The 72,089-nt window shown below is 47.4% G+C and overlaps 1 protein-coding gene and 1 long non-coding RNA gene across 3 annotated transcripts; one reads left to right on the top strand and one right to left on the bottom strand.

Moving 5' to 3' along the window:
• Positions 1-26,748: 26,748 nt before the first annotated feature.
• LOC109746215 (uncharacterized) lies at positions 26,749-29,432 on the bottom strand. 2 transcript variants are annotated; one of them, XR_002228732.4, is made up of 4 exons: positions 29,247-29,432; positions 29,089-29,176; positions 28,853-28,903; positions 26,749-28,148 (listed from the first exon to the last, which is right to left on the bottom strand). It is a non-coding gene; the product is annotated as an uncharacterized lncRNA (long non-coding RNA). The 2 variants fall into 2 exon arrangements; XR_005760003.3 differs by having other exon boundaries at positions 26,749-28,903.
• An 8,897-nt stretch (positions 29,433-38,329) lies between these two features.
• LOC109746214 (probable glycosyltransferase 2) lies at positions 38,330-40,198 on the top strand. The gene has a single exon (XM_020305342.4). The coding sequence runs from the start codon at positions 38,545-38,547 to the stop codon at positions 39,979-39,981; it is 1,437 nt and encodes a 478-aa protein (XP_020160931.1). The 5' UTR covers positions 38,330-38,544; the 3' UTR covers positions 39,982-40,198.
• Positions 40,199-72,089: the final 31,891 nt, after the last annotated feature.

Below are 72,089 nucleotides of genomic sequence, written 5' to 3'. Positions count from 1 at the left end.
TTCGGCCGAATTGAATTCCCACAAATGGAAAGTCTGGCTCTGGCATGGAAGGATCCGGTGGAAAAGCATCACCTGGACCACATTGACAAGCTTGATGTTCTTGTCTACCATGCTCTTGATGCGCGTCTGGAGCACTGTCAGGTCGTCCGATGAAGGCCAATCCAGGCCCTTCTCTAGCCAGGAGGTGAGCCGCATCGGGGCTCCAGACTGAAATTCGGGAGCGCCGGCCCAGGTGGCGTCACGAGGCTCTGTGACATAGAACCATTGTTGTTGCCATCCTTTGACGCTCTCCACGAAGGTACCTTTTGGCCATGTGACGTTGGGTATCTTGCTCACCATGGCACCTCCACACTCTGCGTGTTGGCCACCCACCACCTTCAGCTTCACATTGAAGATCTTCAGCCACAATCCGAAGTGGGTGAGATGCGGAGGAAGGCCTCACACACGACAATGAATGCCAAGATGTTGAGGAAGGAGTTGGGGGCCAGATCGTGGAAATCCAGCCTGTAGTAGAACATGAGTCCGCGGACAAACAGATGTAGAGGAAATCCCAAACCGCGGACGAAGTGGGGGATGAACACTACCCTTTCATGGGGCTCCGGGTGGGGACGATCTGTCCCTTGGCCGGAAGCCGGTGGGCGACTTCCTTGGCCAAATACCCGGCCTCCCGGAGCTTGGTGATGTCCTTCTCCTTGATGGAGGAGGCCATCCACTTGCCCTGCGCTCCGATCCGAACATGATCAGAGTGCTTTCTTGAGGCGGAAAAGATGAGGACTTGGGCGCTGGAGCTCGAGAATGGGTGGGCAGAGAGAGAGAGAAGGCGTGGGTGAAAGGGGTGAATCCTTATCTCCTTATAAAGGCAGCGAATACCAAGCGCCTCCCCACTCGCCTTAAAACTCGCCTATTCCCCAAGGGTCGTGCAGACGGCACGGTTGGGTTACCCACGCCCGTATTGATGAGAACCCCGCAATAAGGGGACACAATCTCTGCTTCGACAAGATGTGCCAATAAAACTGCATCTTGAAACATGGAGCGGGAGGCTGAAAACGGTTCAAAATAATGACCGGGCAGGGACGTGATATCACGCTACAAAAGTTGTCAGCAGATTGGACTCATGAAATATTATACTCTCTGCGGTTGTGTGTGGTACTTGTTTTGCAGAGTCGGCCACATTTTCTGTGTTCGAAGGATGCTTTGGAGTATTCGGAGAAGGAACCCGTCTTGCAATGCCGAAGACAATCTGCACGCCGGACACCTCATCATTGAAGCCTGGTTCAGGGGCTACTGAGGGAGTCCTGGATTAAGGGGTCCTCGGGCATCCGGCCTGTTGGACATGGGCCGGACTGATGGGCCGTGAAGATACAAGACAGAAGACTCTCTCCTGTGTCCGGATGGGACTCTCCTTGGCGTGGATGGCAAGCTTGGCATTCGGATATGAAGGTTCCTTTCTCTGTAACCGACTTTGTACAACCCTAGTCCCCTCCGGTGTCTATATAAACCGAAGGGTTTAGTCCGTAGAGGCAATCACAATCATACAGGCTAGACTTCTAGGGTTTTAGCCATTACGATCTTGTGGTAGATCAACTCTTGTAATACTCATATTAGTCAAGATCAATCAAGCAGGAAGTAAGGTATTACCTCCATAGAGAGGGCCCGAACCTGGCTAAACATCGTGTCCCCTGTCTCCTGTTACCATCGACCTTAGACGCACAGTTCGGGACCCCCTACCCGAGATCCGCCGGTTTTGACACCGACAATGTTGAAGAGTCAAGACCTTGGAGACAACTAGAGCGGGGCTCAAATCTTCGTCACAAAAGACTTGATCATCTTCATCTTCGTTAACTTGCCTGTGCATGGCCACTTGCTCAAGGGCTTCCATTTCTCCTTCACTCATGGAGTCATAGGTACCATCGTCGTTGAAGATCATGGTGTGCTTGTTTGTACATTCAAAGGACTTGTGGCCTCGGCCGCCGCATGTGAAGCACTTGAAGGAACTTGTCTTGATGGTCTGATTGGTTGGGGTAGATGATGATGAAGCTCTCAGCTTGAAGTTGCTTGTAGTAGGAGGATGATACGTCCATTTTGCATCATGCTTCCTTACAGTTATTTATAATGTTTTTATCCATAATAATGCTTTTTGGAGTAATTCTAATGCCTTTTCTCTCATAATTTGCAAGGAACACACCAAGAAGGAGAATTCCGACAGCTGGAAATCTGGACCTGGAAAAGCTACGTCAGGCCACCTATTATGTACAACTCCAAATGAGCTGAAACTTCACGAAGATTTTTTATGGATTATTTAAGAAATATTGGAGCCAATAAACACCAGAGGGGGCCACCAGGTGGGCACAACCAACCTGGGCGCGCCAGGCCCCCCAGGCGTGCCCTGGTGGGTTGTGGCCTCCTCGGCACACCTCCGGTGCCCATCTTATGGTATATAAGTCATTTTGACCTAGAAAAAATAAGGAGGAGACTTTCGGGACGGAGCGCCGCCGTCTCGAGGCGGAACTTGGGCAGGAGCACTTTTGCCCTCCGGCGGAGCGATCCCACCGGGGGAACTTCCCTCCCGGAGGGGGAAATCATCGTCATCATCATCACCAACAACTCTCCCATCTTGGCGAGGGAAATCTCCATCAACATCTTCAACAGCACCATCTCCTCTCAAACCCTAGTTCATCTCTTGTATTCAATCTTGTTACCGGAACTATAGATTGGTGCTTGTGGGTGACTAGTAGTGTTGATTACATCTTGTAGTTGATTACTATATGGTTTATTTGGTGGAAGATTATATGTTCAGATCCATTATGCTATTTAATACTCCTCTGATCATGAACATGTTTATCATTTGTGAGTAGTTACTTTTGTTCTTGAGGTCACGGGAGAAATCATGTTGCAAGTAATCATGTGAACTTGATATGCGTTCGATATTTTGGTAGTATGTGTGTTGTTATTCCCTTAGTGGTGTCATGTGAACGTCGACTACATGACACTTCACCATATTTGGGCCTAAGAGAATGCATTGTGGAGTAGCAATTAGATGGTGGGTTGCGAGAGTGAGAGAAGCTTAAACCCCAGTTTATGCGCTATTTCGTAAGGGCCCGATTGGATCCAAAAGTTTAATGCTATGGTTAGAATTTATTTTTAATTCTTTTCTCGTAGTTGCGGATGCTTGTGGGAGGGCTAAACATAAGTAGGAGATTTGTTCAAGTAAGAATAGCACCTAAGCACTGGTCCACCCACATATCAAATTATCAAAGTAGCGAACACAAATCAAACCAACATGATGAAAGTGACTAGATGAAATTCCCGTGTACCCTCAAGAACGCTTTGCCTATCATAAGAGACCATTTTGGCCTGTCCTTTGCCTCAAAAGGATTGGGCTACCTTGCTGCACTTTCGTTACTACTATCGTTACTTGCTTGTTACAAATTATCTCGCTATCAAACTACTTCGCTAATTACAATTTCAGCACTTGTAGACATTACCTTACTGAAAACTACTTGTCATTTCCTTCTGCTCCTCGTTGGGTTCGACACTCTTACTTATCGAAAAGAGCTACAATTGATCCCCTATACTTGTGGGTCATCAAGGCCATTTTCTGGCGCCGTTGCCGGGGAGTGAAGCTCCTTTGGTAAGGAAACATTTATATAGTGTGCTGAAATTTATTGTCACTTGTTACTATGGAAAACAATCCTTTGAGGGGTTTGTTCGGGGTATCTTCACCTCGTCCGGAACCACAATTAGCTACCCCTCAACCTACTACACCTACTGAAAATATTGGATATGAAATTCCTTCGGGTATGATAAAACAATTGCTAGCTAATCCTTATGGAGGAGATGGAACCAAACATCCTGATATGCACTTGATATATGTGGAACAAATTTGTGGATTGTTTAAGCTTGCAGGTTTACCCAGGGATGAAGTGATGAAAAAGGTTTTCCCTTTATCTTTGAAGGGAAAAGCATTGGCATGGTATAGGCTATGTGATGATATTGGATCATGGAATTGGAATCGTTTGAAATTGGAGTTCCACCAAAAAAATATCCGATGCATCTAGTTCATCGTGATCGGAATTATATATATAATTTTTGGCCTCGTGAAGGAGAAAGTATAGCTTGGGGGAGGCTTAAGTCAATGTTATATTCATGCCCCAATCATGAGCTCTCAAGAGAAATTATTATCCAAAAATTTTATGCTCGGCCTTCTCGTAATGATCAAACCATGCTTGATACTTCTTGTGCTGGTTCATTTATGAAGAAGACTGTTGAATTCCGGTGGGATCTTTTGGAAAGAATTAAACGTAACTCTGAAGATTGGGAACTCGATGAAGGTAAAGAGTCAGGTATTAAACTCGAGTATGATTGTGTTAAATCTTTTATGGATACCGATGTGTTTCGAAAGTTTAGCACTAAATATGGACTTGACTCTGAGATAGTAGCCTCCTTTTGTGAATCATTTGCTACTCATGTTGAACTCCCTAAGGAGAAGTGGTTTAAATATCACCCACCTATTCAAGAAGAAATTAAAGAACCAGTACCAGTTAAAGAACAAATTATACTTTATAATGTTGATCCAGTTGTTCCTTCTGCTTATATTGAGAAACCACCTTTCCCTGTTAGGATTAAGGAACATGCTAATGTTTCAACTGCGGTTAACAAAAGCAATATTAGAACACCTAAACCTAATGAACAAATTAAAGTAGAACCTAGTATTGCTATGGTTAAAGATCTCTTGGAAGAAGATATGGATGGGCATGTTATTTACTTCTGTGAAGAAGCTGCTAGAATTGCTAAACCTGATAAAAGAGATAAACATAGACCTGTTGTTGGCATGCCTGTCATTTCAATTAAAATAGGAGATCACTATTATCATGGTTTATGTGACATGCGTGCTAGTGTGAGTGCTATTCCTTACACTTTATATGAAGAAATCATGAAAGACATAGCACCTACTGAGATAGAAGAAATAAATGTTACTATTAAACTTGCTAATAGAGACACCATTTCACCAGTTGGAATTATTAGAGATGTTGAAGTCTTGTGTGGGAAAATTAAATACCCTACTGATTTTCTTATTCTTGGTTCCCCACAAGATGACTTTTGTCCCATTATCTTTGGTAGACCTTTCTTCAACACAGTTAATGCTAAGATAGCTTGTAAGAAACAAACTGTTGGTGTTACCTTTGGTGATGAGTCTCATGAGTTTAATTTTTCCAAGTTTAGTAGAAATCATCATGAAAAAGAATTGCCTAGTAAGGATGAATTAACTTGTCTTACTTCTATTGCTGTTCCACCTAGTGACCCTTTAGAACAATATTTGCTAGACCACGAAAATGATTTACACATGCATGAAAGAAATGAAATAGATAAAGTTTTCTTTGAACAACGTCCTCTGCTTAAACACAATTTGCCTATTGAAACTCTAGGAGGTCCTCCTCCACCTAAAGGTGATCATGTGTTTGAATTAAAACAATTGCCAGACACTTTGAAATATGCTTATCTTGATGAAAATAAAATATATCATGTTATTATTAGTGCTATCCTTTCGGAACATGAAGAAGAAAGATTATTGAAAGTTCTAAGGAAGCACCGGGATGCTATTGGATATACTCTTGATGATTTAAAGGGCATTAGTCACACTCTATGTCAGCACAAAATTAGCATGGAACCTAACGCTAAACCCGCTGTTGATCACCAACGTCGGTTGAATCCAAAAATGAAGGAAGTGGTAAGAATGGAAATCTTAAAACTTCTGGAAGCATGTATAATTTATCCTATAGCTGACAGTAGATGGGTAAGTCATGTTCATTGTGTCCCTAAGAAAGGAGGTATTACTGTTGTTCCTAATGATAAGAATGAACTTATTCCACAAAGAATTGTTACAGTCTATAGAATGGTAATTGATTATAGAAAAATAAACAAAGCAACTAGAAAAGATCATTACCCTTTTCCCTTGATTGTTCAAATGCTTGAAAGATTATCTAAGCACACACACTTTTGCTTCCTTGATGGATATTCTAGCTTTTCACAAATACCTGTTTCTCAACCTGATCAAGAAAATACTACTTTTACTTGTCCCTTTGGAACTTATGCTCATAGACATATACCTTTTTGTTTATGTAATGCACCTGCTACCTTTCAAAGATGTATGACTGCTATCTTCTTTGACTTTTGTGAAAAGATTGTTGAGGTTTTCATGGATGAATTTTCTGTTTATGGGAAGTCTTTTGATGATTGTTTAAGCAATCTTGAGCGAATTTTGCAGAGATGTGAACACGCAAATCTTGTCTTGAATTGGGAGAAGTGCCACTTTATGGTTAATGAAGGCATTGTCTTGGGTCATAAAATTTCTGAAAGAGGTATTGAAGTGGACCAAGCTAAGGTTGATGCAATTGAGAAAATGCCATGTCCTACGGACATCAAAGGTAGTCGTAGTTTCCTAGGTCATGCTGGTTTCTATAGGAGATTTATCAAAGACTTTTCTAAAATTTCTAGGCCTCTTACTAATCTTTAGCAAAAGGATATTCCTTTTGTTTTTGATGATGATTGTCTTGAAGCCTTTGAAACACTCAAGAAAGCCTTAATATATGCACCTATTGTTCAACCACGTGATTGGAACTTGCCATTTGAAATTACGTGTGATGCTAGTGATTATGATGTTGGTGTTGTTCTAGGACAAAGAGTTGATAAGAAATTGAATTTTATTCATTATGCTAGTAAAACTCTAGACAATGCTCAAAGAAATTATGCTACTACTGAAAAAGAATTCTTAGCAATGGTGTTTGCTTGTGATAAATTTAGACCTTATATTGTTGATTCCAAAGTAACTGTTCACACAGACCATGCTGCTATTAAATAATTTATGGAAAAGAAAGATGCTATACCTAGACTTATTCGTTGGGTTCTCTTGTTACAAGAATTTGATTTACATATCATTGATAGAAAAGGAGATGAGAAACCAGTAGCTGATAACTTGTCTAGGCTTGAAAATGTGCTTGATGACCCACTACCTATTGATGATAGTTTTCTTGATGAGCAGTTAGCTGCAATAAATGTTTCTCATAATACTCCTTGGTATGCTGACTATGTTAATTACATTGTTGCTAAATATTTACCACCTAGCTTTACATACCAGCAAAAGAAAAAAATCTTCTATGATTTAAGACATTACTTTTGGGATGACCCACATCTTTATAAAGAAGGAATAGATGGTATTATTAGACGTTGTGTACCTGAGCATGAACAGGGACAAATCCTATGGAAATGTCACTCCGAGGCTTATGGAGGGCATCATGCTGGAGATAGAACTACTCACAAGGTATTGCAATCTAGATTTTATTCGCCTACTCTCTTCAAGGGTGACCGTAAGTTTGTCTCTTCTTGTGATGAATGTCAAAGAATAGGTAATATCGGTAAGCGTCAAGAAATGCATATGAATTATTCACTTGCTGTTGAACCATTTGATGTTTGGGGATTTGATTACATGGGACCTTTTCCTTCCTCTAATGGGTATACACACATCTTGGTTGTTGTTGATTATGTTACTAAATGGGTAGAAGTTATTCCAACTAGTAGTGCTGATCACAACACTTCTATTAAAATGCTTAAGGAAGTTATTTTCCCAAGGTTTGGAGTCCCTAGATATTTCATGACTGATGGTGGTTCACACTTTATTCATGGTGCTTTCCGTAAGATGCTTCTAAGTATGATGTTAACCATAGAATTGCATCACCCTATCATCCTCAGTCTAGTGGTCAAGTTGAACTTAGCAATAGAGAAATAAAATTAATTTTGTAAAAGACTGTTAATAGGTCCAGGAAGAATTGGTCTAAGAAATTACATGATGCACTTTGGGCTTATAGAACAGCATATAAAAATCCTATGGGTATGTCTCCTTATAAAATGGTTTATGGAAAAGCTTGTCATTTGCCTCTTGAGTTAGAACATAAAGCATATTGGGCAGTTAAAGAACTCAACTATGATTTCAAACTTGCTGGTGAGAAGAGGTTATTTGATATAAGCTCTTTAGATGAATGGAGAACCCAAGCTTATGAAAATGCAAAGCTATTCAAAGAAAAAGTTAAAAGATGGCATGACAAAAGAATTCAAAAGTGTGAGTTTAAAGTTGGAGAATATGTTCTTTTGTACAAATCTCGTTTTAGATTTTTTGGAGGATAGCTCCTCTCGAAATGGGAAGGCACATACATCATCGAGGAGGTTTACCGGTCTGGAGCCATCAAAATAAATAACTCCGAAGGTACTAACCCGAAGGTTGTCAATGGGCAACGAATAAAGCATTATATCTCAGGTACGCCTATTAATGTTGAAAGTAATATTATTCATACTTTGACACCGGAAGAACACATAAAAGAGTCCCTCCGGAACACTCCAGAATCGTGAAAATAAAGAGGTACGTGATACGGTAAGTAAACGGACTCCAAAAAATCTGCGAAAATATTTTTTAGCAGTTTTGGAATATTTTAAAATTTTGGAAATAAAGAAACTTCCAGGAAGCATCCCCTGGTGGGCACAAGACACCAGGGCGCGCCAGGCTGGGACACCTTCCATACTCCGTTTTTCTTCTGTATGCTTGTCCTCCAAGATAAAAAATCTATATATGTTTCCCGAACCTGTTAACCACCGTATCGTGGAGAAATCTTGTGTCCTCTTTTTCCCTTGTTGTTTTCCGTCAGACCCCATCCAGCATGGCCTCTTCAAGCTCCTCCAAGGACAAGTTCTTCAAGAACGTCATCAACCCTTATTTGCGGGAGGTGGTGCGGCACCCTCAAACCATCCATATGCAGGAGGGGGTGCTGTACATCCGCGATGAGCAAGGTCCCAAGGGGACGGGAACTGTGGAGGCCAGGCTTGAAGCCATGGAGTAGGAAGTCTTCCGGTGCAAGGGGATGGTGGAGCGTGAGCTCAATGCTAATGACCTTATGATCACGGACCTTTCCCGTGATCTCAAGGTGGATAGCAAGGCCATGAAGGACATCGTCTTCACCCTCAACAAGCAAATCAACTTCCTCCAAAGCCAGATCTATGACCTCCAAAACCAAGTCTTTGAATATGAGGCGAGGTTCAAAGGTATGAGTTTGGCTGCTAGTTGTAGGACCCGTGAGACTCACTCCTCCTCTTATGATGGTGGACCACTGCCATGGAAGTCCGAGGACAAGATCTCTTCTTCACCACCAAAGGAGAATTGAGTATCGGGTATGGGCACCCCCCTTGGCTTCCGCCAAGCTTGGGGGAGGTGCCCCAGTATCGTATCATCCCACTATCTTTTTGCTTTTACTTATCTAGTTCGATCATTTGCTTTTAGATGAAATAAAGTTTAGTTCGATCCTTTCTTCTTTGAGAGTTTGCTTAGTGATCTATCCTTTGTAATCGTGTGCAAGTTATATAATAAAGTTAGTTTGATTTTTGCTTTACTTTCATATTGCAAATAAAGAAATGAAATAAAGAAAGAAAAAGAGAAAGGAACTAAATCAATAAGATTATATACTAATCCTATGGTAGGTGATAGCGCCACATAAGGTAAAGTATAAGTAGAAAATTTTATTAGAGATTGACAAACATAGCATTAGTCAATGATGCAACTCATGAAAGAATTAATAAGGGAAGAGAAGATTCACATATAGATATACTATCCTAGAAATCTTTTGTGATTGTGAGCCCTCATCAAAATATTATATGTCAAAATTGTTGACGTTGGACAAGGAAGACAACTTAATGGTTTATTTTTGTTTATATTCACATAGAAGTCATATTGTCATAGATCCTTTAATATGTGGTGCTTGCCCCCTATCTTTGCTAGCCAAAAATTCCGCACTAAGTAGATATACTACTTGTGCATCCAAAAAACCCTAAATCCAAATCTTGTTCAAGTGTCCACCATACCTACCTAGGATTGAGCAAGATCCCTCAAGTAAGTTGTCATCGGTGCAAAAAGGCAATAAAAATTGCTTCTAAAAGTGTGAGATCATTTAGTGTAAGAGAAAATTGAGCGTTGTACAAACTTGGATGACAAAGAATAAAAGCGACAGACTGCATAATAAAGGTTGTCATCTTAAGGGGCAATACAACATGACGTTCTCTTGCACTAAGGGATTGAGCATACAAACAAATAACCGCATGGCAACCTCTGCTTCCCTCTGCGAAGGGCCTATCCTTTATTTTTATGCACTTACTTTTATGCAAAGAGTTAAAGTTTTCCTTCTATTCCTTTTATGTTTCTCCTTTGGCAAGCATCATGTGGTGAGGAAAGATCTAGGCACATATGTCCAGTTGAATATAGACAGCATGACTTATTATTGTTGACATCACCCTTGAGGTGAGTATGTTGGGAGGCGAAACGGTAAGCCCCTATCTTTTTAGGTGTCCGGTTGAAATGTTTTGCTCATGAGTACGAGGTGAGTGTTAGCAATCATAGAAGACTATATGATGGTTGAGTATGTGGACTTGACTAAAGGCTCCGACACATGACCCTTCCTGAAAAGATGATGAATTGTAGTTGTAAAGTTGACTGAGAACATAGTTTGTCGGTTTCTGTCGGTGTGGAACGACACCTATGGGATCACAAGAATCCCTACTATGGTTGCCAGGGTGCAGGGTTGCGAGGAGAGCAGGGCTAGTAGACAGCACAAGGATCGTTTACCCAGGTTCGGGCTGCGAGGATGCGTAAAACCCTAGTCCTGCTTTGGTGGGTGTATTTCTGAGAGTTCTTGAGCTCTCGAACTAGCTGTGGTCAGCGCGTGGTTCGAAAGAGCCGAATCCTTCTCCAGTATGCCATGGGCCTCCTTTTATAGTTGAAAGGGGCTGCCACAGTGACACACAGGAGGTGGAAAGGCGTACAGTGCCCTGAGCTTATCGCTCGTATTACCGTACAAGGTGCATTTAATGCATAGCTTAGGTGTCCCCTTGCTTTATTGGGGACGGGGGCGAGGCTCGTCCCGTCCGTCGCCGCTCCTCCTCGCCTAGACACGCGCCCTGGCCAGTGAGGTGCGTGGTGCCATGTAGGCAGTCAGGCAGCTGAGGTGGCGGGGTGGCGCGGTGGCGGAGCCTTCACGAAGATCTGCATGCCGCCACGCAGGCGCTCGGTGAGTTGGCCTGGGAGCTGCATGTTGCCACGCAGGTGCTTGCCCAGCTGGTTGGGCTAGCAGCTGCATGTGAACGGTGGTGGAAGATTGTTCGGCACGGGTTTGGCGGTGGCCCCGCTGGCGTCCTTGGCGAGGGCCTTGCCGGGTGGCCCGGCAAGGGTCTTGCCGTGGCGTGCTGTCATCCCCAGCAAGGACCTTGCCGGGGGTCTGGTGGCCTTCCTCGGCAGGGATCTTGCCAAGAATCGTCGTCTTCTAATCCTCATCTGATCTTGAATATGTCTTCACAAAGATCTGCATGCCACCACAGAGGTGCCTTCCCGAGCCCTGGCCCCACGTTGATGACGGCGTTGGGGGCCGTGGGCTCAAGGGTGGGTCGCTTTGTTGGTGTGGGGCGAGCTGTCCCAGCAAGGGTCTTGCCAGGGCCGCTGAGGCCGCCCGGCAAGGGTCTTGCCGGGGGAACCTGCTTCATCCCTCTGCTCTTTGTGGTCTTGGCCTTGGTGTTGCTTTGACTGTCTTGGGCTTCGGTCTCACCTTTGGCTCACCTCCCCTGTTCTGCTTGGTGTGGTCGTGGACGCGGCTCCGACTGCCCGTGCACAGGTAATGGGGTACAAAAGCGTGCCCCTATTTTTCTACACCGACAGGAGTCCCCGGGCCACACATAAGCGCGACACGTTGTTGGGCCAGGCCCAAAACGGTGCGCGGGCAGGTGGGCGGTTTTTACCGTGGTAAGACTCTTCGCGCGCTCCACTTCCCATGACCCGCGCGCGCGGCGCGGCGTGGAGGGGCGTGCGTGACGTGGGCGGCATGCGTGGGGCGGTTTCCACACGCATGCGTCACATCGCAGTAAATGGGCAGCGCGCCCCCTCCCCGTAAAAAGAGGGAGGCGTGGAGGCGCGGCTCATTTACTGAGCGGGGCCGGGGTGCGGTCTTCAAGGCGTCCACTCCCCACGATCACGGGGTGGGGAGAGGTCGCCTCACCCGTCCCCCCAGTTCTGTACGTCTGCCACGCGTCTTTCATGCGCTCGGGGTGGCAAGCGGTGGAGGCGGGAAACCGGGCCGTCGCTGGTTGGGGCAGCGGGTCGGTCCTGATTCCCTGCGCCTCCGGTGTCTGGATTGGCCGAGCGGGGCGGCCGAGCCTCAACCCCGTTCCTTTATAAAGAGGGGGAAGGGGGGATGGCATCTGGCATTCTTCCATCTTCTATCTCCTCCTGCTTCTGCTTCTTCCTCTCACCCGCCATGGAGAAGGGGAATCCTGGTCCCTCGACGGTGGCGGCGAGGGTCGCCGCTCGACAGCGCGTCCCTCCTCCTCCTGAGCCTGCGGTGGTGGAACTGGCCGCGAGGGGAAGGGGGAGGGGCGAGGCCGTGGGCGAGGCCGGGGCAGAGGCCGTAGCACTCGGGGAAGAGGAGGACGGGGCGGCACACCGGCCTTGCCCCTGCCAATGATGCCTTTCCCGATGGAGGGCCGCGTTGAAGACCAGCTTTGCGAGTTCTTCATCAGGCTGCGCCGGCCTCCGCATCGTCGTCTTCGTCTCCCCGCCCCGTTCGCTCGGGTAATGGAGCGCGACCCACCCCAGACCCTCAGGTTGCACATGAGGGGTTGTGGGAACGGGGGCACGCGGGTTGACGTCGACTTCCCGGCTCCTCGGGTTATGTACCTCCATCGTGGATGGAAGACGTTCGCCCGCATCCACAGCCTGACGGCGGGGCTCGTCCTCTATTTCAAATTAATGGAGGACGGCCTGCTCTCCGTCAAGGTCTTCGGAGAGTTTGGAACTCGCCTGAAATGCTGTGTGGAGAGCTCCTCTGATGGAGATTCCGACGATGGAAGCTCTTCCTTGAGCGAAAGTGACGAGGAGGACAGCGGGGACGAGTCCGACTAGGCGTCGGACGCCCCGCGCCTGGGCGGGTGCGGCAGCAGCAGCATCTGCACCTAACCGCTCCTCCGGCAGGGTTTTGCCGGGGGCGGGGCCAGCTCCTTGAACTTCTCGGGGCCGTCTCCTTGGGCGGCTGGCGTCAGGAGGTTGCGGAAGAGGAAGAGGGCGGGCGGCAAGGCCGTCAACTCGGAGTACGCGGGCACCGACGCCTTCATCGCGTATTGCCGGTCCTGCCGCCTCGTCTTCCAGCTCCTTCCCGGCTCCGTCATCACCGGCCCGCCCGTGGGCGGCCACCGAGGTGTTCTCTTGGTGCTTTCTGCTGCTTGTAGCTCCCCTAGGCGCCCCTTTTGCCCTCTCGCCTCCTTGACCTGCCTCCTGAAGAGAGGGACAAGAAAAGGATCACGGGCACCTTATCTCTTTTTTTAATCTGTAAGCCTGCGGGCCTTGTTAAATTTAAAGCTTGTAATACCCTTTGTCCATGTTTTTCATTTCGTACGAACTGTACCTGTATGGGATGTTTATTAATGAAAAAGGGATGCTTGCCGGGCTATTCGTTCGTGGGTAAATCCCGCGACAAGGAGAGAATCCTCGTTATTGCTTAGGATAAACGTTTTTCGCCCGGCAACAGGCCTTGCCGTTCCCCCCACTCCATTCGACCGTTCTCGCGCTCTTGGCGGAGGCAGGGATGAAGTGGGCTTCAGGCTCCTCGTCCCACCTTTTTGCCGCCGCGGCTACAACCAAATCCGGACCCCATTTCCCTTAGGTATGGGAAAAAGGGGAGCACGGCAGCCTAGAGATAGAAACGAGGCTTCACATGCCCCAGTCCTGTTTCGAAATGTATGACAGGGGATAAAAAGACTTATCTGGATTTGCAGCCCCCGGCAGTCTTATCTTGCTGCGGTTGGATCCTCGTGCTTGTAACCCCCTGCAACTCTAGTTTGCCAGGGTCGGGACGCCGGTCCGTTTCCTTTCTTCCAAGTAGCTTGGCAGAAGTGCTCATGTGCCCTGCGAACCAAAAGAGGACAGAAGAGGAACAGATAGACGCGCACTCGACCTCTAAGCTAGGGGTTAGTCGCTGCTGAGCACTATCAACCCTAACCGAGGAAGAGACTCGACCTAGCATGCATGCTATGACTTAGGGCGCCAGCGCTTCATTTGTTTATGCTCAGGGTCTGCACCTGGCTTTGTACAAAGGGTCACATGCCTTGCCGGCAAAGCTTGTACAAAAGGTGGCTTGCCGGGAGGCCCGGCAAGCCGCGCCTTACGGGTAAATCTTGCGAAGATGCTTGATGTTCCAGGAGTTGCTCACTGGGACGGCATCCTCGGTCTCCAGGCGGACTGCGCCAGGCCTGGTGACTCGCATCACCCGATAAGGGCCTTCCCACTTTGGCGTCAACTTGTTGGAATTCTTGGCCGACTGAACGCGCCGAAGAACAAGGTCGCCTTCCTCAAAGCTTCGGGCATGAACCTTGCGGCTATGGTAGCGGCGCAAGGCTTGCTGGTAGCATGCCGCTCTCACAGCCGCCCGAGGACGATCTTCCTCAAGGAGCGTCGCGTCATCTTGGCGCAACGGCTCTTGCTCAAGCTCATCATAAGCGACCACTCGAGGTGACCCGTATATGGGTTCCGTGGGGAGAACTGCTTCTGCCCCGTATACCAAGGCAAAAGGTGTCTGGCCGGTGGCTCGATTTGGCGTCGTCCTGGTCGACCAAAGAACCGCCGGCAACTCATCAATCTAGCGCCTTCCACTCTTGTGTAGCTTGTCAAAGGTCTTCGTTCTCAAGCCTCGCAATACTTCAGCATTTGCCCTCTCCGCTTGGCCGTTGCTCCGTGGATGTGCCACGGAAGCAAAACAGACCTTGCTGTCGAGGTCTTGGATGTACTGCATGAAGGTGTGGCTTGTGAACTGCGTGCCGTTGTCGGTGATGACTCTGTTTGGCACACCAAAACGGCAGACCAGTCCTTTGAAGAACTTGACGGCTGACTGAGCAGTCACCTTCCTCACTGCTTCCACCTCCGGCCACTTTGTGAACTTGTCGATTGCAACGTAGCGCGGGGGAAAGGGCCCAGTATATCGAGCCCCCAGACCGAGAATAGCCAGGAGAGAGGGGTTGTTTGAAGGGCTTAAGCTGGTTGATGAAGCTTCTTTGAATGGAACTGGCACGCTTCACACTTGGTTACTAGTGCCGTCGCATCCTGGAGGGCGGTGGGCCAGAAGAAACCTTGCCGGAACGCCTTCCCGGCAAGGGCCCTCGACCCTATGTGGGAGCCACATATGCCTCCATGTATCTCCGCCAACAGCTCCAGTCCTTCCTCCCGGGGGATGCACTTGAGTTTCACACCGTTCGGCCTTCTCCGGTACAGGACGTCATCGACGAACTAGTACAGGGCGGACCGACGGGCTACTTTCTCCGCTTCTTCCTGCTCCTTAGGAAGCTCCCCTGTTTGGAGGAATTGGACGGTATGCTGCGCCCATGCCGGAGCCTGGGGCTCGACGGCAAGGACCAAAGGCATCTCTTCCGCCATGGGAGCGGTTGTCTCTACGGCCAGGGCTTGACGCCCTGCCGGAGCTAGTTGCTCTTGGGCAGGCTCAGCGTCCGCGGCAGCACCCTTGGCGGCAGCCCCAGGGGGCTCAGTAGGAAAGTACTTGCCGGGACCTGATTTCCTCCGCTTGTTCTGCCCTGCTGATGGTTCGACGAATGGTTGAGTTAACCGGAGCAAAAAGGTACCTGGTTCCACAGGTAGCTTGAATGCGGCACGCTTTGACAGGTAATCGGTGATGTCGTTCTCTGCTCGGGGGACGTGCTCCGCCTGGATACCGTCAAAGCGTTCCTCCAGCTTCCTCGCCTCATCTACGTAAGCTTCCATCAATGGGCTCTAATAATCCTTGTTGACCTGCCTGACAACAAGTTGCGAGTCACCCCTGACGATGAGCTTCTTAACCCCGAGGTCTGCCGCGATCCTGAGACCGGCAAGCAATCCCTCATACTCAGAAGTATTGTTGGTGGACATCTCCCTGGGGAAGTGCATCTGGATCACGTACTTGAGGTGTTCTCCGGTGGGTGCGACGAGCAGCACACCGGCACCGGCGCCTTGCAGCGAGAAAGCCCCATCAAAGTACATGATCCAGTCGCGGTCTGCTTCCTTGCCGGGGAGAGTGGTCTCCTGGATTTCTTTGTCAGGCGTTGAGGTCCATTCTGCGATGAACTCCGCCAAGACTCTGCTCTGAATTGTCGAGGTACTTTCAAACTTTAAACCGAAGCTTGACAGCTCCAAGGCCCATTCCACAATCCTTTCGGTTGCGTCTGGGTTGTGCAGTATCCGTTGCAATGGGAGGCGGGTGACGACAGTGATCTCGTGGGCTTGGAAGTAGTGACGCAGCTTCCTCGAGGCCATAAGGAGGCCGAAGAGCAATTTTTGCATGCCAGAATACCTCGACCTAGCCCCCTGCAAGAGGGAGCTGACAAAGTAAACCGGGTGCTACATCATCTTCTTCTTCGGCACCACCTCACTCGACTGTGCGGGCACTACCTTGGTGGCATCAGACTCTACCGGGAGCCGCGCCTCGTCGGCACCAGGCCCTGCCGGGGGAATCTTTGGCTTGCCATCCGCTGGTTCTGCCGCCATTGCTGCCTCCTCGTCGACCTCCCTCTGTGCCACCAGTGCGGCGCTGACCACTTGATTCGTCGCCGCCAGATACAGCAGCAACGGCTCTTGTGGTTTAGGCGCAACCAGTATTGGCGTGGAGGAAAGGTATTTCTTCAGATCCTGCAGTGCTGCCTCGGCTTCTGGGGTCCACTCTATTGGGCCTGCCTTCTTCAAGATTTTGAAGAAGGGAAGGGCGCGCTCGGCGGACTTGGAGATGAATCGGCTCATGGCGGCAACGCAGCCGGTGAGCCGACGCACATCCTTGATCTGCTTGAGCGCCTCGATCTGCTCAATAGCCTTGATCTTGTCCGGGTTTGCCTCGATCCCGCGCTGTGACACAAAGAACCCGAGAAGCTTGCCGGACGGAGCGCCGAAGACACACTTCTCAGGGTTCAGCTTGAGGTTGATCTTGTGCAGGTTAGCAAATGTCTCTTCCAGATCTTGCACAAGAATTGGCCCGTCCTTGGTTTTGACCACTATGCCATCCATGTAGGCCTCCATATTTCTATGGAGCTGAGGTTCAAAACCAATTTGGACTGCTCTTGCGAACGTTGAGCCAGCACTCTTCAACCCGAAAGGCATCCGTAAAAAGCAATACGTACCACATGGGGTGATGAATGTTGTCTTCTCTTCATCCTCTTTCGTCATGAAGATCTGGTGGTAGCCTGAGTAGGCGTCGAGGAATGATAGCAGATCGCACCCGGCCATGGAGTCAACAATCTGGTCGATGCGCGGCAACGGGAAGGGGTCCTTAGGGCAAGCCTTATTGATATCTGTGTAATCAATACACAGTCTTCACTTCCCATTCGCCTTGCGCACCACTACCGGATTGGCCAACCACGTCGGGTGGAGCACTCCTCTCACCAAACCTGCCGCTTCCAACTTCTTGATCTCCTCTGTGACGAACTCCTGCCTCTCCAGAGCCTGCTTTCTGACCTTCTGCTTGACGGGCCGCGCGTGGGGGCAGACAGCTAGGTGGTGCTCAATCACCTCCCTGGGAACACCGGGGATGTCGGATGCTTGCCATGCAAACACGTCGACATTCGCCCGCAGGAAGGTGACGAGCACGCCTTCCTATTTGCTGTCGAGTGTGGAGCCTATGGTGAAGGCCCCTCCCGTGCCATCCTCCCTGACGGGCACCTTCTTGGTCTGCGGCGGCTCGGCCCTGGGTCTCTTCCTCTTGTCGGTAGAGCTCTCTGGCACGTCCTCGACGCTAGCACAACACTCCGAGGAGGTGCGCTTGCCGGAGTGGGTGCGAGAGGTCTCGCCGGGCTTCTTCTTCCCTCCCCGGGCTTCAGCGGCAGGAGCAGGTGCCTTGGCGGCAGCCGCTGCAACTGCTTCCCGGTAGAGCTGGTCGGCGCATATTAGTGCGTCCTTCTTGTCGGAGGGGACGGAGATGATGGTCAACGGCCCAGGCATCTTTAGCATGTTGTAGGCGTAGTGTGACGCCACCATGAACTTGGCTAGTGCTGGGCGGCCGAGGATCCCGTTGTAGGGCAAGGGGATCTCGGCTACGTCGAAGACGATCCTCTCCTGTAGTTCAACTCTCCTCCAAACGTCACGGGCAGTGTGACCTTTCCCTTCGGCTGGCTCCTCCCCGGATTGACCCCTTGAAACGTGCCCGTTTCCTCGAGGTCTTCATCAGGGATTTGCAACTTTTTGATCACGACGGGCGAGATCGGGTTCAGCCGGCCCTGCCGTCAACCAACATCTTGTTCACTCTGAGGTTGCGTATCATTGGTGAGACCAACAATGGCAAACACCCGACCGCGGTAGTGCGGTCAGGGTGGTCCTCACCGTCAAAGATGAGGGGCGTGCTGGACCACTTCAGCGGCTTCTGGGCGTCGAACGACGGCTCTGCTGCTGTAATCTCACACGCCCACTGCTTGAGCTAGCGATGAGAGGTATGCAGCGAGGCGCCGCCATCGACGCACATGGCCTCCGTAGCCTTCTGGAACCCTTGCTCACCAGACTCGTCGTCCTCGTCGTGATCATCGTCTTCTTGTTTCTTGTTGCGGCCCCGGGCGGGCCTCTCTTGCTGGTTGTCCTTGCCGGGGCGGCCTCCTTGGCCACCACGCTTCTTGCCGGACCCCTCCGCACCGTCCTGGTCCTTCTCCTTGTCCCGCCTCTCGTACTCAGCCTTTTGCTTCTCAGCAAGCAGCTCGACTTCCCGGCAGTTCTGGAGGTCGTGGCCCTTGGTGCGCTGGATCTTGCAGTATTGCTTGCCGGAGCTTCCTGGCTTGTCGGTAGCCGCCAAGGCCCGGCAGGGGGTGCACCCGGCAATCTCCTTGTCGGGGGCGTCTGCTTTGACCTTCTTGCCGGCACCGGTGTCATCAGATCCCTCAACGGCAAGCACGGTCTTGCCTTTGCGTTTCCTGTTGCGACGCCGGCCCTTCCTCGGCGTCTTCATTGGTAGAGTCGGTTTCCGTGCCGGCGTCTTCGCCGGGGTACTTCCTTCCCTCTTCAGCCCGGGCGCACCTATCGGCCAGAACGTAGAGCTCGGCCATGTCCTTAACTTTGGTCATCGCCAGCTCTTCGCGCATCTTGCGATTGCGCACGTTCTGGTGGAACGCGCTAATCACAGCGGCGGGATGAACGTCGGGGATGTTGTACTGCACCCGGCTGCACCTCTGTATGTACTTGCGCAGGGTCTCCCCTTCCTTCTGGGGAATGATGTGCAGATCACTGGCCTGGCCATGAGCTTGGTGGCCTCCTGTAAAGGCGCCAACGAACTCATGGCACAGATCCGACCAAGAAGAAATGAAATCCACCGGCACGTGCATCAACCAAGACATCACATTGGGCTTGAGCGCCAGCGGGAAATAGTTGGCAAGCACCTTGTCGTTGCGAGCCCCAGCAGCCTGCATCGCGATGGTGTAGATGCTGAGGAACTCGGACGGATGGGTTTTGCCAGTGTACTTCTCGCTGACGTCGGGCTTGAACATGCGGTGGGACGGCCACTGGAACTGCCGTAGCTCACGGGTAAAGGCCGGGCAGCCCACCTCGTAAGGTAGGCCGCCGGAGCCCCCCGGTGCCGGGTGGTCCATAGCGGGTCCTGCCCGCTTGTCCGACTGGCGGCGCGTTTCGCGCCGACGCTCGATGGTGGTTCGAGCGTCTTCGTGAGCTCGTTCTCGAAGGACCTGGCGCTGGTCATGGAGGGTCCGCGGGTCGGACGATGCTATGGAGATGTTATCACAAGCGTCGTCACGACGGGCCGACGCCCGCGGCGGCTGGCGAGGAGGAGGAGAGTGCACCGTGGCCGCAGCTTCCTTGGTCCTCCCAGCGCCAGCATGTGGTGGCTCGGTGGGGCGCCGACCCGAGGGCCCCGCTGGTCGTGGATCGTCTTTGTTGGCAACGGCGACGAGGCTCCGGATGGTGGCCCTCCACTTGTCGAGCTTCTCAGCAGCAGGAGGGAAATCGAGGAGCAGCTGCGCTTGCGCCAAAGCTTCCGCTGGTGTGGGCGGCGGCGACAGCTGCGTGGATCGCGGCGCGCTTCGACTTCTAACTATGTTAGAAGGAGCTCCGTCACGACCCAGCGGCTGCGTGCCATTTTCACCAGCGCTTCGGCGAGCGTGCTGAACCCCTTCATCTTGCCGATGACGCACAGGGCTCTTCCCACGGCGGTGCCCAGGGTCACCAACGTGGTGACGCTGCCCAGCGCGCACACCATGGGAAGAACGCGCGGTGGTCACCGGTGTAGGTGTCCTGGAGGTCGCCGCGCCGCCCAGAGTCGGCACAACGACGCCCCTGGAGGGCCCCGCGCCGCCTGCGGGGGCCCCAGCTCCGTCCTTGGATCCGGCGACGTGTAGCTGGTCGTCTGGCACGCGAACGACACCGCTCGCCAGGCTCCGACTGCCTGGGCGATGCTGGTGCTCGCGGGCCACGGCCCGGGTCCTGTCTGCGACCGGTCTGCTACTCGTCCGCACCGGCACGGGCCGTTCGGCTCCCAACGAGCCGACCGCCATGGCCATCTTCTTCTTAGGGGCCATGGCGATGAAGAACTGCTAGGCTAACTACCAGACCAGATTCTCACAATTGCGCCCCCCTACCTAGCGCGCCAAAGATGTCGGTGTGGAACGACACCTATGGGATCACAAGAATCCCTACTACGGTTGCCGAGGCGTAGGGTTGCGAGGAGAGCAGGGCTAGTAGACAGCACAAGGATCGTTTACCCAGGTTCGGGCCGCGAGGATGCGTAAAACCCTAGTCCTGCTTTGGTGGGTGTATTTCTGAGAGTTCTTGAGCTCTCGAACTAGCTGTGGTCAGCGCGTGGTTCGAAAGAGCCGAATCCTTCTCCAGTATGCCATGGGCCTCCTTTTGTAGTTGAAAGGGGCTGCCACAGTGACACACAGGAGGTGGAAAGGTGTACAGTGCCCTAAGCTTATCGCTCGTATTACAGGACAAGGCACATTTAATGCATAGCTTAAGTGTCCCCTTGCTTTATTGGGGACGGGGGCGAGGCCCGTCCCGTCCGTCGCCGCTCCTCCTCGCCTTGACACACGCCCTGGCTAGTGAGGTGCATGGTGTCATGTAGGCAGTCAGGCAGCTGAGGTGGCGCGGTGGTGGAGCCTTCACGAAGATCTGCATGCCGCCACGCAGGCGCTCGGTGAGTTGGCCTGGGAGCTGCATGTTGCCACGTAGGTGCGTGCCCAGCTGGTTGGGCTGGCAGCTGCATGTGAACGGTGGTGGAAGCTTGTTCGGCACGGGTTTGGCGGTGGCCCCGCTGGCGTCCTTGGCGAGGGTCTTGCCGGGTGGCCCGGCAAGGGTCTTGCCGTGGCGTGCTGTCGTCCCCGGCAAGGACCTTGCCGGGGGTCTGGTGGCCTTCCTCGGCAGGGATCTTGCCGAGAATCGTCATCTTCTAATCCTCATCTTATCTTGAATATGTCTTCACAAAGATCTGCATGCCACCACAGAGGTGCCTTCCCGAGCCCTGGCCCCACGTTGATGACGGCGTTGGGGGCCGTGGGCTCAAGGGTGGCTCGCTCTGTTGGTGGGGGCGAGTTGTCCCGGCAAGGGTCTTGCCGGGGCCGCTGAGGCCGCCCGGCAAGGGTCTTGCCGGGGGAACCTGCTTCGTCCCTCTGCTCTTTGTGGTCTTGGCCTTGGCGTTGCTTTGATTGTCTTGGGCTTCGGTCTCACCTTGGCTCACCTCCCCTGTTCTGCTAGGTGTGGTCGTGGGCGCGGCTCTGACTGCCCGTGCACAGGTAAAGGGGTACAAAAGCGTGCCCCTATTTTTGTACACCGACAGTTTCTAATAGAGTTTTTGCTATATACTTCGATTGTGTGATGAACTATTACTTCTTCATGAGAAGTATATGATAAAATTTCTATGATAAAAGTCCTATGTTTAATTTTGTTGCTGTTATAATAATCAACATGATGCTTCTATGTCCGTATTTTGCTTTTATCGACACCTCACTCTCTCAAAGCATGTGGACATGTTTTTCGATTTCGGTTTTCGCTAGAGGACAAGCGAGGTCTAAGCTTGGGGGAGTTGATACGTCCATTTTGCATCATGTTTCCTTACTGTTATTTATTATGCTTGTATCCATAATAATGCTTTTTGGAGTAATTCTAATGCCTTTTCTCTCATAATTTGCAAGGAACACACCAAGAGGGAGAATTCCGGCAGCTGGAAACCTAGACGTGGAAAAGCTACGTCAGGCCACCTATTCTGCACAACTCCAAATGAGCTGAAACTTCACGGACATTTTTTTAAGGATTATTTAAGAAATATTGGAGCCAATAAACACCACAAGGGGGCCACCAGGTGGGCACAACCCACCTGGGCGCGCCAGGCCCCCCAGGCGTGCCCTGGTGGGTTGTGGCCTCCTCGGCCCACCTCTGGTGCCCATCTTCTGGTATATAAGTCATTTTGACCTAGAAAAAATAAGGAGGAGACTTTCAGGACGGAGCGCCGCCATCTCGAGGCGGAACTTGGGCAGGAGCACTTTTGCCCTCCGGCGGAGCGATCCCGCCAGGGGAACTTCCCTCCCGGAGGGGGAAATCATCGTCATCATCATCACCAACAACTCTCCCATCTTGGGGAGGGCAATCTCCATCAACATCTTCAACAACAACATCTCCTCTCAAACCCTAGTTCATCTCTTGTATTCAATCTTGTTACCGGAACTATAGATTGGTGCTTGTGGGTGACTAGTAGTGTTGATTACATCTTGTAGTTGATTACTATATGGTTTATTTGGTGGAAGATTATATGTTCAGATCCATTATGCTATTTAATACTCCTCTGATCATGAACATGTTTATCATTTGTGAGTAGTTACTTTTGTTCTTGAGGTCACGGGAGAAATCGTGTTGCAAGTAATCATGTGAACTTGATATGTGTTCGATATTTTGATAGTATGTATGTTGTTATTCCCTTAGTGGTGTCATGTGAACGTTGACTACATGACACTTTACCATATTTGGGCCTAAGGGAATGCATTGTGGAGTAGCAATTAGATGTTGGGTTGCGAGAGTGACAGAAGCTTAAACCCCAGTTTATGCGCTATTTCATAAGGGACCGATTGGATCCAAAAGTTTATTGCTATGGTTAGAACTTATTCTTAATACTTTTCTCGTAGTTGCAGATGCTTGAGGGAGGGTTAATCATAAGTAGGAGGTTTGTTCAAGTAAGAACAGCACCTAAGCACCGGTCCACCCACATATCAAATTATCAAAGTAGCAAACACAAATCAAACCAACATGATGAAAGTGACTAGATGAAATTCCCGTGTACCCTCAAGAACGCTTTGCTTATCATAAGAGACTGTTTTGGCATGTCCTTTGCCTCAAAAGGATTGGGCTACCTTGCTGCACTTTTGTTACTACTACCGTTACTTGCTTGTTACAAATTATCTCGCTATCAAACTACTCCGCTACTTACAATTTCAGCACTTGCAGACATTACCTTACTAAAAACTGCTTGTCATTTCCTTCTGCTCCTCGTTGGGTTCGACACTCCTACTTATCGAAAAGAGCTACAATTGATCCCCTACACTTGTGGGTCATCAGAGGACGACTTGAGGTTGTCGAAGTTTTCTTGTACCTTGACTTGTCGCCGTTGCTTGTAGATGGCTTGGTTAAGGTAGAAGGAGTTGGAATCATTGAAGCTTGAGAGTTGGAGAAACCATAGGACTTGGATGTGAACTTAGCATATTTTAAGTCATCTTGCACTTGACGTTCCGCCTTGGTAGCTTGATGCACTAACTCGATGAGGTTCAAGTATGGTTGGAAGTCGATGATCTTCTTGATAGGTTGATTGAGTCCATTCAAGAAACTTGCCATAGTTTGCTCATCATCTTCCGTCACATTAGCTCGTATCATGGCAATCTCCATTTCCTTGTAGTACTCCTCAACGCTCTTGGTTCCTTGCTTGAGTAGTTGGAGTTTCTTGAAGAGGTCGCGGTTGTAGTAGGTAGGCACGAAACGTGCTCTCATGACATCCTTCATTTGCACCCAAGTTGTGATGGGTGGTTCACCTCTTGCCTCTCGACGCTCAATGACTTGTTCCCACCAAATGAGGACGTAGTCTTGGAACTCAAGGGATGCCATCGCGATCTTCTTCTCTTCATCATATTTGTGCAAGCGGAAGATTTTATCAACCTTCAATGCCCATGAAAGGTACTCTTCGGGATCATTGCTTCCGGAAAACTTGGGCATGGTGAACTTTAGCTTGCCGTAGCATTGCTCTTCATTGTGTTGGGGTCGATGGGGATGTAGTCCTTGATGAGGAGGATTGTCTCCCTCAACTTGCTCTTGTCTTGGAGGATTTCCATTATCTTCTTGCTCGTGGTGAACTTGATGTTCTTGTCGAGCTTGTGGATGAGCTTGTCAAGCTTGACGATGCACGCGAGCTTGATATATTTGTTCTTGAACTTCATCACGAAGAGCTTCTTGGTGCTCACGAGCTTGCCGGTTGCGCGTGGCTACGACTCGACTTGAATCTCGGAGGGCACGTTGCGCCTCAAGTGCTTGAGCTTCACGTAGTTGTTGTTCTTGACGTTGTGCCTCGGCATCTTGTTCGTCTTGGTGTTGGCGTGCTCGTTCTTCCTCTTCTTGTTGGCGTTGGCATTGCCGTTCTTGTGCTTGCGCGAAAGTAGCTTGGTTTTGACGGTGTCGATGTTCTTGCGCGCGAGCTTGCTCTTGAGGGTTGTTGTCGTGTAGAGGATTGCGGTTCGCTTGATGGTCTTGACGCGCGACACGGCGAAGAGTGTTTGATGTCAGGGTACTTGAGCAGGAGATAATGTCGTCGGAGTGTTGACTCGAGCGGCTCCGTCTTGAGTAGGACGACGAGGTAGACGAGCGATTGACCATCATGGTTTGAATATCCTCTTTGAGAGATGCCATGGATGTGTCGAAGTAGTCTCTTGTATGTTGCTCGGATTGTCGTAGGTCGGAGGCGAGATTGTCGATGAGGTCGCCCAAAGCTTGTTGTTCTTGATGCAAAGCTCGTTGTGTACCAAAGAGGTGGCTCTTGGTGACGTAGAAAGACATGTCGTCATCTTGCTCGATGAAAAGTGGGTTGGTAGAAGTACTTAGCCTATCCATAATTCCAAAGCAAATATGTGAGTGGGAGAAAGAGAAGAACTTATACCAAATGTACCTTGACCGATGTTGAAGACGGATCAATGATCACTCAAATGTGGAACAAGGAAATAGCACAGTTGGTACCAATTCTTGTCGGTTTCTCACATCTACACAAGTAAAAGCTTATAGTGGAGCTCGGTTAGGATGGTGGCACAAAATTTGATGCAATTGTTAGTGAGCTTCAATAATGTTGGAAAAGATTCACAAATTTGCAAATACAACAAGAAGACCAATAGCAAGATGTGGTACACGGAAATACACACGCAAATAGATAAGTGGGGTCGTGCAACCAAGGAATGAGCCAAAATGTGGAATCCACGAAAATGCTCTTGTTGCACGACACTAGAGAGACGCTAGCACGATTGCACAATAGGCGGATACGAACTTGTGCGCAACCTACTAAGCAAAAATGCAACGACTTCTATCCCAAGTATGCTATATGTATCGTGTTCCGATGATATGATCCAAGATGATCTAGTATGACAATCTTTAATGTGATATGATGCTATGGTTCTTGCTTAAAAGCTCTTTGCTTATCTTTCCTTTTAGCTTAAAAGCTTGTTTGGCTCTTTCTCTTTTGAGCTCTTTTCTCATGCAATGCTTCACGAACCAAGATAGCAATTGTGTATGCGAAAACAACTTTGTGACACAAAAGATGATACCAAGATATGCACCACGATGGTATTGTATGTATGCTATGGGGAGTATGATCACTAATGTGCACAAGTCACATTGCCAGCAATACTCAAAGGCTAGTCTCGATAGGTAGGATACGCAAAATTGGGCTATGGTGGTTATCAATGTAATGGCAAGAGTGTATAATGATGGTGTATCACGATACCAAGATGAGGTTACCATCGAGGGTTACGCGTTTGTAAGCAAGAATGGATGATGGTGAAGTTGTCGATGACGAATCCGTGGCGAAGATGAGCGGTGGTGATGTTGATGTCGAACCGTCCCTGAGTAGCCAAAACACGTTAGGAAACGGGAACCGCAACTCAAATTCTCAAAGCAAAATGTGGCAAAATTGTGTCGGAGTGCGAAGCGAGTAAGCAATGGTGGTTGCGGAAAGCTGTTTGTGGTATTGGGGTGTCTATGCGGAAGTGGAAGGGTTAACGGAGTGCGTATGCGGAGGTGGAGGTGGAGAAGTGGTGGTGGCCGAACTGAAATTTTCAGTTTCGTCACGAAACGTCGGACGTCCAGTGGTGGTCGGATGACCGATGATGGTCGGACGTCCGGTAGCTGGCGGACGTCCGGTGCCTGGGCGATTTCGGGCACGGGATGAACAGCTAGGGTTCATGGTGGTGGTGGCAAAAATTGGTCAAATCCGGGCGATTTTGTGGATGGAAATGGTGGAGATGAAGGGGAAAAGCTAGATCCACTTGTGGCAAATGAAATCCATGGATCAAATCCAACAAAACTTCATCACACCAAGAAATCACAAAAAAATTGGGGCTATTTTTGTGGGGAATTTTCGAATTTGGGGAAGAACACAACAAAATCAAGCTAGAAAAAGAGAGGAGGCTCCGAAATCGTGATCAACGTGGCTCATGATACCAAGATGATGTAGGGTGGAACCCTATACGGCCGATCTTTCACGAAAGGAGCGGATCCCGCGATGAACACGAAGAACACAAGGGGAGAACACGAAAGGAAACACAAGAGAATCACCCAAACCAACGAGATTAGGTCACACATATGCTAGATCCCCGAAACACAAAGAGATACACGGTCCGAATCCAACAAAGGACGATACATAGGTAACCAGTTCTTCTCCGAGAGGAGGTCTTGAGGTCTTCCCGTTAGGGGTCTTGAATCCAAGTGGATCTTCTCCGAAGAGGTGACGGTCCCTCGCGATGGAGTAGATCCGGATGGATGAGCGAAGCTCTATCTCACATATGAGCTAACACAAAGCTAACCCTAGAAAGAGGGAGGAGGATGTCTATTTATAGTCTAGAGTCACAAAAGGGTAAGTGGGCTTCGGCCCAACACGCGGGCGGCATACGGTGTCGGATGTCCGACCATCATCGGTCGTCCAGTGGCTCGCGGAGGGTCGGACGTCCGGTCAGGATCGATCGTCCGCTGTTTTGGCTCTGTTGGCGCTTGGTCGGTCGACCGGTCGGGGTCGGATGTCCGGTGCGTCGGTCATCCGGAGGTCTCCATACTTCCGACGTTTTGGCTCGGGTGTGGTGGCGCCGGACGTCCGGAGGGGGTCGGTCCCCTAGGACCTGGAGTGCGTCGGACATCCGGTAGGCGTCAGTCGTCCGGGCGCTGGGACATCTTCTTGCTGAGACTTGGTCGGTTGGTGGATGCTCCAGGCTTCGGTCATCTGGTCGGGGTCGGTCGTCCAACGGCTGGGGACTTTCAGGCTGCACTTCTTCTTGTCCATTGAACTTGGTGTCCTCGCCGTCTTGTCCGTTGGATGTAGCTGATCTGTGGCTTTCCTCCAAGTACCTGATCACACATAGGGTCTCCGCATGAGGTAGTAGCCATGTCTCATAAGTAGGAAGTGGAAGTTCGGAGAGGAGCGAGTTCACCTTATCTTCTATAGCCTTTGCTTGGGCTCTTGTCATTGGTCCAAGTGGTGTCGTAGGAGACGTAGGTAGGTCCATGGGGATGACCTTGGGATGCTCCGCATCATTAGGAGAGTACGAAAGACAAATCAGCACCATGGGCAAGGTGCACCGGCAGACATGCCAGACCGGGAGAGTCATCGAAGGCAAGGGGGGCGACGGTCAGAGCCGGTTCACCGCCAACGGTATCACATCCCGCGATATCCCGAAAAGCCGCCGGAGACGATGCGGACTGGTAGTCGTGCGGGAGCTGGAGAGCCACCGGAGGCGAGGGGGCCGGCGATCAAAGCCTAAGGATTGTCCTCACACAGACATTGTTGTATATGTTTGTATATGTTACGGAACATCTTCTTAATAGTCAATTGCTGGATAGATATGTGCAACATAAAAAAGTAGTTTATGAGCAAAGGCAAAATCAACAAAGAATAGCAAGTGACTTTTCTATTTAGCATCCCTTACTTCTGAGAAAACTAAAGGGCAACTAATAAGAAATTAGTGAAAGCACACGAAAAGTGTGATAATGTATCCATAGTTGGGATTTGCAGTATCAACCAAATGAGATAATGTTAGACTACCAATCAAAATATTCAAAAAATTATATGCCAGGAAACCCAATAAATTTTGTATTATTATACGGACATTCTGGAAAATCCCTTGCACTGCTCCCAGTACCCAAGAACAGTTCCCTAAATCCGTGAAACATTGAGGTAGGGAAAATCGTGATGTGTAACTCTGGCCAAGATAACAAAACCATTGGCATTTAGTGTGATTCAACTGATGTATTATAGAGAGTGTGACATGAGTAACAATCTGAATAACCAATGATGCTCCTTTCCATATGAAATATAAGTAAATTGGGCGAATCAACTCATCTATGCATATGGTAGAAAACACATGGTGTGTTCAGTCAATTAATCTTTAAAGATAAAGAGAAGATGAAAGGAAAAACCGAGCTGAACGAACAATCAAACAGGTGGTCATGGCAGGACTGCTGTAACAGGGTGCCAACAGGCACGTTTGAGGCACCCTGCAGGGAATTTGTGTTAGCATGAGCAGCCACAGTACTCACCAAATCGTCCTAGATCCTTGGCGTTGGCGGAAATCCTCCAGCATACTTGCACTGAGATAGCAGAACAAATATGGAAATAAACTTTCCATCCAGCACAGGAACGGTGTTGTAGTTTCGACTATAACAAATACGATCCAACGGAATCCTATGCCCTCTAAGTAAGTATGGAAATTAACAGAATATGCATATGATAAGTAAATGAAACAAAAAAGATTCAGATATGGGAGCTTGTGTACCAATTCGATCAGCAAGAGTTATGTGCATCAACGAAAAGCTAATAGCCCCTACTGACAGGACTTTTAGCATCTTTGCACAGAGCGATACCTAAGAAAACAAATAAGCTCAGGCATATGGGGAAAATCGAAGAGGCTAACAATGGCGAGCGGACACCTACTAGATTGGATATTGATGTTGGTGAAGGCGACTTGAACACCTATTCAAGCTGGAGGACGATTGCAAATAAGTTGAGGCAGAGCACAAACTTTAAACAGAAATCCGTCAGTTACTTGTGGAGATCGTGGGGAGAGGAAGTGGAGCGCCATCTCAGATATTATTAGGAGAGGGAGCACCAAACGTCAATTACTGGGTACCTACTGCAACAGAGGCTATAGATTATTTTATTTTTTTGAGAAATAATAAAGGCTATAGATTTTTGGGAAATGTTTGGGGCCAGGGCACCGGCCGAACCACTCGGCCGGTCGCGCGCGACCTGTGCGATCCCCTTCCATCGGCCCACAAATCGCTCGCCATTAACGCCCCACGCGGCTGCGCTGCTTCCTCTCTCTCTATTTCATCTCGCCAGTCCCTACCTCAGTTGGCCGTCGCCGTTCGCCGCCCCCGCCGGCCGTCCTCATCGCCGGTGGCCATCCGCGCCGGCCATCCCCATCGCCGTTCGCCGTCCTCGCTCGCCGGCCCCGGCGGAAGCTGGAACCGCGTCGTGGCCTGCTGCAACCGGTGCCCAGGAGAGCTGCCATCATGGATGGCGAGCATGGTGACGGCGAGCTGCGAGGACGGCGGCGCTCGCGCTGCAGACATGGCGGAGGCATTGCAGAACCTGCCGCACGCCCTCATGCTACAACCGTTAACCAAAATGCTTCAAACCAAGATGAAAAAAGCTTCAACCAGATACATCAAAAGCTGCAAGCAATCATTGCCATGGCGGAGTGCTACAACCGTCGACATAAAATGCTACAACCCTTGATGAAAAAGCTTCAACCCGAAACGATAGAGAAATCATTAACCAAGGCTGCTACAAAGAAAAAAAGCTGCAACCGTTGATAGAAAAGCTTCGACCGTAGATGAAAAAAACTACAACCATTGAAAAAGAAAGCTACAACCATACACTGCATAACCAGAAAAGTTGCATCCATTGTAGAGAAAGCTTCAATCGTATGTGCGAAATGCTTCAACCTGCGCGTGTCGCCACCGAGCCGCAATCACAGTGGATGGCTGGCGGCCGTCGTCGACGCAATTTCGTGCAGCGATGAGCATCAACGGCGAGGGGTGGCGGCGGAGCTACAACCGGGGAAAGCTACAAGCGTCGCCGCTGCAAGCTGCAACCGCAGATGTAGTTGTTTCATGTGTCGCGGCGACCATGAGGACGGCCAGTGAGGGTTGGAAGCGGCGACGGGGATGGGCGGCGAGGGTTGGAAGCGGCGACGGAGACGGGCGGCGAGGGTGTGGATGGGCGGCGAGGGTGTGGACGGGCGGCGAGGGATAGGAGGCGCGGCGCGGCGCAGCCCGAGCGAGGGGATCGAGCCGAGGAAGAAGAAGCTGGGGGCGAGTTTTTTTTTTGCTCCAGATCCAACCGCGCGTGGCTCGCATCGAACGGCCAGGGCTGGACCGGCCGAAATTGTTCGGCCGGTGCGCCGGCGCCTAGCATCGCCCTAGATTTTTTGAGACAAAACAGAGACTATAGATGAGGGAGGTTGTTGTGTTTTCTGAAGCAGGTTGTTCCATGGGCCATAGATTGCAACTGGGGAAGATAAACAGTGTGGGCTGGTGGGAGCACTGGGCTGGAGTGGGCCTGAAGCAGTGGGTTGTATGTGCTTCATGCGATAATTTTTGTATATAAGAAAGAAAGATACTCCTCACAAAAATCAAGAAAGAAAGATACCCCTCAAAAAAATTAAGAAAAATGCCCCTAAAAAAATGAAAGATTTGTTCAAAGGAAAAATAAGAAAAAGAAAACAGTACAGAACCTTGAACTCCAGAGATTCTGTTGACTTCGTTGTCTACAAATCCATCACCTACGGAAAGCAGAAAAACTTCCCAAACAAACGCCGCCATTGCCGCGGTAATATGTCAATTTGCCAAAAAAATGCCACCATTGCAGAGCCTCCTTCCAGGCAGGACCCAATGGCCAGTCTGATTCTGTCCACCAGCATAGCCACCACGACATGCAACAGCATCCTCTCCATGTCTTCCATCAGCGCGCAGCGACGAACGAAACAGAGTTCGACCGAGGCCAGCAATAGCAACATCAGGGGTGGAGGAGGAGGGGAGGCAGCCGGCAGCTCGGCGGAGGCGGGCGCGGTCACTACGGCGGGGACGAGTGAGGAAGGGAAGCAGCCCGCAGCGCTGGCAGAGGCGGGTCGGTCACTGCCGGGAGGCGTGCCCCACCTCATTCTGACCGACCACCCTAATCTGGGCAAGGGGATCTCCCTGTGAGCCACAAACATGACCCAGGCCGACGGTTGTACTGTAGAGGAGTTCCACGGGCAGAGATGGATCCCTGCCGCCGTGTGCTACTGTAAAGGGGGGACTTTTTGTGTATGAGGGAGGTCCGTGCTTGATGGGTTGACCTGGGAGACTGGGGACTGAGAGAAAAGAGGACGTTGATGCGAGGTTGTGGTGGCCCCTTAAACAGTAACTGAAGGCTTATGTGGCAGGATTGTTGTAGTGCTCGGACCTATCTGTAAGTCAGTAGTATAATGTTGATGTGGCAAGGTTGATGAGGTGGATAGGTTGCATGTCAAGGGAAATAGGATAGTGGGGATCAACTATTTAGGTATTGTAGATTAGGCGGCAAGCCTTTCAACCATGTGCACGCAGGCCGTTCCAACATCATGGTGAAATATTTAGCACAAACCGCATCACTGACGTCTAACATTTCCATGGCCAGCTCGTAACTTTCAACCCAAGCTTCTAGAGGGAGGTCGGGCATGTAATTAGGTATCTTACGGGGACCCTTGAAATCCTTGGGCAAACGCTCGTTGCGTAAGGCTGCCACCAGACACAACACTCCAAGACTTCTAGTACTCAACCCCGCCTCGGTTGAAGCTGAGGGAATCATAAGGGGCATATCATAAGCCCCCTGGTTTGCTGCTTCCGCCTGTCGACGGGCCCTTGAACCGTCCACGAGCGCCTGAGCCACGATCCGAGGATCGGGCGGGTTAACATGGGGTGGGTTCCGACGCCGTTCACCGTTGGAGACTGCGGGCGACTCAATACGCCTGCTATAACTATGGCCCGGGAGAGGAGTCGAGTGCACCCGACCACGGCTGTATGAATAAGCAGCTTGCTGCGCAATGGCTGTCTGCAGGAGCTCGACTACGTTACGAGTTTCCATCGCGACCGGTGACTCGCCAGTAATAGGAATAGCTGCCGGCCGGGTCGCTGGTGCTAACATATTATCCACCGGGTTAGAAAAGTGCCCAGGTGGCGTCAGGAAACATTGAGGTGGTGTCTGATTGGGGGCGGGTTAGGTGCCTGCTCTTCCCTCCGTGCTGGCTCTGGCTGGTGAGGTTGAGCCGCCGGCCGACTTCCTGGCATGTTTGGGTTTAACTAGGGATACACCCGTGCATCTGGAGTACTTGGACCTGCTCCAGGAGTATCAAACAAATGCCTCGGGTCATACGTCAATGGTAGGCAACTCTGGTACCTTCTCTGGAATACTGCATTAGACGCGTTCTGATCCAGACTTAAGCGCCAAGCCTCCGTCTTCACACGCTCCGCCTCTGCGTTAATCTGAGCCTTTAGCGTAACTGCTTAGATGTTCTCGGCCATGATACCCTCTTGGTCCTTGGTTATCTCCTCACGAATCTTTGCAACTTCCGCGTTGCGCTCTACCTGATTTGCCTCTATGACTTCTGTTGCAAATAAAGTTGTCAAAGTGCCCTTGAGATCCAACAGTACCCAAGTCGGTGGCCTGGCTGAATGTATCCAAATCATTGCACATATACGTGGATTGAAAATTTAAGCTTTAAAGTATTCGAATTTTGAATTCTGACAAGACATGCATTGCACGTGTACACTTACTAGTGTTTAAGAGCAACTCCAACGCGCCGACCCAAATGGACGACGCTTTTATCCGCCATTTGTCCGTTTGGGTCGGCCGCCCATTCGGTGTCCGCCCTATTTTAGATTTGGGTCGGAAGTGCGCCCAGCGCGGCGACCCATATTTGCCGGCTGGCCGCCCTTTTTTAACAAATAGCACAAAATTTTCATTATTTCACAAACAATTTATGCATTTTGACAACCAAACATATAGTCCACAACTAAATAAATAGCACAATTTCAAGCAAATAAATAGCATAGTCTTACAAGCCGAATAAAAATAAAATAGTCTGACATAGTTTTGCAAGCCGAATAAAAAAGATACATCTATTGGTTGCCAACATGAGCCCACATATGCTCAACCAAATCATTTTGCAGTTGCATGTGGGTTTCCCAATCACGCATGTCATGATAAAATTGGGTGAACTGTTCAAACGTTGCCGCTCCTTCATGCTCAGGCACAACATTCTCACCCTGAAACTGAAACCCTTGATCATAGAGATGTTCCGGGCACTCATCTTCTACGATCATATTGTGCATGATCACACAAGTAGTCATCACCTCCCACAGCTTCTTCGTGCTCCAAGTCCTAGCAGGATACCGAACGATGCCCCATCGAGGTTGCAAAACACCAAAGGCACGCTCGACGTCCTTCCTAGCACTCTCTTACTCTTGGGCAAATCTTTTCCTCTTCTCCCCGACAGGGTTGGAGATTCACTCGTGCATCTGGAGTACTTGGACCTGCTCCAGGAGTATCAAACAAACGCCTCGGGTCATATGTCAATGGTAGGCGAATCTGGCACCTTCTCTGGAATACTGCATTAGACGCGTTTTGATCCAGATTTAAGTGCCAAGCCTCCGCCTTCACACGCTCTGCCTCTGCATTAATCTGAGCCTTTAGCGTAGCCGTTTGGATGTTCTCAGCCACAATACCCTCTTGGGCCTTGGTTATCTCCTCATGAATCATTGCAACTTCCGTGTTGCACTCTGCCTGATTCGCCGCAGTGACTTCTGTTGCCAACAAAGCTGTCAAAGTGCCCATGAGATCCAACAGCACCTGAGTCGGTGGCCTGACTGAATTGGAACCACCAGCCCTTGCAGCAGCTGGGTCAGAGATTGTTGCAGCCACTGTTGAGGAATTGAGAGCCGACCCTGTGCCAGCCATGAAGATAGCAGCCCCGCACTGTGGCTCATAAGGGTTCGGAATACTGTGACCATCGCAATAGCCCCCAAGCCCGCCGTCCTGAAGCTGATAGATTGACTCTGTCTCTCCGGTTGAGGTCTCATCACCAGAGTAGACGAGAGTCTCTCCTCCATAGGCGGAGTTTTCCGCAAGTTCCATCCGTTGCGTGAAGCCCACGAAAGCATGCCTCCGCCCGGCTTGGACCTGGGCGGGTTGCGTGCGCCGAGCCGACTCGACGATGTCGGTGCAGAAGTCCGGCTCAGGCTCCGACCGACCGATCTTGCCGATGAAGACGTGAATCCCGCCGAAGGGGACACGGTATCCGTACTCGATTGAGTCGGCCTCGGGGCCCCAGCTAGCGTCGTCGATGTAGAGCTTACCGCGACGACTCTTGGTCAACCTGGCAATGGCGTATCCCTCAATCCCTAGGAAAGAGTCCTTCAAGAACTCAAAACCGCCGTGCGCTGGCCCCACGGTGGGCGCCAACTGTCATGGTTTTGTCACAACATATGTCCTCGTGAAAGGACTTAAGAATGAAGCCATCGCAACGGTGATTAACTTGTCGGGGTTGAGCGGGATGAGAGCTACGAGTTTACCCAGGTTCGACCCCTCACGATCGGTGTAAAAGACTACGTCCTGCTTTATGTTGTATTGCTAGAGTATCGATTACAAGGGAGCGGTCTCGCTTGACCTAGCTTTCGAATGATTCTAACATGTCTAATCTATGCCGGGGACTCGCCTTTATATACAGGCCGAGGCCGCCGGCTTACAAGAGTCCAGGTCGGGTTATGATACATGACCGAATTGTACTCTAAGTTACATCCATGGGCTGTCTTCTGACCTTAAGCCTAAGTTGGCCCATCTTGTGGGCCGCCCCCTTAATGACGCGTCTTGTATGTCTTGGCTCTTCAAAGGCCCAACTCCTTAAGTCGCCATCAATCTAATCCGGCCCTATCAGGGCGGGTTATAGCGCCAGGTTATATCCCCAACACCATCCCTCAGCCAGCTCTACTCTAAATTCTAAACTCTTAACAAAATTGTGAAACAAATCTCAGCTGGCTATAATTGTGCAAATATATTTCAGGTGTAGGCCGATCAAATGAGGGCGCGGGCGAAGAACAACATGACCAAGAGACTATCCACATTGAGCCACAAGGTGGAGGGGAAGCAAGCGAGGGTCGAGGCGAGGCAGAACTGGTAGGCACTTCGATTGGCGCGACAGGTGGAGCGCACCGGGAAGACCGACCGCATGCCGTCCCGGATCCGGTGCTGCAACTGGTTCCTATGCTGAAAACCAAACAAAATTCAGATTGCGTTTGAAAATGCAACCTGACTGAAGAAGCCTCAAGGTTTCAGTGCAAGCTTCTGGGACAAGATGTACATGAAATTATTTGAATCAATGTGCTGTAGGTGTTGCTTTACTCTGTAATCTGTACAATCTTAATGGTTCTGACCCGAGCTTCAATAGCATGTTATGAGCTAATGGTAATGGCCTACTAACTAATGTACTCAGAACTTTAAGTCATCTTTCCTTTAAGCTTAGTGGTAATTGTAGAAAAAGGAAAAACATGAGCTAATACTATGATATTTTATCTTCACACTTATTGGCGCTTATTTCTCGGTGTTATATTTTATCTCACTACGTTCTAGTTGCTTCCTAGTTTTTCTTCAAGAACAAATATTAAATTGTGAATTAATTTGAGACCTTGCCATCTTATAATGAAGAATATGTAAGAGATTGTACAGTTGATGTGTCTTCTCACACTTACATTGTGGGGTTTAGACTGTTTTAGGTGAAATTGTGAAGGGGCTGTGATATGGTTGATAACATTCAAATATGGAATTTTTATAACTCATTTATGTGCATGAGACCAGTAGATGGTAGGGATGTTGATTCGGTAATGCCTGAAAAGAGTCTTCGGAATTGTATAGCTATTATATCCGAGTGGTAACTGGGATAGATGTCGGTGATCTATTTAATCTCGGTACATTGTAGGAGATCTCATTAAAATTTAAACTCGCGGAGTTTAAGGAATGTATCCAAATCATTGCACATATATGTGGACTGAAAATTTAAGCTTTAAAGTATTCAAAATTTGAATTCTGACAAGACATGCATTGCACGTGCACACTTACTAGTTTTTAAGAGCAACTCCAACGCGCCGACCCAAACGGACGACACTTTTGTCTACTTTTTGTCCATTTGGGTCGGCCACCCGCTCGGCGTCCGCCCTGTTTGAGATTTGGGTCGGCAGTGTGCCCAATGCGCCGAACTATATTTGCCGGCGTGGCCGGCTAGCCGCCCCTTTTTTAACAAATAGCACAATTTTTTCATTATTTCACACACAAATTATGCATTTTCACAATCAAACATATAGTCCACAACTAAATAAATAACATAGTTTCAAGCAAATAAATAGCATAGTTTTATAAGCCAAATAAAAATAAAATATTCTAACATAGTTTTGCAAGCCGAATAAAAAAGATACATCTATTGGTTGCCAACATGAGCCCACCTGTGATCAACCAAATCATTTTGCAGTTGCATGTGAGTTTCCCAATCACGTATGTCATGATGAAATTGGGTGAACTATTCAAACGTTGCCGCTCCTCCATGCTCAGGCACAACATTCTCACCCTGAAACTGAAACCTTTGATCGTAGAGATGTTAGAGGCACTCATCTTCTAAACAGCAATATATCCTAGGGATTACGTATGTGCGTCATCTGTTGAACGAGCTTGGTGATGTATGGGATATGGAGAAGCTGCAGATGATGTTTACACCGGGGGACGTTGAGGATACCAGGCATATTGTGGTGGGGGGGGCCGAACATGCAAGATTATATTGCATGGAACTTCACCAAGAACGGCGAGTTTACTGTCAAGTCAGCTTACCACTTTGGCTTGAGCTTACGGGACGCGAAAACCGGACAGCCGGGATCGTCGATGCCCAGCAAGGAGCACAAGGCTTGGCTCGCCTTATGGGACACTAATGCGCAGGGGAAGGCCAAGATCCATACCTGGAGGTTGCTGAAGAATGGCCTAGCTGTCGGAACCGAACTACACCATCGACGAATCAAACCGGGTGTGTTCTACTGCGCATGTGGCAGGGAAGAAACCGTATACCATCGGTTTTGCGCGTGCCCCCACTCCGAGCTCTTCTGGAAACATTTGTGCGAGAACAAGGGGGAGCCTGTTGTCAAGCCGCCGGCGATGGACGGTTCTCTGGCTGGTCTGGTGGCGTGGCTCAAGGCCTGGTTTGCGGAAGCGTGCGGGGCTGAACAGGAAACGATGGTCCAGGCTCTGTATGGTCTTTGGTGCGCGAGAAATGATGCTAGGGACGGGAGAAGGATCCAAGATGCTCAAGAGTTGGCAGAGAAAGTTCACTGTTATATCCAGGAATGGCATCTAGTTCACTCCAAGGAGCCGGCGATCAAAGAGCCAAGGCGACCAGAAAGGTGGCTTCCACCGGAGCCGGGATGGACCAAGGCAAATGCGGATGGAGCGACGGCCCGAACGGATGACAAGGGGGAGGAGGAGTGGTTCTCAGGGATCACCATGGTGCTTTTAGGGGAGGAGCTGCGATCTGCTTCCCAGGTGCCGGCCACCCCCAGCTCTCGGAGATTCTGGCAGCAAAAGCGCAGTGCAAATGGCGATCTCTATGGACGTGCAACGACTCCACGTCGAGTTGGATAGTCAGGAGGTGGTGGCCATGCTTCAAGCCGAAGGCAGGAACCTTTCGACGTTTGGCCCGGTTGTGGAGGAGATTAAGGAGATGCTGAGGACGCGGCAAGATTTCAAAATCACTTGGGTTCGGCGCTATGCAAATGGTGCGGCGCATGGTTTAGCTAGAGAGGGGGTGTGCAATGATAGCACGATTTATTTTGATTTTCCCCCAGACTGCATTATTCATATTGTAGCGGACGAGGTCCCAACCTTTGTTTAAGTTAAATAAAGTTGCAAGTTCCCTAAAAAAAGATTATAACTCATCATCAATCAAAAAAATTAAATAGAACCTCTCCTTTCTCCGTCCGTCTACCTCTTCCAAATCCCCACCCCGCCCCACTTTTCCCCACTCCACCCAGCGTCCGGATCCCATCTCACCTAGCGGCGCTCATGTGACGCTCCGGCTCGCGCTCTCGCTCACGCTCTGCAACCCACCCGTCGACGCGGCTGTTCCAACTGGAGCTTGGGCGTATCTAATTAAGCCACCGGGTTGGAATCGGGGGCGATGGGGCAGGAGGGGATGGGCTACAGCAGCGGCAAGGCCGGCGGCGGTGGGGGAGGGGCCCTGCCGATGACGGCGGCGCGGGCGCGTGGGGCGTCGCCGCTCAGCACCCACCATCGGTCGCGGAAGATCAGCCGCACCTTCAACAACGTCAAGATCACCGTGCTTTGCGGCCTCGTCACCATCCTCGTCCTCCGGGGTACCATTGGGCTCAACCTCTCCCTTCCGTCCCAACCCTCCGACGCCGATGCCCTCGCAGGCGCCAAGGCCGTTGAGGACATCGACCGCATCCTCCGCGAGATCCGCTCCGACTCCGACCCCTCCGACCCCACCGACAGCGACCTCGACTCCTCCAGCGTCCTTTCCAACGCCACCGCACTCAACTCCTCGGAAGCCGCCGCCGCCTATGCCGCCGCCGTGGGCAACTACGCGCTCGGTCCCAACGTCTCTGGCTGGGACGAGCAGCGCCGACGGTGGCTCGCGCAGAACAAGGGCTTCCCAGCCACTGTCCCCGGCGGCAAGCCCAGGATCCTGCTTGTCACGGGGTCGCAACCAGGCCCTTGTGACAACCCGCTTGGCGACCACTACCTGCTCAAGAGCACCAAAAACAAGATCGACTACTGCCGCTTCCACGACATCGAGATCGTTCACAACCTTGCGCACCTCGACAACGAGCTCGCTGGTTACTGGGCCAAGCTGCCGCTGCTCCGCCGACTTATGCTCTCCCACCCGGAGGTCGAGTGGATCTGGTGGATGGACAGTGACGCCCTATTCACCGACATGGCCTTTGAGCTGCCTCTCTCGCGCTATGACAACCATAACCTCATCATTCACGGTTATCATGATCTCCTCTTTGAGAAGCATTCTTGGATCGCGCTCAACACCGGCAGCTTCCTCTTCCGGAACTGCCAGTGGTCACTCGATCTTCTCGCTGCGTGGGCTCCTATGGGGCCCAAGGGCTTCATCCGCGAGGAAGCCGGGAAGATACTCACCGCATACCTGAAGGGCCGTCCAGCATTCGAGGCTGACGACCAGTCTGCGTTGATATACCTCTTGCTCTCGCAGAAGGAGAAGTGGATGGACAAGGTGTATATAGAGAATTCATACTACTTGCACGGTTTCTGGGCTGGGCTGGTGGACAAGTACGAGGAGATGATGGAGAACCACCATCCAGGGCTTGGGGATGAGCGGTGGCCATTTGTGACACACTTTGTCGGGTGCAAGCCATGCGGAAGCTATGGTGATTACCCAGTAGACCGGTGTCTCAAGAGTATGGAGCGGGCATTTAATTTTGCCGATAACCAGGTGCTGCACCTGTATGGTTTCGCACACAAGGGGCTGGAAAGCCCTAAGATCAAAAGGATCAGGAGTCAGACCACAAAGCCTATTAATGACAAGGAGAACCTTGATGTGAAGGCCAAGATGTCGACCACTTCTTGAAGCTACTGAAGATAAGGCAATAGCATAGGCTCTCTTCAAGGTCAGCATTTTGTCACTTGGTTGTTGTTTTAGTTTCTACTATTTTTTTGCTTTTTTGCTTATGGATTTTTTTTTCTTGTTATGTGTAACAGTTAGAGATTGCACATGTTATGTTTATCATGAACTTAAATGTGGTAGGAGCTCAAATCAGATGGAAATATCTCAGTTTTGTACTCAATTTCATTTCAGTGCTACTTTCTTGTGGGACAAGTACCTCTAATGTGGTGTTGGTATCTTGTAGTGATTTGTGTTCTATGTAGTGTTGAAGTGCAGTTTTGAAGCAAAGCTAATTGCTTAGCTAACTTAGAACATTTGGCCCTATAGGCTATAATAGTGCTATGTTAACTGGAAATATTTAGCCCTATAATAAGATCCCGCAGGGCATATGTGCCAATGGAGGTCCTCACGCTCCAAACTTTGTTACTCCCTCTTATCCATATTAATTGTCGTTGATTTTGTACTAAATCAGCGACAATTAATATGGACGGAGGGAGTAGTTCATTTCGTATTTGTCTTGTTTGATGGTGGTATTTACCGAATTGACATCTTTAGTGCCTAGATATGTTAGTGCAAAAATGTTTCATGGAACCATTGAAGAAAATATGCCATCTGAGCATATCACAAGTGGCTAGATTCCTTGTGGTAGAATCTGTCCACCTAGGTTACAGTCCTAAACTTGGCATGGGTGTTTTCATTTTTTAGCAGTATGGTGTACCTGTTAAGTACGATGTGTCCATGGTCACTTCGTCAATCTAAAGATTTCCATTTGGAGTTCATTTTTCAAAGAAAAAACTATAGTATTTAAGAGAAGATAGTATCTCACCCACTTGTAATGAATTACATTACATATTTTAAATAATGGTAATAGTAGAAGATAAGGAAAAGATGGCCCTTATTTACAACAATGCAAGCTGCTTACAGAGGTGTTTCGTTAAATAATCCAATTTTTGTGGAAGCATCAGTGCTTATATCATAGTGCTGGGGACAATCCGTATTTTGTGGAAACACCAGTGCTTATATCTATAGCTGGGGTGTGTAGTTAAGCATGTGCTCTCTACAAATAAGTGCTGGTGCCTAAGGTAAAGCCGGTTTGTGTAGTTAAGCATCTGCTCTCTACAAATAAGTGCCGGTGCCTAAGGTAAAGCCGGTTTATTTTTCTAGACACCTTTGCTCCCCACAAATAAGCACCGATGCTTAAGGTAAAGTCTGTTTATTTTTCTAAACATCTTGCATTGTACATGACCTTGGTTGCGGACTTGGTTTAGTTCAAAGTCCGTTAGTCTTGGCTATTGATTTGGGTTGGAGTCCGTCTTTGGAATTGTATGCATTTGACATTCGAAGTTATCCTCAGTGAACTATGTATACACTTGTTTTCAGATTGATTTTATTGAAATCTATATTGTGAATGAACTACGTATCACATGTTTTCAGATTGCTTTTATCGAAATCCGCGATATAGTTGTGAAGCATATTTTTGCAGCTTCATGTATTATATGAACAGAAGCAATACTATTCTGCATATATGCAGACGCAACTTGTCCATCAGAGAGCTGATGCCGTTTTAAGATCAATGAGCATTCCCCAAACAAGTATTCCTATTCTTTCGAGAATAACTTTGTACTTATGCAACCGTCCCTGCTCTGTTTTTTTTCCATGGATGCAAGAGAACAGTGTTAGAAATTTAAGGTTTGTGGTCTACTCTATATTCCTCTGCGTTTATTGGTCCCGCTAACAATTCCCAAATTCACATATATGAAGCTGGGTAGGGACCTTTTATTATCTTTTCAAAAAGTCCAACTCTTATATACAATTAATTATTGCTCTAACATGTGGTCAAAGCTAACCTTGAAAAACGCATTAGACCCTATATAGTACATGAAAGGAGGGGCTAGTTGTCTTCTCTGCTATTAAAAGGGAGTTGTCTCCATCCTCTTCAGCTTTTTTACTTTCCAACCAATCTATTTACCACAAAGCTAATTTTTGACTCATCGGAATTTAGGGATAGATCCGAGTCCATCCCTGTTCCTCCGATCGAGCTCCATCGACTCCCCGTTCCTCGGATTTTCTTTCCCCTCCTGCATCGCTGAACCGTTTTCTTTGTGGGGTGAAGCGTTCGTGCTGGCTTGCGGCCTCCAACCGTTTTTGCATCAGAAAAAAAAAAATTGGGCCCCGTCGACTCCCCGTTCCTCTGATTTTTCTTCCCGTCCCACATCGCTGAACCGTTTTTTTGTGGGGTGAAGCGTTCGTGTCAGCTTGCTGCCTCCAACCGTTTTTGTATCAGAAAAAGAAATTTGGGCTGTTAGAGTATCTCTAGCACACTCCGCAAAATCCCAACCCGCATAAGTGTTTTGCATTTTGCGGAAAAGTGTATATGCAGGCCGGCAAGGGCGAGCTCAGACTCAGACCCCGTAAAATGGATCCGTAAAAGAAAATATTCGGCGAACATGCTCTTTTACGGGTCGGCTACGCGGGGTCTTCTCGGGCACCACTGCGTTGACCGGCAAACCGAAGACACCCAATTATCGAATTTGACATTGATTCCGACAAATAAGTTCAAATTCAAACAATAGAACACAGTTCACGCGCAAATAAAAGCTTAAGTTTTGTAGGACAAACGCAAAAGAGGGGTTTGCAAAAGTGACGACCACGTCCGACATCATCTTGGTCGATCTTCACTCCGCGCCATCGAGTCCATGGAGTTCATCGGAACCACCGAATCCACCTCCGGCGCTTGTTCCAACTCCCGCATCGAAATCATCGACATTGATTCCAAACCCCGTTGAGAAAACATCGCCGGCACTGTAACACGCACTGGCCGACGCAACCATTCTCCTCTTCAAGATTTCTCTTCTTGCCATATCATGCCATTCTTTGGTGAGGTCGTCCATGTCGTTGTGGTTCATTGTCATGATCTTGTTCTCTTCGGCGAGCAACTTGGACATGACTTTGTTTTCAGTGGCACGTGCTCTTCTCTCCTCAATGGCCGCTTTGCGCAGCCTCTCTTCCTTGAGCAATTGCCATTTTTCTTGCTTCTCCATTGCTTTCTTCTCGGCCAACTCTTTCTTAATCTCCAACGACTTCAATAACATCAGCTCATTTGATTGCACCATGACATCAATCTTCTCCCTCAAACTGGACGCTTCGTGCTCTCTCTTCATCTTCTCCTTAGTCTTCTTGTCGCCATCGGGCTTGTTCAAGTTTCTTGGGCCATCATCATCCTCATCTTCATCCATGTTTGTAAGTGAACCTCTCTTCGGTGGGGATTCTTTGTCAATCAACTTCCACTTCTCGCACTCTTTGAGCAAGTCCCAACAATGCTCTAGTTTGAAGAATTTGCTTTCCAAAGCTTCCATGTCTTTGTATCTATGTTGAGCAATTTTGTCCTACACAATTTGAACAAAGTCAAATGATGCAATCATTTCATATGATGCAATATGATGTGCACAACTTGAACAAAGACAAAACAAACTCACATAGTCTTCCACGGTTCCACTTGGAGGTGCATTGCGTACTTGCTCCAAGCAAGCTGCCCAACGGCTGCAAGTAGGCTTGATCACATCCCAACGCCCTTGAAGCGACTGAAAGGTGCGTGGAGTCCTATTGGGATACTTTGCCATCATGCGAAAGTATTGATCTTCGATCCTTTGCCAATACCTCTTGGCGGTTTGAGAAGTACCCGTGCATGCATCAAGAGACACCGCACTCCATGCCTTGATCAAGATTTGATCTTCCAAGATCGTGTAGTTCTTTGATCTCTGGCTTTTTCCACTCTTTGTTTGCGATTGCTCATACGCCCCCTCATCGATCTTCTCCATTTCTTTCTCACCACCATGATCATCCACACCGCCCTCCGTTTCATTGTAATTGAATGCGGCGAACGGGGCTTGATCGATGTCAACGGTGTTGGTGTCCAACAAGCTCACGAACTCGGTAGTTGCATTGTTCGAACTACCGCTATAGTGAACGACAACAAGTCACGAGCTATCGCGAATGGCGAAAAGCAAAGGAAATTGCCATGACCGAAGACGCATACCTTCCGGCCATTTCGTCAAACACCTCGCCTGCGGTGGGGGCAGCACCATTGAGCGGCATCGCCGGGGAACCTCTTTCCGGGGCGGAGGGAGTGGATGAAGGAGCCGACTTCTTTGTAGCCAGAATCCTTTTCCGCTTTACGCCGGAGGCCTTGGCGACCTTCTCCGCCACCGACCGGGATCGCGCAGTGGCGTTGGCGCCCGGAGCGCGGGCCTTCGCGGCGGGGGCAGCCGGATTCCCGCCTTGCACGACCACGTTGCCCTGCCGCTTGCGGGCAGGCGCAGTGGTGCCTTGGGCGACGACGGGGCCAACATGGCCGGCAATGAGATCTGCCCGAGGGGATTGAGCGTGCGCGACCTCGACGGTGAACGGGGACAGCATGGAGTAATCCATGGCGGCGAAGGACTGCCGGGGAAGATGCACCAGAGCGGAAGGTGGCGGGGCAATGGTTGTCGGTGTCAAAACCGGCGGATCTCGGGTAGGGGGTCCCGAACTGTGCGTCTAAGGTCGATGGTAACAGGAGACAGGGGACACGATGTTTACCCAGGTTCGGGCCCTCTCTATGGAGGTAATACCCTACTTCATGCTTGATTGATCTTGATGAATATGAGAATTACAAGAGTTGATCTACCACGAGATCGTAATGGCTAAAACCCTAGAGGCCTAGCCTGTATGACTATGGTCATGTATCTATCCTCCCTCCGGACTAAGTCGTCCGGTTTATATAGACACCGGGAGGATCTAGGGTTACACAAGGTCGGTTACAAAGAAAGGAATCTACATATTTGGTCGCCAAGCTTGCCTTCCACGCCAAGAGAGTCCCATCTGGCCACGGGTACAGTCTTCGGTCTTCGTATCTTCACAGCCCATCAGTCCGGCCCATGACTAACAGGCCGGACGCCCGAGGACCCCTTAGTCCAGAACTCCCTCAGTAGCCCCTGAACCTGACTTCAATGACAAGGTATCCGGCGCGTAGATCTGTCTCCGGTATTGCAAGGCGGGTTCCTCCTTCCGAACTCCAAGATAGTCCTCGAACGTATTGAACGTGTCTGGACCTGTAACATACACACCACACACAACCGCAGAGAGAATATAATATTCCACGAGTCCAATCCGCTGACAACTTTTTGTAACATGACATCACGTCCGCCCGGTCATAATTTCGAACCGTTTTTCGTCAGCCGCTCCACGTTTTCGAGACGCGATTGCCATTGACACGTCTTGTCAAAGCGGAGATCGTGTCCCCTTATTGCGGGATTCTCATCAATACGGGCGTGGGTAACCCAACCGTGCCGTTTACACAACCCTTGGGAATGGGCGAGTTTTAAGGTGAGTGCGGAGGCGTTCAATATTCTTGGCCTTTATAAGGAGATAAGGATTCCCCTCCTTCACCCACGCCTTCTCTTCCTCTCTATCCATCCACTCTCGAGCTCCAGCGCCCAAGTTCCCATCTTCTCCATCTCTAGGAAGCACTCAATCATGTCCGGGTCCGGAGGCCAAGGCAAGTGGATGGTCTCCTCCGTCAAGGAAAGGAATCGCCCACCGTCTGCCCACCAAGGGGCAAGTCATCCCCACCCCGAAGCCTACTGAGAGGGTAGTTTCCTCCCTCACTTCGTCCGCGGATTGGGGTTTCGACTTCACCCTTTTGTCTGTGGACTGATGTATTATTACGGGCTAGATTTCCATGATCTAGCCCCGAACTCCTTCCTCAACATCTCGGCATTCATTGTCGTATGCGAGGCCTTCCTCCGCATCCACCCCCACTTCGGCTTAGGGCTCAAGGTTTTCAATGTGAAAGCCGAAGGTGGTGGATGGTCAGCACGCGGAGTGCGGAGGCGCCATGGTGAGCAAGATGCCCAACGTCACTTGGCCCACGGGCACTTTCGTGGAGACCGTCAAGGAGTGGCAAAAGCAGTGGTTCTACATCACAGAGCCACGCGGCGCCACTTGGGCGGCGGCTCCCGAGTTTAAGGCCGGAGCTCCAACGCGGCTCACCTCCTGGACGGAGAAGGGCCCAACTGGTCTGCGTCGGATGAGCTGATAGCGCTGCAAATGCGTATTCAGAGCATGGTGGATAAAAACATCAAGCTCGTTGACGTGATCCAGGTGATGCTGTTTCGCCGGATTCTCCCCTGCCAACACCGAAGCTTCCCTTTATGGGAATTCGACCCGGAGAAGCACCAGACCCTGGGAGGGCTCTTCGGAACTACTCATGAAGATGCCTGGAAGTTGCTCTTCAAGGGCAACGAAAAGCCGCTGGTCATAGATTCGGACCGTGGGCACGATCACACCCATCCCGCCAATGAGGTAAGTTCTTTAAAGCGCACCTTCCACATGTTTGTTCAAGGAGGATGCCTAACCTTTGCTGTATTTTTTCAGGCGTGGACGGAGAGAGCGGGGCGGATCCATAGTCCGGCTCCGCTGCCCGAAGAGCCAGTCATCCCGCTCCTGGCGAAGATGCTGGTTCCGGCGCCCTATAGGCCGCCGGAAAAGAAGGCCAAGAAGAAGGCCAAGGGGGCCAAAGGTGGCCCCCGTCGCAAGGGTGCTTCAGACGTGACGTCTGAAGACGAAGTGACCCTTTCCTCCGCCGCCGAGGACGACGACGACGAGGAGGAGGAGGAGAACAACCCTCCCCTTATGAGGGAAAGAAGAAGAGGGCGGCCTCCACGAACCTGGAGGCGGAGACGTCCAAGAAAGGGAAGGGCTCCCTTGCGGATAACTCCGCGTGGGACGTCGACAGCAGTCTGGAGCGACGCCCCCGCACTAAGCCTCGGGCTGCATCGTAAGTGCTAGGACTCATACATGCCCATAAATCTAGCCCCTCCTCTTCGTTGTATTGACATGCTTAGTTATGCTATTGCAGTCCGGCCCGCGACAGCTCCCAGCGATCCTCGTCACGAGGTTCGTTGGATTCAAAGGCGATGGCCAGCGAGTCACCGCCGACCGCTCACTCCCCCAAGGCCAAGGACGACGCTGAGGTGTTGTCCCGAAGGACTTTCCCAGGCCGGGGAGAGGCTCAGGAGGCGCAAGGAGGCGAAGCCTCCGTCGCCGGACACCAGGGGGAACCGATCCCCATGGAGACTGGCGATGAGGGCCGTACTCAGTTCGACCCTCAGCCAAATTCGATTCCGGAGACGACACGGCTCCGGAATCTGGCACGCAACCTCCTTCAAAAGAAGGGGGTATGCCTATACTGCCGGTGACCCCTGTCCAACCAGGGGCACCGGATAATGTGCTGGAAGCGCTGCGAGGCGCTTCCATTGTGGATGAGCACCGTGTTCTTATGGGCACGGTAATTGAAAGGGTTCAGTCCGCCAAGAGCGGACTAACCGAAGCCTGCAGCAGCCTGCTGACAGGTTTTGAGGTAAGCGACGCGAAAAGAGAAAATCCCAATATAGACAGTAGCCCCTGAGACACTGCCCGGTGTTCGGAAAGAAAAAGCCTGACAGAGGATCAATCCCTTTTTTGCTGGAAACTAACTAAATTTGTCTAAAATGAATACGCAGGCGTCGCTGTTGGCCGCAGCCTCGCATACTGCCGAAGTCTCCGGACTGAAGCAGAGACTGGAGCAGGCCGAGGAGGAGCTCGGCCAGGTGAGGAGGCAGCTCCAAGAAAAACAAGGTATGTAATAACCTGTTACATGTTCGAAAAAGGTAAAATGATATGCATTGACCGAAGTGTCATGATATGTATAGAAGCGACGACCGAGGTCGAGGCCCTGGGAAAGGCCCTGGCAGAAGCCGAGGGGAAGGCTTTCAAGGAGCAAGCTGCCCGTAAGAAGCTCAAGGCCCGGGTCAACGAGGTCCAACAGAAGCTCCAGTATGCGGTGAAGAAGTGCGAGACCTTGGAACGCGATGCGTTGGCTCAAGAGACCGAACTCGCCAAGGCTCGTCAGAGTGCGGAGACGGCCCGGAGTGAGGCCCAGAGTGCCCTCCAGGAGATCCAGGAGACCAGGAAGATCGCGACGGGTAAGGCATTCAGTATGCAAAGCAAATGTGTAAAGAGGAAGTATCTTTTACTAACCCGGATTTGGAGTTCTCCAGGGGCTTTTGCTGATCTGCCACGTAGTGTGTCCGACGCCGCGGAATTCTTCCGGGCCGAAGAAGGGAGCTCCACGGAGAAGCTGTTCTGGTCGCAATATCTTGCGCCAGAACATCCGGTGCCCTTCACCGATCAGCTAAAACAGCTGGTCGAGCTGCACAGGGTGGCCAAACTGGCCATGAAGGATTTAATAATCCGGCTGTGGCCAGCCGAAGCTATGCCCAGCAGTTACTTCGGCCTCGTGAAGCGGCTGGTGGATGCCTGTCCTCGGCTGGACACCGTCAAGCGGTCCGTCTGCATCGAGGGCGCGCGCCTAGCCTTCTCCTATGTCAAGGTGTGGTGGGCGAAGATGGACGCCGTCAAGCTAGCGACCGAAGGGCCGCCCGAGGGCAAGGAGCACCGCACACCCGAGCGATATTTTGGAGACGTCCTGGAGGGGTCCCGCATTGTTGCGGAGCAGTGTGCGAAAGACGTGATCTTTGAATGAATACATTCGTATTTTGTCTCGCCCTGTATGATGAAACAAAGACAATTTATGTAATATAATGCTTTGTGTTAGATTTTTACCTCCTGTGCGGCCGTTTTTATTAAATCTGAGGGTTGGCCAGTCGTCGGCTTCAGCCCCCACGTAGGTAACACGGGGGTGTTCGGGATGGAATCTAAACACTCTTGATCCAATTATATGGTCCTTGAAGGAGTTGTTTAGCGCAACGAACCAGTCAATCAGACTATGCGGCTTTAACGCCCTCACTTAGCCATAGGAGTTTGACAATAAAAAAATATGTTGGTGCAGCCCCTAGTATTCGGACTAGAGTGCTATAAGCGCCTGATCGGGAAGTACCGATCCTTTGCATAATGCGGAAGAAATCTCCAACGATTTGCAACCTACGAAGAGCTGACCGGCTCTCGCCGCATCATGACAGTCAGTTTTCGGCTTTCTCTACTGAGGTGCTCATTTGGGTAAACCAAGGCACAATCGTAGTAGTTCTCCCTTTACTACCTTAGCCGACATAGCGGAACGTAAGGTAGCAAGCACAGGAGCCGGGCAACCCAACTATTGACCAAAGACATGATTCGGAGCCGATGCATATAGTGCTAAATTCGGGGTGCCGAACTATAATATAAAAAGTGTTCAGACTTTTGTTGCCGTAGTGCGCGGTGCTATGAAGCCCCTGGCAAATATGAAATGTACCAAAGTGTACGGGTGCTATCTGATAAGGTTACCCATAGGAGGGAAAGAAAAAGGGAAGGGAAAACAGACAGGGTGCAAAGATAATAAGCTAGGGCCCTAAAGCTCGGGCCGCGAACTGTTTCCATTGTAATTTGATTAATACGTCAAGGCGCATTTGATACAAGTAGTGTGATGAGCAACATGCTATTTAACATGCCCAAAACCAAGGGAGAGCTGCATGTGGGTCCTGAAAAACAGGTAGAGTGATCGTGAACAAAACCACCTAGAAAGTACCCCATATGTCTGCGTTTCTCGCCGTCTTGGTGTGTCTATCCTTCAAGAGGACTGGTGATCAGGCCAGCCGATGGGGCCTGCGAGATTGAAACCTGAAAGGGAAAGGAATAAAAGTGAAAGTATGTGTGTATCCGGTGTCGGTTGAGCCGTACTGTGGATCACAAGCTAGCTATGCCTCCGTCGATGCCCATGGAATTTTCAGTGCGTAGTTATGTACGCGCGGCACGAATGCCACCGCTTGATCGGGACTGAGACGGAGGCCGGATTGCTAGTCGAGCTCATGACGAGTCGAGCTGTCCTGCTGCAGGGTAGTTCGGACCCTCTTAACGGTGTCCGTGGGCTCGGCAGCCGAATTAAGGTTCTGCTTGAGAAGGCCGCTCTGTACTTCTGCTGCTAAGGCAGCTGTGTGCTCTTCTGCACGGAGGGAGCGTTCTGTATTTCCATTGACTGTTATGACGCCGCGTGGACCGGGCATCTTGAGCTTGAGATAAGCATAGTGTGGTACTGCATTCAATCGAGCGAATGCGGTTCGTCCGAGCAGTGCGTGATAGCCGCTGCGAAAGGGGACGATGTCGAAGATTAACTCCTCGCTTCGGAAATTGTCTGGAGATCCGAAGGCAACCTCTAGCGTGATTGAGCCCATACAAACGGGCCTCTACACCTGGTATGATCCGTGATGGATTAATGCCCATTTTCCGCACTCTATCCTGATAGAGCAGATTGAGGCTGCTACCTCCGTCCATAAGGACGCGCGTCATGTGAAATCCATCAATAATTAGGTCAAGGACTAGTGCGGCTGAACCGCCATGACGGATACTAGTCGGATGATCCCGTCGATCGAAGGTGTTCGGGAATGACGACCATGGATTGAATTTTGGGGTGACTGGCTCTATCGCGTAGACGTCCCTTAGTGCGCGTTTGTGCTCCCTTTTGGGGATGTGTGTAGCATATATCATGTTCACTGTTTTGACTTGAGGGGGAAGCTTCTTCTGCCCCCCTGTGTTCGGTTGCCGGGGCTCCTCGTCATCGTCCTCGCTTTGCGATCCCTTTTTCCTGTTCTCGGCGTTTAATTTACCGGCCTGTTTAAAAACTGATAGAGGCGAAGGTGTCCCAATGTTTCGATGAGATAACTTTCGTTTTCTATGGGAGTCGACTTTGATACGTATCATGATACCGTATCATATTAAATGTTATATTACTTTATGTCATGCATGGCAATTAATAAGGCAACCTAAGATACTAACTTATGATAGTATGCATTGCGGAGGTAGTATCATATACTCCCTCTGTCTAGGTGTGTAAGTCATCTTACGAAAACCAAATAATCCCAAAACACTTAGGCGCGGTACATTAACTCTCATCTTGTTTCTTGTTTCGTGACATATCAACCAATAAGAGATGTGTGCCATGCATACTTTAAATGACTTCAGACTATCAAACACGACATGCAGCGGTTAGTTCATTGCATGCAATGTTATTAATTAGCAAAAAAACATTAGGTTATTTCGTTTTCCCCTCCACCTTGGTCGCGGTGCGCAACCTAAGGGCATCTCCAACAGTTTGTACGTTAGCTTGTTGGTAAAATATGTCATGTCATCAACCAACACCTTAACATACAGCAACTCCAATGGGTTGTATCTAGTTTGCCCAATAGGATGTGAGATAATAAATAAGGTGACCTCTCATTATAAATTGGAGCTTGTGCAAGGGGTGTTGGTTCATGTACATACAACCTTCCTCTCTTTACTCATTTATTATATGACACATCATCAAAAATCTTATGTGGCAAAGTCTACCAACAACTATCTTACAACCATTGGAGATGCCCTAAGATGACTTAGACACCTAGACGAAGTGAGTACTAGTATCATATGCATGACACTAGTATATGATACTCCCCATTACAACCAGCCTAATGCTTCAGCCCAGCTAACCAACTCTTCATTCCTTTGTAGTTGACTAATTAAATGACCTTCCGCTATTTATAATCTGCAAGCTAAATGGTCAGCGTGCTTCTCCATACAACAAATTGTGATCCTAATTACGAGCCTTTTGTATTTTTGAACTCAAGTCAGCTTGTTTGTTACATGCCCCAATAACATATCTCCTGCTTTTGTCAAATCATGTGTTAGGTTACTTTTATTTTGATTTGACGAACGCCCAATGCATTTTTCTGGCTCACACTCGGTTTTCATTGGTAACTTATGTCTAAGCATCATAATTTATGCACCGAAGAGATGATAACTTACGCATAAACACCATGCTAATTTTTTGACATGTAAAAGAAAGTTGTTGTAACATACACCGGGTTACATTTGTGTAAACGAGAAATCTAATTTCCGACTAGTCGGATGTTCGCAATAGACCCGAACACCTCAGATGCCATCCGTTGCAGATCCTTCGCCTGGATATCATCTCGGGTAGTTTTCATCATACGAATCACGCGCTGGAATGTTGCGGAGTTGACCCCTTCGCGCGGCTGGACGTGTTAGACGTGTCTCATAGCCATTTAGAGCATGACATGTGGGTCCTGCTTTTTTTCTTAAACGCGATAAAAAGTGCAACACGTGGGATTCAAGGTTGAGACCTGCCTATCGCAGGTGCAGCCTGCCAACGAACTGAGCTACTTGTCTAATGTGACTAGAACTGCGTACTTTATTTCTATACCGTACAAAATGTGAATGAAGAAAAGAAAAATAGGCACATTCAATTACGGGACCTACTATTTTGAGGTCTTAAGCTACCAAACATGTTAACTTGCTTTCTCTCGTGATTAGACATAGGGACGCAAATTTTTGTACACCTTTTAAATATGAATTTAAAAACAAAATGACAGACCACTTACGGAAAATTTGATTTTTTTTGTGTATATACGGTGCGGTAACTTTGATAAAAAAATCCTTGGTAACTTTGATTCCTTGGAAGTTCTGTATAAATAGCAGGATATTTTATGCAATGCATACCCGATAACTTACATATCCTATGCTTGGTAACTCACACATCGCATACCTGATAACTTGTGTACCTCGGTCCTGATAACTTTTGCATGGGGGAGGGGTTGATGAAATATCCCCGGTAAATTTTGTGTGAGTAGCATAGTAACTCACACATCACATACCTGATAACTTATGTACCTCGGTCCTGGTAACTTTGACGGGGGGGGGGGGGGGGGGGGCTGATGAAATATCGCCCTGATAACTTTTGTGTGAACAACATGGTAACTGATGTCTACTACGCAACCTTCTTCTTGTAGACGTTGTGGATACTCCAAGTGCAGAGGTTTGTAGGACAGTAGCAAATTTCCCACAAGTGGATGACCTAAGATTTATCAATCCGTGGGAGGCGTAGGATGAAGATGGTCTCTCTCAAGCAACCCTGCAACCAAATAACAAAGAGTCTCTTGTGTCCCCAACACACCCAATACAACGGTAAATTGTATAGGTGCACTAGTTCGGCGAAGAGATGGTGATACCCGTGCAATATGGATGGTAGATATAGGTTTTTGTAATCTGAAAATATAAAAACAGCAAGGTAGCAAGCGATAAAAGTGAGCGTAAACGGTATTGCAATGCTAGGAAACAAGGCCTAGGGTTCATACTTTCACTAGTGCAAGTTCTCTCAACAATAATAACATAATTAGATCATATAAATATCCCTCAACACGCAACAAAGAGTCACTCCAAAGTCACTAACAGCGGAGAACAAACGAAGAGATTATGGTAGGGTACGAAACCACCTCAAAGTTATTCTTTCGGATCGATCTATTCAAGAGTTCGTACTAGAATAACACCTTAAGACACAAATCAACCAAACCGTAATGTCACCTAGATACTCCAATGTCACCTCAAGTATCCGTGGGTATGATTATACGATATGCATCACACAATCTCAGATTTATCTATTCAAACCAACACAAAGTACTTCAAAGAGTGCCCCAAAGTTTCTACCGGAGAGTCAAGACGAAAACGTGTGCCAACCCCTATGCATAGGTTCATGGGCGGAACCCGCAAGTTGATCACCAAAACATACATCAAGTGGATCAATAGAATACCCCATTGTCACCACGGGTATCCCATGCAAGACATACATCAAGTGTTCTCAAATCCTTAAAGACTCAATCTGATAAGATAACTTCAAAGGGAAAACTCAATCCATTACAAGTGAGTAGAGGGGGAGAAACATCATAAGATCCAACTATAATAGCAAAGCTCGCGATACATCAAGATCGTATCACCTCAAGAACACGAGAGAGAGAGAGAGATCAAACACATAGCTACTGGTACATACCCTCAGCCCCGAGGGTGAACTACTCCCTCCTCGTCATGGAGAGCGCCGGGATGATGAAGATGGCCACCGGTGAGGGTTCCCCCCTCCGGCAGGGTGCCGGAACAGGGTCCCGATTGGTTTTTGGTGGCTACAGAGGCTTGCGGCGGCGGAACTCCCGATCTATTCTGTTCTCCGATGTTTTTAGGGTATATGGACTTATATAGGCAAAAGAAGTCAGTCAGGGGAGCCACGAGGGGCCCACGAGGGTGGAGGGCGCGCCCCCTGCCTTGTGCCTTCCTCGTTTCTTCCCTTACGTACACTCCAAGTCTTCTGGATTGCTTCCGTTCCAAAAATAACTCTCCCGAAGGTTTCATTCCGTTTGGACTCCGTTTGATATTCCTTTTCTGCGAAACACTGAAACAAGGAGAAAAACAGAAACTGACACTGGGCTCTGGGTTAATAGGTTAGTCCAAAAATAATATAAAAGTGCATAGTAAATCCCATTAAACATCCAAGATGGATAATATAATAGCATGAATACTTCATAAATTATAGATACGTTGGAGACGTATCAGCATCCCCAAGCTTAATTCCTGCTCGTCCTCGAGTGGGTAAATGATAAAAGACATAATTTATGAAGTGTGAATGCTAGCAGGTGCACAAGTTTGATCAATGATAATTTCAATCACCTTTTCTAGCATTATCATATGTCATAACAGTATCTCATCTCATAGAATTTTTCATGATCAAGTAACAAGCTATTCACATGTTAAAGTATAGACAATAAACTTTCTTGAAAACTAACAAACCGTGTTATTAGTCATCAAACAATTACAATTCATCTTATTTTCAGGAAGAGTCTATGTCAGAGCTTTGATTTAGCAAACTCCACATACTCAACTATCATTTAGTGTTTCACAATTGCTAACACTCACGCGATATTTATGGGTTCAAAGTTTTAATCAGACACAGAGAAAGATAGGGGCTTATAGATTCGCCTCCCAACCTCTTACCTCAAGGGTAATGTCAACAATAATAGTTCATGATGCCTTACATCCAATTGGATATATATATATATATATATCAGAATCTTTCCAACACAACGTGCTTGCCAAAGGATAAAATGTAAAAAGGAAAGGTGAAGATCACCATGACTCTTGCATAAGGTAAAAGACAATAATAAAAGATAGGCCCTTCGCAGAGGGAAGCAGAGGTTTCCATGCGCTTTTATAGTTGGATGCACAAAATCTTAATGCGAGGGAACGTCACTTTATATTGCCACTTGTGATAGGGACCTTTATTATGCAGTCCGTCGCTTTTATTTCTTCCATATCACAATGATCGTATAAAGCTTATTTTCTCCACACTAAAAGATCATACATATTTAGAGAGCAATTTTTATTGCATGCACCGATGACAACTTACTTGAAGGATCTTACTCAATCCATAGGTAGGTATGGTGGACTCTCATGGCAGTACTGGTTTAAGGGATGTTTGGAAGCACAAGTAGTAACTCTACTTGGTGCAAACAATTTGGCTAGCATGAGGGGGAAAGGCAAGCTCAACGTGTTGGGCGATCCATGACAATATACTTTATTTCGGATATAAGAAAACATAACCCATTACGTTGTCTTCCTTGTCCAACATTAACCTTTTATCATGTCCTATTTTAATGAGTGCTCACAATTACAAAAGATGTCCAAGATAGTATATTTATATGTGAAATCTCTCTTCCTTCAATATTCTTTCATGAATTGTTCAAGTGACCAATACAAGGTTTGCTAACCTTCAATAAATTTACCACCTCTACTTCTTATATGTAAAGTCATTACTCCCCATGGGATAAGCATATGAAACAAATATAATTTCAGATTTATGATATTCAAATCATTCAACCATTTACTCATAGGATATAAGTGAAGCACACGAGTAAATGACAAACTACTCCAAAAAGATATAAGTGAAGATCAATGAGTAGTTAAATAATTATTTAGCTATGTGAGGACTCTCTCTCATTCAATAATTTTAGATCTTGATATTTTATGCAAACAACAAGCAAAACAAAATAAAATAAATTGACGCTCCAAGCAAAACACATATCATGTGGTGAATAAAAATATAGCTCCAAGTAAAGTTACCGATGAACGAAGACGAAAGAGGGGATGCCATACGGGGCATCCCCAAGCTTAGGCTCTTGGTCATCCTTGAATATTACCTTGGGGTGCCTTGGGCATCCCCAAGCTTAGGCTCTTGCCACTCCTTATTCCATATTCCATCGATTCCTTACCCAAAACATGAAAACTTCACAACACAAAACTCAACAGAAAACTCGTAAGCTCCGTTAGTATAAGAAAATAAAACCACCACTTAGGTACTGTTGTGAACTCATTCTAAATTCATATTGGTATAATATCTACTGTATTCCAACTTATTTATGGTTCATACCCTTCGATACTTACTCATAGATTCATCAAAATAAGCAAACAACACATACAAAACAGAATCTGTCAAAAACAGAACAGTTTGTAGTAATTTGTATCAAACGTATACTTCTGTAACTCCAAAAATTCTGAAATAAATTTGTGGACCTGAGTTATTTGTCTAGTAATCATCTGCAAAAAGAATCAACTAAATAGCACTCTCAAGTAAAATATTTTAGCTAATCTCGTGAGCGCTAAAGTTTCTGTTTTTTACAGCATGATCATAAAGACTTCACCCAAGTCTTCCCAAAGGTTCTACTTGGCACAAACACTAATTAAAACATAAAACCACATCTAAACAGAAGCTAGATGGATTATTTACTCCTAAACAGAACCAAAAAGTAAGAAACTAAAATAAAATTGGGTTGCCTCCCAACAAGCGCTAACGTTTAACGCCCCTAGCTAGGCATGATGATTTCAATGATGCTCACATAAGACATATGAATTGAAACATAAAGAGAGCATCATGAAGAATATGACTAGCACATTTAAGTATAACCCACTTCCTATGCATAGGGATTTTGTGAGCAAACAACTTATGGGAACAATAATCAACTAGCATAAGAAGGCAAAACAAGCATAACTTCAAAACTTTAAGCACATAGAGAGGAAACTTGATATTATTGCAATTCCTACAAGCATATATTCCTCCCTCATAATAATTTTCAGTAGCATCATGAATTAATTCAACAATATAACCAGCACCTAAAGCATTCTTTTCATGATCTACAAGTATAGAATTTTTACTACTCTCCACATAAGCAAAATTCTTCTCATTCGGAATAGTGGGAGTATCATAAGAAACTCGAATACTATAAATTGTTTCCACATTAAAAGAGTAATATTCAGAAAAAGGGTAATCATAATCATGAAAAGTTGTATAAATATAATCATCACTACTTTTTATAGCATAAGTTTCATCACAATAATCATCATAAGTAGCAACTTTGTTCTCATCATAATCAATTGAAACCTCTTCCAACATAGTGGAATCATTACTAAATAAAGTCATGACCTCTCCAAATCCACTTTCATAATTATCATAATAAGATTCAACATCCTCCAAAATAGTGGGATCATTAATTCCTAAAGTTGACACTCTTCCAAACCCACTTTCATCAATATAATCATCATAAGTAGGAGGCATGCTATCATCATTATAAATTTTCATATCAAAACTTGGGAGACTAAAAATATCATCTTCATTAAACATAGCATCAACAAGCTTGGGACAAACATTAATTGCAGCAAATATATTCTCAAAAACATCGTCTTCATCAAACATAGCATCCCCAAGCTTGGGCCTTTTCATATCATAAGCATAATCAGTCTCATCATTAATAGTACGGATAGCACCAATAGTATAGCAATTATCATCATCACGATGAGTAATAGGAGCACATCATTTGGGAGAGATACCTTTCTACCTTTGCTTCTCCGTCTTTTCTTTTTCTTCTTCACATCATGTGTGGGTTCAATCCTCTTTTTGGAGCTCCTTATTAATGAGATTGGTTGAATAGAAAGCTCCTCCTCGTTACCTGATTCATCATAAGAAATAATAGGAGAATATTGGGAAGTCTCTTCCCTTTCTTTAGTATTCTCTTCATCTTCTATTTGTTTTCTTTTCTTTATGTAATTGGCAATATAAGGATTTTCAATGCAATTCACCGCACAATACATATAAATTTCTTCTAGATCAATATCGAGGAATTTCTCAAGGTTATATTCTGGAATATGCTTAGTTTGACATTTCATATCTTCATAACCCAAAAGCAAACTAAGTTCATTGTGGTGTGCAAGGGAAATCAAGTCATCACAATTTTTGGACACGATTCGATCATGAAACAATTTGCATTTGATATTTAAATGACCATGTTCATTGCAAAGTTCACAAGTATGGCGAAGATATTTCAAATTTTCAGCACTAACATCTAGCCTCTCTTGCAACCATTTAGTTTCCAAATACTTATGCCTCTTGCAAAACCTATCTTCCCTGTTTGGTATGTACTTGCAAACCCTATGCACTCCACAAAAATCGACATGCTTATAAGAGATATTTTCATCATGACTAGTGCAATCATCATTAGTACTATGGATATTCAAAGAGTTCATACTAACAACATTGCAATCATGCTCATCATTCAAAGATTTAGTGTCAAACATTTTAATGCATTCTTCTTCTAGCACTTTGGCACAATTTTCCTTTCCATCATACTCACAAAAGATGAAGCGTATTAGACAAACTTAATTCCATTTTTTTGTAGTTTTCTTTTATAAACTAAACTAGCTAAAACAAGAAACAAAAAGATTCGATTGCAAGATCTAAAGATATACCTTCAAGCACTCACCTTCCCGGCAACGGCGCCAGAAAAGAGCTTGATGTCTACTATGCAACCTTCTTCTTGTAGACGTTGTTGGGCCTCCAAGTGCAGAGGTTTGTAGGACAGTAGCAAATTTCCCTCAAGTGGATGACCTAAGGTTTATCAATCCGTGGGAGGCGTAGGATGAAGATGGTCTCTCTCAAGCAACCCTGCAACCAAATAACAAAGAGTCTCTTTTGTCCCCAACACAGCCAATACAATGGTAAATTGTATAGGTGCACTAGTTCGGCGAAGAGATGGTGATACAAGTGCAATATGGATGGTAGATATAGGTTTTTGTAATCTGAAAATATAAAAACAGCAAGGTAGCAAGCGATAAAAGTGAGCGTAAACGGTATTGCAATGCTAGGAAACAAGGCCCAGGGTTCATACTTTCACTAGTGCAAGTTCTCTCAACAATAATAACATAATTAGATCATATAAATATCCCTCAACATGCAACAAAGAGTCACTCCAAAGTCACTAACAGCGGAGAACAAACGAAGAGATTATGGTAGGGTACGAAACCACCTCAAAGTTATTCTTTCGGATCGATCTATTCAAGAGTTCGTACTAGAATAACACCTTAAGACACAAATCAACCAAAACCCTAATGTCACCTAGATACTCCAATGTCACCTCAAGTATCCGTGGGTATGATTATATGATATGCATCACACAATCTCAGACTCATCTATTCAAACCAACACAAAGTACTTCAAAGAGTGCCCCAAAGTTTCTACCGGAGAGTCAAGACGAAAACGTGTGCCAACCCCTATGCATAGGTTCATGGGCGGAACCCGCAAGTTGATCACCAAAACATACATCAAGTGGATCAATAGAATACCCCATTGTCACCACGGGTATCCCACGCAAGACATACATCAAGTGTTCTCAAATCCTTAAAGACTCAATCCGATAAGATAACTTCAAAGGGAAAACTCAATCCATTACAAGAGAGTAGAGGGGGAGAAACATCATAAGATCCAACTATAATAGCAAAGCTCGCGATACATCAAGATCGTATCACCTCAAGAACATGAGAGAGAGAGATCAAACACATAGCTATTGGTACATACCCTCAGCCCCGAGGGTGAACTACTCCCTCCTCGTCATGGAGAGCGCTGGGATGATGAAGATGGCCACCGGTGAGGGTTCCCCCCTCCGGCAGGGTGCCGGAACAGGGTCCCGATTGGTTTTTGGTGGCTACAGAGGCTTGCGGCGGCAGAACTCCCGATCTATTCTGTTATCCGGCGTTTTTTAGGGTATATGGACTTATATAGGCGAAAGAAGTCGGTCAGGGGAGCCACGAGGGGCCCACGAGGGTGGAGGGCGCGCCCCCTGCCTCGTGCCTTCCTCATTGCTTCCCTTACGTACACTCCAAGTCTTCTGGATTGCTTCCGTTCCAAAAATAACTCTCCCGAAGGTTTCATTCTGTTTGGACTCCGTTTGATATTCCTTTTCTGCGAAACGCCGAAACAAGGAGAAAAACAGAAACTGGGACTGGGCTCTGGGTTAATAGGTTAGTCCCAAAAATAATATAAAAGTGCATAGTAAAGCCCATTAAACATCCAAGATGGATAATATAATAGCATGAATACTTCATAAATTATAGATACGTTGGAGACATATCAGTAACTCACAAATTGCAGACCTGATAACTTATGTACCTCGGTCCTAATAACTTTGGCGAGGGGGGTGATGAAATATCCCCCGTTTACTATTGTGTGAATAGCATGGTAACTCACACATCGCAGACCTGATAACTTATGTGCCTCCGTGCTGATAACTTTGGCGAGGAGGGTGATAAAATATACCCACGATAACTTTAATGTTAATAGCATGGTAACTCACACATCGCAAACTTGATAATTTATGTACCTCGGTCTTGATAACTTTTGCGCCCGGAGGGGGGGGGGGCAGGGGGTTGATGAAACATCCCCCGGTAACTTTTATGTGAATAACATGGTAACTCACACATTGCTGACCTGATAACTTATGTACCTTGGTCCTGATAACTTTGGTAGGGGGGAGGGGTTGATAAAATATCTCCCCAGTAACTTTTGTCTGAATAGCATGGTAACTCACTCATCACAGACCTGATAACTTATGTGCCTCGGTCCTGATAACTTTGGCGAGGGGGTGGTTTAAAAACATACCCCGGATAACCTTCGTGTAAATAGTTTGGTACTATATGCACCGTATACGTGATAACTCACGCACAAACACCACTATAACTTTAACCCGAGCTGATAAGAAGGTCAGAGAAACTAGGTTTGTGCCCCAATAATATCTGTGTATACATCATGGTAACATATGTAGCAAATGCGTGATAACTTACTTAGCCTAGAAGTGGTAACTTTTGATCCAAAAAAGTTGTCGGAACATATCAACATGGGATTTAGTTTCGACGCTATCGACGTGACGGATTTTTTTGTGTGAAAACGGATTTTCGATCGGACCGGCGGATTTGAGCTACAAAACATTTTGAATTTTGAAATAGGAAAAATCTAGGATGACATCGGTTATTCTATCCTCTAATTCATTTGCATGTGGGGAGAAGGTTGGAGGACCATTTTTATGCCTCGATAATTTCTATATAAACAAGATATAACTTAGTTATCACAAATGTTATGACTTACTTAGCCTGGGCTTGGTAACTTTTCACCCGAAAAAAAGTTGTTGGAACATATCAATATGAGATATATTTTTGAAAGTCTCATCGCGACAAATCTTTTATGTGAAAATGTTTTTTCAATCGGGCCGATGATTTGTGCTACAAAACATTTTGAAATTTTGAAATAGGGGGGAATCTAGGATGACATCAGCTATTATGTCCTCTAGTTCACTTGCACGTCGGGAGAAGGTTGGTTGATCACTTTTATGCCCTGATAATTTTTATATAAACAAGATGGTAACTTATGAACCAGATATGTGATAACTTACTTAGCCTGGGCCTGATTACTTTTGACCCAAAAAGGTCGTTGAAACATATCAATATGAGATCTAGTTTCGAAGATCTCCTCGCGATGAATCTTTTATGTGAAAACGATTTTCAATCGGAGCGACGGTTTGAGCTACAAAACATTTCAAATTTTAACTTCTAATGGAATCTTTGCTGACATCACCATTTCTGTCACATGTGCATGCATGTATCTTTTGAAGAGATCGAGTGTGCTCCACGATATTTTCCCAATAAAATAGTACAAAATTACCAAATAAAAGGAAGCAATCTAGATGTTTAGCGCCTAGTGCAGGATTAGCTAGCATGATTAGTACAAGGAAGAATGCATCGTTCAGATCTATTGCAATATTCCGATCGTTCGAAAGTTAGCAAGGTCCATCTATTTAACCAGGTTTTAGCCAAATGATCTATTTAAACTAGTTTTATCTGCCAAATCAGATCAATCTGTTGTATATTTTGTAACATCTTTATGGAAAGAAATCAATCACGACTAACCTATAATCAATCTCTAAAAACCAAATCTAATCAATCTTTGAAGACCGAATCTATACGCATATCACTGTACAATTATTTGTAAACAAGGCAACATTTACAAAAAATAATCACTTAAAAAGACAAAGCGTTCCTTGTCCTGCCCACTCCACCTTAGTTTCGCCACCTCCCTCAACCTTTTTCCCTCTACCTATTACGTTTTCCCCTCTACTTAAACTGAGCAGTGTTCGTTTTCCTGCGAGCATAATGCTTCGTCATTCGGTTCCTAGTCCCACCATGTTCCCACATAGGGTTTTTTATTCAATCGGTTTTGTGGCAATGAATCTCTTCTTTGTCAATAAATATTTGGTAACACAATAAATTAACAAAAAAGAATCAATTATAGTCTATCGACCCAGTGAGAACCAAGGTCTTACAAACCCATCAAGCATGAGTCATGACAGTGTTGCTTAGCATGCTGGCTCTAGTTACCACCCGGTAACCCAAGGCAAAGATCCAGGGCAAGGAGACGCCCCCTCGGACCAACATTGTCTCATCTTTGCTGGCAAACAACTTGAGGATGGTCACACCTTGGCTGACCACAACATCTAGGAGTCTACCCTTCACATTGTCTTTCATCAACATGGTGGTATGTACATCTTCGTCAAGACATCTCCTCAAGATGCAGATCTTTGTGAAGACACTTCCCGGGAAGGCTGTCACCGTTGAAGAGGAGTCTTCTGACACCATTGACAATGTTAAGGCCAAGATTCCAAGGAAGGATTCCACCTACACAGGAAAGGCTAAGTGTTGGTTGCTGTTAGGGCATATTTGTCTGTAGTTGGTTTTGATGATTGATGACAATGTGATTTGTGGACTAACCGTGTGCATTGAGCATTTCAGATATTCATATATATGGCACAAGGCGTTTTTATTCTCCTGGGAGAAAGAAAGAGCAAAGGCAGGTTTTCCGATGTTTCTTTTTGTTTGATTTGAGTCGTAGGAAAACCGTACTATCAAGAGGGGGTCTGCATTGGATGGTATGGGTGGAATCAATACGTACACAAACCATATGCACCCACATATCCTTCCCACAACTTTGGAGCATCCATATCTTGTTGCATTAGCATTTTGTCAGAGGCGAAGCGGTAGTACCGCTGGTACCCACAGTAGTACCGCTTAGGCAGTACTTCCGTTGGTCAGTACCGTGGCTAGTGCCGCTTGGGGTTGAGCCTTCTGTTGCTCCCTCATAATTTCACGGTAGTAACCCTGGCTACTTCCGCTTGGTGCTGAGTCTTTTGTATGCCCTTTGACAATTCGCATTAGTACCGCCAGCACTACTTCCACTCTAGTGTCATGCTGATTATTGTTGGTTCCTCTGTTACTCTTCGACAATTAACAGTAGTATTGCTCTTGCGGGACTACCATACTAGTATTGATATAGTACTCGCAAGGTCGTAGAGAAACTACCATGCTAAGCGGTAGTGCCGCTCCCTTGAGCGGTAGTACCGCTTGAGCACGACCAATGCAATAACCATTGGATTTGAACCCATCACTATAAAAGTGGGTCTTCTTCCACAAGAAGACCACCTCTTTCCCCCATTGCTCCATTGTTGCCCTAAAGCTCAAACTTGCATGATGTCCCTCCCTAGCAATCAAAACTTCTTGATACTCTAGGGTTTGGAGGAGAAGGCCTCAGTCTACACTTCCACCAAGAGAATTTTGATTCCCCCACAATCCCTTGCAAATCTTGTTACTCTTGCGTATTGGGGCACCCTAGACGGAAGAGGTCATCTCGGAGCCACATTCCATTTCGGTGGAGCTTCGTGGTGGTGTTGGGAGCCTCCAATTAAGTTCTGGAGAGAGCCCCATCCTTGTTTGTAAACATCCGGTTGCTGCCTTCAAGTGCACCGCTAGTGGAATCATGACATCTTGCATTGTGCGAGGGTGTGAGGAGAATACGATGGCCCTACTGGCTTCTTGGGCAGCATTGCGCCTCCATACCGCTCAAACGGAGACGTGCCTCTCCAAAAGGAGGGAACTTCGGTAACACATCCTCGTCTCCATCAACTCCACTTGTTGTTACTTCTTACCTTTACTTTGTGCAAGCTTATATTGTGTTTGTATCTCGTGCTTGCATTTGTTGTCGGTGTTGTGCTTATTATATAGGTTGTTCACCTAGTTGCATATCTAGACAACCTATTATCTTGTTGAGCCTAAATTGTTATAAGAAGTTAAACTTGTTAGTCACCTATTCACCCCCCTCTAGTCAACCATATCGATCCTTTCAATTGGTATTAGAGTCTCTTCTAAGGGCTTTACAGCCTAAAGGGTATGGTTGACGATGGGGATATGTATGGAGAGAAATCCACATTGTGGACTCGACCGGGGTTACCTATGGTGATTTGAATGATGCCATGGCCTCACTTAAATCATCCATGATACGAGGTCAAGGACATGCTAAGCAAATTTGTTGAGGGCATGAAACCTCCCACCGAGCCCAAGCAAGTATGTGATCCTACTTCCTTGAAAACGGATGCCGACTTCATGAAGGAGTCGGCTAATAGCTTAAAGCCTACCTCATCTCAGGGAAAGAATGGGTCGGGCATTCATGCCGCGATCGCCCCTCATCCAGTCTATGCAGGACCGGTCCCATCACCTCCTCCTAAGCTTCATTTGACTAACTTTCCTAATTGGTTTTTTTGTATTAAGTCTCATTTGAATCATAACTCAACTCAACTTTGGAGGGTCATTCAACAAGGCTTCTATCCGCACGATCCAAGCAATTTGTCCCCAATAGAAGAAGTGGACAACCAACTTAATGCATCCGCCTTGTTCATTCTTTAAGCCACCATGCCTCCCAAAGAGCTTTCTCATTAGCGCCCTTTCACCATTGCCAAAGATGCATGTGAACACATCAACTCTTTGTACAAGGGAAGCTCGAGCATTGAACCTCCAACTTTGAGGTCGTGCTTGATGACGCCGATGAGTTTGTTATGAATGATGATGAAGATCTCCGTGAGCTTTACCAGTGATTGACTACTCTTGCGGTCTCACTCGGATATCATGGGAGCAAGGACACGAATGACAATTGGGTCAAGCGCAAGTTACTCAAGGCCATCATGCCTTTCAATAAGAGCATGTCCTCCGTGATCCATCAAAGACCATACTTTCACACCTTGTCCTCTAGCAACGTGTTGGTTGAGTTTATTGCTATGAACATCTTGAAAAAGACCACCGACAACACACTAGCCCGTGTTCAATGGTCAAAGAAGCCCAACCTAGCTTTGAAGGCCAAGGTGATTCCGAAAGAGGAAGAAGAAGAGTGTTGCCCCAAAGACACCATGTATGCTTACCACGAGCACATGGCTCTTGCATCAAGACAATTTTCCCGCAACAAGAGAAACTCCAGGAATAACTCAAGTGGCTCCAAAGGCAAGGGCCAATGTGTGAGGACTTGCTACAATTGTGGCAACATGAGTCACTTCGTAATGGATTGTATTTATGAGAAGAGGGAAGAAAATGGAGACAAGCTTTCACAAGGACAAGTGCAAGTCCTTCCAAGACAAGAACAACAATTTCGCGAAGAAGGTGCCTTAAAAGGGTTTGGTGGTGCAAGAAGCGTACGACTCCGATGATGATGATGATGCTAGTGGTGAAGGGGTTGCAACGACCTTTATTGCCACCTCTCCATCACCCAAGGTGTCCCACTTGGACACCCCCAACGAGAACACCACCACCACTCACAAGTGCCTCATGGCCAAGGCCACCAATAAGGTAACCTCCAACATCAAAACTAGCATTTCTATTAATCCCTCTTTGATTAATTGTGTAGAATAAAGTAAGGAGGCGAAGGTGGAAGAAAATGAGTTTGACAAGTTCTTGGGTAAGCTGAAAGGTAAGACCAAGAAGCACTTTGTTGCTCTCTTGGAACAATTAGGTGAGGCCAATGATATCATCGAGTCTCATGAAGAGACCATAACTAAGATGGAAGGGCATAGTCGTGAGTATGCCGATGAGATTGAGGATCTTTCTCATGATCTCTAGGAAGAGCAAGGTCTTCGTGTGGCTCTTGAGGAGTCACAAAATTTTGACCTTGCTAAATTAAAAAAAGATAATGATCATGCTCAAGTTCTTGCTAGAGTGCTTAAATCTGAGAATGTTAAAATTGGCGTTGGCTATGCTATACTCAAAGAGTAGTTTGAGCTACTTGACAAGGCTCACAAGGCCTTGAAATGTGCTCCCGCTACACTCAATGACTCTCATGATCAACTCCAAGTGAAGCTAACTAAGGAGATCGCTACTTGTCATCCTTTTGTTTTAATAGATAATGCCCATGAAACTAACCCTGAGCATGCTCATCTTATTGAGGAGAATGCTAAGTTGAAAGAACAGCTTGAGAAAGGCCTGGTCACATGCATACAAGGTGAGAAGTAACTCAACAAACTTTTGAGCAATCAAAAGGAAGTTGTGGCAAACGAAGGACTTGGATTTGCACCCAAGTCATAGAATAAGAAAACAAAGAAGAAAAGAAAGACCAAGCAAGCTCCCCCTCTCAAAGAGTTATTTGTCAAAGAGGGAGAGGGTGCTCCTAAGGAGAAGAAGAACAAGGTGGTGGGTGGCGATGCCAAAAGGGGCAAAACCACGCATCCCAACAAAGCCAATGATTTTTAACCCTTCATATGTGTTATGTTGTGCTAGTGATGGGAATGTTTAGGCCAAATTTGTTGCTTCTCTTTATGAGTACATTAAATGGTCTATTGGGGTTCCTAAGACCCTTTTTACCAACTCAAAGGACACATTCAAGAATGGGTACCTAAACCAAGCATTAATCTTATATAGGAGTTTGCTTCTGGTGGGGTGTCATGGTTGTTTGATAGTGGAGCGACAAATCATATGAACGGAAGTAAGGACTTGGTGGTGGATGTTCAAGCAAGTATATCTATGCCTACACACGTCCAATTTGGTGATGCTTCATTACCTAGGGTATTGAGTCTTGGCAAGGTGACCATCTCACTGGACTTGTCCATTGAGAAGGTCATGCTTGTTGAGACCCTTGCATATAATTAATTTTTTGTTCATAAACTTGCACTTATAGGCTTTGCAAATTTCTTTGATATTGATACCATGGTCCTTTTGTGGAGCAAGACTCTTAAAGTAGCCTTTGTTGGATATGTAGAGAACGGTCTCTATGTGGTTAACTTCTTGGAGAGACCCACTAAAACCGCGACTTGTCTAATGGCTAAAGTTGACGTGGGATGGCTTTGGCGTCATCGTTTAGCCCACGTCAATATGAGATCTTTGCAAAGTCTCTTAAAGGGGACCACATCTGAGGACTAACAAATGTTAGGGTTGCCAAAGATTGTGCTTGCAGTGCTTGTATCGAACGAAAGTTACATGATATGGCTCACCGACCCATGACAATTATACCTTCCAAGAGGCCATTGGAGCTCCTTCATATGGATCACTTTGTACCTCCATCATTTGATAGTCTCGGGGGAGAAAATATTGCTTGGTGATTTTGGATGACTATTCAAGATACACATGGGTATATTTCTTCAAGAAGAAGAGTGAGACCCAACAAACCATGATCGACTTTGCAAATGAAGATCAACATCAATATGATGCAAAGATATTGATCATTAAAAGTGACAATGGCACCGAGTTCAAGAACTACACCTTGGATGAGTTCCTTAGTGATGAGAGGATCAATAATCAATATTCCGCACCTTATACCCCTCAATAAAATGGTGTTGCGAAGAGGAAGAACCGGACATTGATGGATGCGACAAGAACAATGATGGTGGAGTTCAAGTATTTGTACAACTTGTTGGCCGAAGCCATCAACACCGCATGTCATGCATTCAATCGGCTCTACCTCCACAAAGGCTTGAACAAGACTTCATACGAGATACTTACCAGCAATAAGCCCAACCTTACACTACTGCAGGATGCTGCTAATGTGACACTACAACCAGAGACCCTTCGACGAAACTATGTGCGAGGCATTAATCGCAAACTGTGATGTAATAAAACCGTCAAAAAAGATACAAAACATTTGCGATGGCGGAGACATCAAACATGATTCACATTACAGTTGCGTGTGCCATGCGTGACATACAGTTCACTTGAATGAACTGTTTGCGATGAGCATAACAGTAGAAATGGTCAGCCAGATGGAGGTGTGTGTGATATATAACATATAGTTCACTCGGATGAATTGTTTGTGATTAGACAACACAACAGAAATGGTCAGCCAGATCAAGGTGTGTGCAATTTACGACATACAGTTCACTCGGATGAACTGTTTTTGATTAGGCAACACAACAGAAGCGGTTCAACTTACCAAGATGTGTGTGATACACGGCAAACATGTCAGTAATTGTAAATGTGTGGGAAGGCCGATAACAACGCAGACGATTCCTTTTAACAAGCCGTGTGTGTTGTGGGCAAATGCTTGCTGGTATACATTTGTGAGCGATTGATGAAATCATCACCGACGGGTTCCCTTGTTTAGACTGTGTGCAATGTGATTTGCTCTGTCTGCACAACATCTATGCTCTGTCTATAGAACACCAACATATATACTTATAAGAACACGATTGCATAACCAAATTAAACATTACATAAGTGACTACATACATAACATTTCCACACACCAAAGTAAACAATTACATGCATACTAAACTAGGAGAAACGAGCATCTAATTATCTACTTCTTGTTGTGATGATGCTTGCCATTGCTATGCTTCCGATTGGATCCTTGGTCGTTTTCGCGAAGGAGACACTTCCTCATGTCAACGATCAGCCTGTACATCTTGTAGCTCGTGTACGCCTCCTTGGCCGCGTACACGACGTGAGCTTTGTCGAGTTTCTCCATCCAGACCGAGTGTCAGGCACGCTTGTCCTTGTTGTAGGAATCCTTCATGTTTCTGTAGTAGGGGTAGATGATGGCCTCGGCGAGGTGAACTAGTGAGTCCTTCTCATGCTTCTTGCTACCCCAGATCTTGTATTGGCCCTGGATGTTGACAAGATTCTGGCAGGCGATGCCCGAATTCTTGAGCACCTTTACATCGTTGGTCATGTCCACCGTAAAGAAAATGTAGTGGGAGCTATTTACAAACCTGGCGAAATGTTCTCAAGGCCTTGTGGCCAGGCAATAGTGGTAGATAAGTATGTGATTGTGCATGCACATGTGGGCGACATCGACCTTGTGACGAGACCCGACATGAGCACGTGTGCACTCGAGGTCGAACCTGACCACCTTATACTTCTCCACACAAGCAGCAACTCCTTGGTGTGGATGGAGTTCTTTACTAGATCGGGTTGTTGGTGTACACCACCGAGAGCTCCGTGAACCTTCCGTGGGTGTCCACTATGGCATGCATGGTGAACTGCCGCTCATTGTCGGCAACCGCTTAGAGCGCCATTAGAGTCGCGTAGGGTACCCTCTAAGAATTTGTCGTCGTGGGTGTGGTTCTTGCAATATTGGCGTGCGATCGAGAGGTTGGAGACACAAGGGTTAAATGGCCGCTGTAATAAATGGGAGCTGGCCGGCCTGTAATCGTCACGTCTTGTCACCGCGTTCATAGCGAGGATTCCAGTGCACGCTTGAGCACCCCACACACGTTTTGTTTGACCACGTGTGGGCTCGGGGAGGCGCCAAATGTATCATTGGTGAGCCTGTTCCCGCGCAACCGTGCAAGCTTCCCGCCCGGCTAGTTTGGCCACACGTCTGCTAGAAGAGGGGCAAATCTCGTGGGCGTTTATTGGCAAAAAGCTTTGCAAAAACGAAGTGTGTGGAATGACTTAGAGCAGCGCACATGTTCAATAATAAGTTTACCCGTGGGTGATGAGGTCAAAGTTACACGGAAGGGTAATGATGGACACTCGAGTGCGATAATTAACGCTCTATAGGGCACACAGTTGAAGAAACCAATTGTGTGCAATAATGTTGAAGATCGCAGTCGAGTCTGCTATACATATCATTTGCGATGAGATTGATAGGCGAAACACATTCGAGAATGGTAAATAAAATATGTGTCCATTGCATATTAAGGTCAAAATAGTACTACCAATATACGAGTCTCATACGATGTCATTTCAACGATTGCGTCACAAAAGGCCAAAATATTACAAGGTTCAAATTCCAGAGTTATATGGCTCAAATTCTAAGATTACAAGGTTTAAACTGATATTAGAAATGAAATTCAGCTCATGCAGCTGCAGATGCCCGTATTGATCAACTGAACATGGATATAAGAGAGGTTCAAACTGATATTACCACCTATAAGGCTTGTTTCGAAAGCTAATCATTTTTGCAAAGGGATCAACCACTGACAAGTCATGTATGGGCTTGACATAATGACTTCCGGTTACTCTATCAACTGAAGTTCCAAAATGAAATTCAGCTTCTTCAGAGCCTTTTCCATTCTGCCGCAGCCACCGGTAGTGATCAACAAATCATTCATTTTTGCGAAATAAATGTAGGGAAAACCTCATTACCTTTAGCACCCCTGCCGTGACAACAAAGAACCTAGCGAATATAATCTTCGGTAAGGTCCCTCGGTAGGAGTTCAAAGTAATTTCTGAGAGATGCAGATCAAGGCATTCAATGTGATTGTTATATTGTATCACTATTATCCACCACCGGGCCTAATCTTATCTGCAAAAGAAGAGAATGTATTAGTGCCTACATGCAGTTTTGAACACTACTATAGGCCTATATGGTTTGTAGGATTACTAAAATACACTAATAGAGTGACGTGCCATCTTCGATCCTACATGATTAACATGGGAATTTGATTACAATCTAGAAAAATGTAGGCTTCTTCACAAGAGGTTGGAGTGGATGGAAATTTCCCTAAGAAAGCTAGTAGAGATGAATCCAAAGGAGAAATGCTTATGCATTGTAACCATATGAATCACACAGCAAATATGGGGGGAAAGCATGTATGTACTGAAATCGTCCAAAGTTCCTTTAGAAACCGTAGTACATTGTCATTGTAAACTTGGGAAAAGGTACCAAAAATTGAACTCCCTTATGGTTAACATTTAACAGGAAAGGAACATCACCTCAATATATAGCTTCTCCAAGCACAAAAAGCATATTAGGAAACTGACAATTTGTGCCACGTTGGGGCCAATAGATTCTAGTGCCAAGACCTTCACTACACGCAGATTCGGGGTCAAGCTTGTCGGAATCATTTTATGGATGACAGATGAACATACATTTTCAAAATTAGAAATAATGTTAATTTCAAGAAGGAGAGAAAGAAGGCGACTGTTGTACCTGAATGGGTGTGGATCCAATAACAAGTTTGGAGTATTTGACGGATTAGTAGCCCACCAGTGTTAATTTTGGCATAGAAATGACGTTGATTCTTGTTGGACTTTGTTGATCAACTACAAGTAATCTCTCAAGTGAAGGCGAGTCCTCAATGACCATACTGTGATACACCTTATGTGATCTCTTCTTGCAGGACCAACAACACACATAAATAGTCCGGAGAGTCATGGAGGTGATGTGGAAGCTACTCAACCCATTGATCGCCTGGAGACGAAGGTACTCGAGTGCAGTACAGCCGCGGAGCAGGCGCTCCATGTCATCCTTCGGGATGCAGATGGCGACGAGCTCGAGGTGCTTTAGTTGTGGTAGAAAAAGAGTGGGTGCGTCATTAATCAGGGGAAATGGTAGTTCATGAACCTAGCGAGGCGCAGCATGGGCACGAGGCGGAGCATGGACGTTGGCAGCGAGCGCATATGCCCATCATTAAAACTGAGCTCCTCGAGCTGATATAGGGCAGGGGATCGGAACCAATCGTCAAGCTTGGCTCAGTCCTTGTCGTTGGAATGGAACTTGCCCGTGATAAGGCCTCTGATTGGGCCATGGTGCCTGCCGAGGATCTGGGACAATGCGTCCAAGATTTTGCGATAGCCATGGCAGAGCTTGTGGGCGTGGATGAGGTAGAGAGGGGTGGAGTGCCATA

The sequence above is a fragment of the Aegilops tauschii genome, chromosome 6 (genome assembly GCF_002575655.3).
Source record: "Aegilops tauschii subsp. strangulata cultivar AL8/78 chromosome 6, Aet v6.0, whole genome shotgun sequence".
Lineage (NCBI taxonomy): Eukaryota > Viridiplantae > Streptophyta > Magnoliopsida > Poales > Poaceae > Aegilops > Aegilops tauschii.
The sequence above is the reverse complement of the archived record's forward strand: the minus strand, read 5'-3'. Positions and strand labels throughout refer to the sequence as shown.

Excerpts from the sequence above, each read along its gene's own strand:
- LOC109746214 (XM_020305342.4), top strand. The coding sequence starts at position 38,545 with ATGGGGCAGGAGGGGATGGGCTACAGCAGCGGCAAGGCCGGCGGCGGT.